This window comes from Gorilla gorilla, chromosome 10, assembly GCF_029281585.2.
Source record: "Gorilla gorilla gorilla isolate KB3781 chromosome 10, NHGRI_mGorGor1-v2.1_pri, whole genome shotgun sequence".
NCBI lineage: Eukaryota > Metazoa > Chordata > Mammalia > Primates > Hominidae > Gorilla > Gorilla gorilla.
Genome location: NC_073234.2, coordinates 24,871,547 through 24,939,714, shown reverse-complemented (window position 1 = coordinate 24,939,714; position 68,168 = coordinate 24,871,547). Strand labels below are relative to the sequence as shown.

General features: G+C 37.6%; 3 protein-coding genes across 3 annotated transcripts; 2 read left to right on the top strand and 1 right to left on the bottom strand.

Moving 5' to 3' along the window:
• Positions 1–14,669: 14,669 nt before the first annotated feature.
• Positions 14,670–16,828, bottom strand: LOC101143909 (small ribosomal subunit protein eS17-like). Its single transcript, XM_055357461.1, has 2 exons — positions 16,669–16,828; positions 14,670–15,088 (listed from the first exon to the last, which is right to left on the bottom strand). Exons 1-2 carry the CDS (start codon positions 16,826–16,828, stop codon positions 14,670–14,672), a joined length of 579 nt encoding a protein of 192 aa, XP_055213436.1.
• Positions 16,829–18,001: 1,173 nt separating this feature from the next.
• Positions 18,002–67,629, top strand: LOC101143538 (pregnancy zone protein-like). Its single transcript, XM_055357460.1, is given in 37 exon segments — positions 18,002–18,130; positions 21,709–21,771; positions 23,160–23,339; positions 24,386–24,539; positions 24,686–24,738; positions 25,279–25,299; positions 25,753–25,921; positions 27,317–27,401; positions 28,487–28,610; positions 30,862–30,923; positions 30,925–30,974; positions 33,225–33,334; positions 35,111–35,269; positions 36,214–36,441; positions 37,675–37,738; positions 42,826–42,968; positions 45,854–46,043; positions 49,193–49,338; positions 51,283–51,370; positions 54,119–54,260; positions 54,932–55,139; positions 55,643–55,769; positions 55,970–56,091; positions 56,307–56,358; positions 59,974–60,057; positions 60,590–60,766; positions 61,057–61,142; positions 61,773–61,931; positions 62,300–62,398; positions 62,687–62,864; positions 63,307–63,530; positions 64,423–64,641; positions 64,818–64,948; positions 65,307–65,397; positions 65,924–65,992; positions 66,650–66,752; positions 67,577–67,629. Coding segments are annotated over 37 exon segments (4,542 nt in total).
• Positions 56,532–57,706, top strand: LOC101142817 (prothymosin alpha-like). The gene has a single exon (XM_004052671.5). The coding sequence runs from the start codon at positions 56,707–56,709 to the stop codon at positions 57,061–57,063; it is 357 nt and encodes a 118-aa protein (XP_004052719.2). The 5' UTR covers positions 56,532–56,706; the 3' UTR covers positions 57,064–57,706.
• Positions 67,630–68,168: the final 539 nt, after the last annotated feature.

Sequence of the window (68,168 nt, the reverse complement as noted above, 5' to 3'; positions counted from 1 at the left end):
GATGGGCACCTTGCTCCAAGTTAAACTACCTCTTATCATGAAGATAAGAGGAGCTTGTTTTTTTATTTAGATAAATCCCATTAACTAACACACATGGTCACTCCCATGACCAAGTGAATCTAGGATGAATTATGTGTGATAAATGGTGCAGTCAAGTCCCCTTACTTGAAGGCTAGTTAGTGCTTAGGAACATGTAGGTAACGGGCTGCATCAGCTCAGCAATACAAAAGGCTGAGGTTCCTTTCTGTGTTTGCGAACTCTTACCAGATTGACTGTGATGCACGTCACATTCTGGCTTAATGATTATTCCATAATAAAAGTGTTTTCCTTCTCCGTTACCTTCATGGAGAGGGCTTCTGGGTTGGGAGATTTTACTTTCATTATATTTCCCCAACAAGGGACACCTGTAGAAATGAAGCTGTCACACTTCACTTTTCAAGGTTACCTTTGGGTGTAAAAGAGAAAAAACTTGGAAAAAATAAGCCAACTAGGGCAAAGTAATTGAACAAATGGAGGAGTTTGCCTCAGACTAAAATAGAAATAAAGCATATATTGGTGCAAAAGACCAAAAATAAAGAGAAGCACATTTCAAACTCCTATTTTTTTAATTGAACATAGATAACAAAATTAAACATAAAATTAAAGAGATACAATTTAAATGAGTAAGAATTCCTGAAACAAAATTCCATTATGCTTTCTTCTTATTCTTGGAAAATTCTTCTTATCTTAATTTCTCTTCCCAATTATATTCTTACTAATAGTTTTAATTTTATCAACATGTTTTGATTCTGAAGATTTAGAAAAGATCTAAACTAGTTTTAAAGGAAAAGCTAAAATTTTTTCAAAAATAAAGACCCATTAAGATTGTGATTGAATAAACTACATATTTTAGTCTCAGTCCAGATCGAATCAAGTAAAAACTTGACCTTCTGGGAGGCAGCTTAGAGCCACAAAGAGGCACACAGAGATACATTTTTAAGCGCTGATCATTTCCAATAAGCAGGGTTACGCTATTTTGCTCAAATCTCATAATAATAATTTTTTTATTTTCCAAAAACATTTCATTGAATTTTCGTTTGAACATGCCCTTCAGGAAGTACATTTCTCATAGAGATATGCTTTTCTCAGCACTGTCCCATTTGCTTTCATGAACATTTACCGTTAACTTTTTCAACATGCTTCTATCCTGTTTAGAAAAAAAATAGGAAATCATTATCTAAAGAAAAAGGAGATAAGGATGAGCTTGTCTCTTTTTTATTTTAAGAGCTTTCTACTTCTATTTCACTCCGAGACCCAAACATTTTGCGCCATTTTCTCTGTCTCTTAGTTTGTATGCGACAATCTCTCCCTCTCTCTCTCAAACTCTCCCCACTAGGTTCTCCATGCCACCCCCTGTGCCATAACTTTAATCCATGAAGCAGGAGTATCACTGCATGTTGAATAAGAGGAATACTTTTTGGTGAAATATGCTTTCCTAAAAAGTTCCAGTTTTCAGCAAATTTTTCTGTATCATCAGGTAAACCTGCCATTTGTGATGAATTTCTCAAGAAGTTTTTACAAAACTATAAAATGGAAGAAGACATGAAAATGCTATCGGAAATGCTGGCAAACAGCGAAAAAGAAATGGGAAGAAAAAACGATATGCCTCAGCCCACTTCACCAGGTTAGTCTTTCTCTAAAAGGGATTTTACAAAACAATTGGGATGGAGAAAAGGGATAGAGATGGGATATGAGTGACAACACATTTTATTCTTGATTTCCTGTACTTGCTATTTTTGGTTCCTAGCCTCTATCAACTGAATTTTTTGTGCATATATCCCCTTTTTTATGTGTATATTCCTATACACACGAGACACTGGGGCCTGTGCTAATCTCAAATATCACTAATACTGAGTCAGGAAAAACAGACACCTGCCATTGTCCCCACCGGGGTTGATTTGTTTGAAGGACCAAATTTAAAGCCAAATAATCAGGAGGTGGAAAAGAATTCCTTGGTTTCTGAGGGCGACCTGGATGGAGTGTGTGAGTTGAGAACAGACAGGATACTAAGGAAAACTTGCCACGGTGCTAGAAAAGACGTAAGGCAACAGCAACTGGTGAGTCAGTCATCTCCCAAAATGGGACCCACCTATACGGCAGCAGAGAGGCCTCCTTGAAATAACTGCGCCCAACTTGGTAACATTAGGAAGTAAAAGCTAGCGGTTCCACATACTTGAAATTTCCCTAAGTTCCAATCTGGAGAGTACACAAACAAGAAAATGTTATTGTAATATAAAATGGACAACGAAGTCATACAATTTTGGAATTTAATTAACATTAAATTAAATTAAATATAATTGAATGATGCATGTTATTTATATTTTAATTAAGGTAATCTTAAAAAGAAGAAAAGATTTCTCAAAATGTTACATGAAGTAATGGAAGACGTGAAGAGTTGTGTGAGTACTATTTTTTCACAATTTGGCTCCATAATCGCGGAATAACTCTCTTTTTCCAATACCTTTATTTATTTCTTTGCAATGCTTGTTTGGCTTAACAAGGAGCTGTGGCCCGCGATTCGGATTGGCAGTGAAACTTGTAAGGCCACAGGCTTCACCCTATCCAGGTTTGTTTCCTTTAAGAAAGTGCATAGGGCCGGGCGCAGTGGCTCACGCTTGTAATCCCAGCGCTTTGGTAGGCGGAGGCAGGCGGATCACGAGGTCAGGAGATCGAGACCATGGTGAAACCCCGTCTCTACTAAATAGAAAATACAAAAAATTAGCCGGGCGTGGTGGCGGGCGCCTGTAGTCCCAGCTACTCGGAGAGGCTGAGGCAGAATGGCGTGAACCCGGGAGGCGGAGCTTGCAGTGAGCCGAGATTGCGCCACTGCACTCCAGCCTGGGGGACAGAGCGAGACTCCGTCTCAAAAAAAAAAACAAAAAACAAAAAGAAAGTGCATAGGGCGAGAACCCTGCTCTGAGGGGTGGGGTCACGGGCTCGCTGGGTCTCTGAGGTCTCATGGGTCCTCTCTGCAGGCCACTGGCTCTCTGAGGAGCCTTTCCTGAGAAGGCAGGCCTGGGTCCACAGCCATGGCACTCCATTGCCTGGGAAGCCGCCGCGCAACTCACATTAGTAAAGATGGCCTCCAGGGGGATCGCCACAAGGTGGAGGCCTGAGGCAGGGTCGCCCCCGTCTCCAGGGGCAGATCATCTGGCTTCCTTCTTCCATTCCTGCGTGCAGAGTTAGTACCCACCCAGGGACCTGCTGTTAGTTACCCCCTCCCTCCCCACTTGAAAAAAAAGAAAAAGGGAAAAGAAGAAAAAGAAAAGAAAACACACCGTTCAGGTAAAAACAGCCTTTTCAGAACAGCCTAGCAAAGGTCTCCCAGGATGACATTCTGATCTCCCCAGGTCAGGCAGCACCTGGGACACGTGGTCAGGATGGATGAGGCTGAGTTGTCTCAGACCTTCTCAGCTCAGGACAGCCCTCAGGTCAGGGCCCCTTAAGGTTTTCTGCTTTGTTAGTCACATTGCCTGCTGACTTTCATCCCAGGCACATGCTGCTAGCCCTCATTCTCCTGTGTCTAAGCCTGATAAACTAAAAATAAAATTCTAAGCCCCCCTTCCTCAACACCACCACCAGCAGCCATCTGCAGGGAGCCCTACTCTCGGCCAAGGGCATTCCAAAGTTAACCTGAAAACTAGTTCAGGCGGTGATGGGAAGGGGGATCAGACATGCCTGATTATTCTCTCCTCCCTTTTGGAATTCAGGCACAGCTGACCAGCATTAACGTTAAAACAGATCGTAAGGCTGACAAAACAGACTCTTTGTAGCAATAAGAAACCAAATTTTAGTATAGCATCAAATGGCAGATAGAAGGCCCTGAAAGAAATTGAAGTAGTTTACCCTAAATTGTGTTTCTTTGCTGTGTCTTGAAATAGTCCTGCAAAGCTGTCTCTTGGAGGAGAAATCTACATTCTGAAGAAAATCCACTTCCTTTCTGGGCCTTTTTCCTGATCCAGGAGAGTGTCGGCTCTGGTAAGAAACATTTACAATCTCTTCTTTCTGAAGCCCGCTACCTGGAGGCTTCCCCTGCATAATGGAAACCGTGGTCTCCATAACACCTTATTTTAAACCCAGACGTTCCTTCTATTAATTCTAGATCTTTAGAAAATGTCTTTCTCAATCAATTGCGAATCAAAAAATCATTGAATCTACCTATGACCTGGAAGCATTCTCTGCAGCCCTCACTTCGAGTTGTCCTGCCTATCCTAACTGAACCAATGTGCATCTCCCTTGTATTGATTTCTGTCTTATGTCTCCCTAAAATGTATAAAACCAAGCAGTAGTCCCGCTACCTTGGGCATATGTTCTCAGGACCTCCTGAGGGCTGTGTTACAGGTGTTTGGTCACTCATGTTTGGCTCAGAATAAATATTTTCAAATATTTTACAGAGTTTGCAGCCTCTGTCTCCCAGGTTCAATCCATTCTCCTGCCTCAGCTTCCCAAACAGCTGAGATTACAGGCACGTGCCACCACAACCAGCTAATTTTTGTATTTTTAGTAGAGACGGGGTTTCGCCATATTGACCAGGGTGGTTTTGAACTCCTGACCTCAAGTGATCTGCCTGCCTCAGCCTTCCAAAGTGCTGGGATTACAGACGTGAGCCACAATGTCTGGCCAGAGTTTGATTCTTTTTGTCAAAAAGTGTGCAAATATCTCTTCAAGACTTTGCTTTCAATTCTTTTGGGTATATGCCCAGAAGTAAAATTGCTGGATCATAGGAAAATTCTATTTTTAAGGGTTTTTTAAAATTATTTTTTGTTTTAGACGGAGTCTCCCTCTGTCTCCCAGGCTGGAGAGCAATGGCGCAATCTTGACTCACTGCAACCTCCGCTTCTCAGGTTCAAGCAATTCTCCTGCCTCAGCCTCCCAAGTAGCTGGGACTACAGGTGCCCACCACCAAACCTGGCTAATTTTTGTATTTTTAGTAGAGATGGGGTTTCACCATATTGGCCAGGCTGGTGGTCTTGAACTCCTGTCCTTGTGATCCACCCACCTCGGCCTCCCAAAGTGCTGGGATTACAGGCGTGAACCACTGCGCCCGGCCTCTATTTTTAAGTTTTTGAGAAGTTGTCGTATTGTTTTCCACCGTGGCTGCACCAACAGTGCATTCTCTCTCACCAGCAGTGCACAAGAGGTCCAACTTCTGCACAGCCTCACCAGCACACTTATTTTGGGAGTTTTTTTTTGTTTGTTTAATAGTAGTCATATTAATGGATGTGAGGTGGTATCTCAGTGTGGTTTTGATTTGCATTTTCCTAATTAGTAATGTTAATTAAGCATCTTTTATGAACCTGTTGGCCACTTGTACGTCATATTTAGAGAAATGTTTATTCAAATTATTTACCCAATTTTTAATCGGGTTGTTCATTTTTGTTGTGGATTTTGCTCTTTGGTTTAATTTGCTTTTGTATTTATTTTAGCTTTCATATCTAATATTTTTAATTCCTTAAAATTAATAAAAAAATAAATTTTATTTTCTGATGAGTAAATTCATGATTACAAATTTTCTTTGGAGTATAGCTTTTTCTCCTCTCTGTAGACTTTGGTATAAAATGTTAGTCATTTTTATTGCATTTTAAATATATTAAAACTCAGTTTTGATAATTGTTCTTCCAATTCTTCCAAGGATTATCTATCAATGTATTTCACAGTTTCTATAGCAAGTCATTGTTTGCTTTCTTGCCTGCTTTTTGTTTGCTTGTTTCTGAATTAGGGAATACAATTCTTTGATCATTTTCTTCTATTATGTTGATTATAAGAAGAGAATGTCGACAGTAAAATCAATACTTTATAAAATGTATTAAAGTTGTATTTGTGGCCATAGACATAATCATTTTTGGTAAATACGGACTTTTTATTCAAGTAATATGAGAGTATGTAAACATCTTTTTTTTTTTTTTTTTTTTTTTTTTTTTGAGACAGAGTCTCGCTCTATCGCCCAGGCTGGAGTGCAGTGGCGCGATCTCGGCTCACTGCAAGCTCCGCCTCCCGGGTTCACGCCATTCTCCTGCCTCAGCCTCCCGAGTAGCTGGGACTACAGGCGCCCGCCACCACGCCCGGCTAATTTTTTGTATTTTTAGTAGAGACAGGGTTTCACCTTGTTAGCCAGGATGGTCTTGATCTCCTGACCTCGTGATCCGCCCACCTCGGCCTCCCAAAGTGCTGGGATTATAGGCATGAGCCACCGCGCCCGGCCTGTAAACATCTTTTAAATCAAGTGTCCTGCTCACATTCTGACTTTTTAAAAGTGCTTTCTCAATGCTATAATTTAACACTCAATATCATCTTGTATGTCATTGATATCATACTTCCTAATTTGTTTGTGTACATTTTCCAGGTCTCTTTTTACCTTTGCTCATTCCTGTATTTTTGACCTTCTTGAATTTATCTGTTTTAAATGTGTTTTTAGCCCAATCTGATTGTCTAGATTTTAATAAGAAAATTCTGTTGTATAATAACTGATATAGTTGATGTTATTCCTGGTTTACTTCATGTAAATTATTTATTTACTTTGCTGTAGAAGCATTACAGTATGGTAGTAAAAGTGCAGATTCTGGAACCATGTAACCTTGGCTGAAATTTCAGTTACTACTTATAAGCTGGGAACGTTTTTTAACATCTTTTGCTTCAGTTTTCTCATCTGTAAAATGTGTAGTACCACCCCTGTGAAGTTTTAGTAAGAATTAAATGAATTAACACAGTAAAATACTGTATACATTTTGGCTACCCTTGTTATTTACTGTGGCTTTCTTTTCTATACTTTGCTAACTTGATCAATAAGTCCTATTTTTTCTTTTTCCAATTAGGAGCCTATAATATTTTGAAATATATATTTGCTCCTCAACCCTGTTTCCAAGCATGCAATTCCTAAAATCCTTAGAATCTACAAAGTGATGTCTTTGTGTGTGCTAGTGAGTTGATTGGTGGCTGGCAGCTCCTAGTTAGCTTCAGGGCTGGTCATCAGAAAGACCAAAGTGAGATTAGAGGCTTGGGACTTTCAGCCCCTCCAAACTGCGGAGGGTTGAAGGTTAGGCTGATCACCAATGGCCAATGATTTAATCAATCATTTCTACATAATGGAGCTTCCATAAAAACCCAACAGAGTGGCACTGGGAGGGCTTCCAGAGAGCTGAACACTGCCTCTCAAGCTGGCTCACCCGGAGAGGGTATGGAAGCTCTGTGCCCCTTCCCCATACCTTGCCCTATGCATCTTTTCATCTGTATCTTTTGTAATATTCTTTAAGGTACCTTTAGTATACCTTGACATGTTTTCCTGAGTTTTATGAGCCACTAGACTTGTTTTCCTGAGTTTTATGAGCCACTCTAGCAAATTAATTGGACCCAAGGAGGGGGTCATGGGAATCCGCAGTATATAGCCAGTAGGTCAGAAGCACAGGCCACCACCTGGGGCTTATGATTGGCATAGAAAGGAGGCAGTCTTATGGGACTGAGCCCTCACCTTGTGGGTCTCACACTTTCTCCAGGTAGACAGTGATGGAATTGAATTGAATTGGAGGACACCTAGCTGGTGTCCACTGCATAATTGATTGCTTGCTTGGTGTATGAGGAATCTCCCCCACTCCCACCCCCTCACACACACATTTGGTCACAGAAGTCTATGTGTTTTGTGGAGTGAGAGCAGAAGAAAAACGGTTGTGTTTCTTCCGCTCAGAAAATCCTACAGTGTTTTGTTTTCTAATAATTGTTATGTTGGTTTTCACAGAGTTCAGAAGAATTTATTTGAAACAAAAACTAAAGTTAACCACATCTCAACATACCATTTCCCATTGCTTTCTACCCCATCTCATCAAATGCACGTTTTAAATATTTTTATTTACTCACTCTGCTCTGCTTCCCAAACATGCACCATGTACTGAGACATAAACTTTGGAATACTTTTTCTACCTCTTTCCATCAACCAATATGTAGATTTTGCTTATGGTTATAAGCCAATATAATAACTTTCCTTACTGTATATTTCTCATATTTTAAGAATTCTTAGTTATAACTTATATTGCACATCAACAAACTTGTTACACTATTTAAATTTAAATATATGTATTTCATATATGCATACATACTTAAAATTTGAAGACATATATGTTCACTACCCATCCTGTTTTACCCTATTTCTTCTATCTAGAGGTTTTTGTTATGGCTTATTTATAATTTGGCTAGAGTCCTTATTTTATTTTATTTTTTTGAGACGGAGTCTTGCTCTGTTGCCCAGACTGGAGTGCAGTGGCGCAATCTCGGCTCACTGCAAGCTCCGCCTCCTGGGTTCATGCCATTCTCCTGCCTCAGCCTCCCGAGTAGCTGGGATTACAGGTGCCCACCACCACGCCCGGCTAATTTTTTGTATTTTTAGTAGAGACGGGGTTTCACCGGGTTAGCCAGGATGGTCGCAATCTCCTGACCTCATGATCCGCCCACGTCGGTCTCCCAAAGTGCTGGGATCATAGGCGCCTGGCTAGAGTCCTTCTAAAGAATTTTTATCAAGTGGTATTAATTCATATGTTCATACAGCAATAATTTCCCAAGTTAAGAAATTTGGAAGGTTCCACCAAAGTCCATGGGACATTCTTACATAAGGTAGTTATTTAATGTCACTATGCACTGTAACAAGTCAAATGAAATGCAGGTAAGCATTGGAATAAGAGAGCACTCCCATGTGGAAGTTTCCCTGGGTCTTTTATTCACCCGTTAACCATTTTCGGTCTCCAGATGGAACCACCAATATCCGTTCAAGGAATCTTAGCTTTATAATATCCCAAAGCATAAATTCCCAGAGATATTTTCATGCTCCTCTGGCCACACAATCAAGCCATAACCAGGACTGAAAGGTGTAGAAAAAGGTCAAGAGATAAATGTTAAAAAAATCTAAAGGCAACAGATGAAGGATAAACAGACACGAAATCTGACAAAAGGGATAATGTACTAGTCCATTCTTGCACTGCTATAAAGAAATACCTGAGACTGGGTAATGTATAAAGAAAAGCGATTTAATTGACCCATCGTTCTGCAGACCGTACAGGAAGCATGGGAGCATCTGCTTCTGGCGAGGGGAGGCCTCAAGGAGCTTTTACTCATGGTGGAAGTCAGAGCAGGATCAGGTGTCTTACATGGCAAGAGTAGGACCAAGAGAGGGAGGAGAAGGTGCTACACAATCTTAAACAACCAGATCTCATGAGAACTCACACACTATACAGTGCCGAGGAGGGGATGGTGCTAAATCATTAATGAGAGCTCTGCCCCCCTGATTCAGTCACCTCCCACCAGGCCCCTTCTCCAACATCAGTGATTACAATTCGACATGAGATTTGGATGGGGACATGGGTCCAAACCATATCAGATAATGCTGTGAAAAGTACACTTCCATGGGAGATATCTCCTGTTTGGAGTATGTTCAAATTAATATCCAATGAATGGTTCTAGAAAACCAAATTCAGATTTTTATTACTGGGCAATTTTTGAACATAAAGAAGCAATTTTCATTTATTGGACATAGTATACGACTAAATCTGGCGTGTGCCTCTTTTCTCTAAACATTGACTCCCAGCCGGGTGTGGTGGCTCACGCCTGTAATCCCAGCACTTTGGGAGGCTGAGGTGGGTGGATCAGGAGGTCAAGAGATCGAGACCATCCTGGCCAACATGGTGAAACCCCATCTCTACTAAATATACAAAAAATTTGCCTAGCATGGTGGCAGGCGCCTGTAGTCCCAGCTACTTGGGAGGCTGAGGCAGGAGAATGGCATGAACCCGGGAGGCAGAGCTTGCAGTGAGCTGAGATTGCGCCACTGCACTCCAGTCTGGGCAACAGAGCAAGACTCCGTATCAAAAAAAAAAAATATATATATATATATATATATGTATATATATATATATAGACTCCCAGAAGAAGTGCAACTAAGGCTTTGATTATCCCTGCAGGCTCAAAGGGTATCCAGTGGACTTCGGTTGAAATGTTCACAGTTAGGTTGTTGAAATCAAGCTAGAGGGAGTTCCGTGGCTTATAGTTTAGCCCCAATGCCACTGTGATTCTACCACAGCAGTAAATCTATATTTTGTCCTTATACTACCATATTCTTCACAAGTACATTTACAAGTATATGTAATTTTCTAGAGCTCACACAGCTATTAAGTAAAAAAGAAGTTCAAGCCACCGACAGTTCCTTTAGTCAACATTTCCTTAGTCTACAGTGAGCCCTGAACATGGAGTCACTAGCATTTTCTTGTGTGCAATGTGAATTTCTCTTTTAGCACCTGAACAATGCTTCTTTGCCTGAAAGAATTACACAACCTTGATCACAGTTTTTCTCTAATTCAATTTATATCTAACTCCTGGGGATAAATGATTACTTGCTTTAGTTGGCAACCACTCCGTTTCTGATATGGTTTGGATCTTTGTCCCCACCACATCTCATGTCAAATTGTAATCCCCAGTGTTGGAGGCAGGGCCTAGTGGGAGATGATTTGATCATGGAGGTGGTTTCTCACGAATGGTTTATCACCATCCCCCTTGGTCCTGCTGGATGCTGATCTTGCGACAGTGAGTTCTTGTGAGAGCTGGTTGTTTAGAAGTGTTTAGCACCTCCCCATTCCATTTCTTGTTCCTACTCCCACCATGTGATAAACCACACTCTCTCTTTGCTTTCTGTCATGATTGAAAGCTTCCTGAGGCCTTTCCAGAAGCTGAAGCCACTATGCTTGCTGTACAGCCTATGGAACCATGAGCTAATTAAACCTCTTTTCTTTATAAATTACTCAGTCTCAGGTATTAGGTTGGTGCAAAAGTAATTGCAGGTAGGCATGGTGGCTCATGCCTATGATTCCAACATTTTGGGAGGCCAAGGCAGGTGGATCACCTGAGGTCAGGAGTTTGAGACCAGCCTGACCAACATGGTGAAACCCCATCTCTACTAAAAATACAAAAAATTAGCCGAATGTGGTGACAGGCACCTGTAATCCCAGTTACTTGGGAGGCTGAGGTAGGAGAATGGTTTGAACCCAGGAGGCGGAGGTTGCAGTGAGCTGAGATCCTGGCACTGCACTCCAGCCTGAGCAACAGAGCAAGACTCCATCTCAAAAAAAAAAAAGAATAGTTTTTGCCATTAAAAGTAATGGCAAAAATCGCGATTACTTTTGCACCAACGTAATATTTCTTTATAGCAATGTGATAACAGACTAATACAATTTCTGAAACCACAGAAAGAACACTTTCACCACAATTTTTAGCTTTCTAAGGGAAAACAAATTAAATCAGTATAAGTTCAATCAATGTGAATCAAGTAATTAGGTCAGGTTTGTTTGGCTCACATACACCCATTCTTTCCACACTATAAAGAAATATCTGAGGCTAGGTAATTATTTTTAAAAAAGCTTTAATTGGCTCATGGTTGTGCAGGCTGTACAAGCATGATGCCCGCATCTTCTCAGCTTCTGGAGGGGCCTCAGGGAGCTTTTACTCATGGTGGAAGGCAAAGTGGGAACAGGCACATCACACAGCCAGCGCAGGAGCAAGAGGTTGCAGGGGAAGGTGCTACACACTTTTGAACAACCAGATCTCCCAAGAACTCAGTATGTCCAGGACAGCACCAAACCACAAGGGATCGCCCCCATGACCCAAACACCTCCCACCAGGCCCCATCTTCAACGCTGAGGATTCCATCTTAACATGAGATTTGGAGGGGACATCCAAGCTATATCACTCCTGAAAATCTGATGAAAGCTTCAGACTCTTTGACCATGAAGATTCACGTTCTCATTTTTATGTGAATGCACAAATCTCTAGGGGTTCTTATAATCCCTGAAGCCCGTTTATGAGACAGTCATGTTTATAGAATCCCAGGATAACTGAATTTTCCCTGAAGACTCTAGTGTCCACGTATGGTCATACTTACCCTGCACCTAAAATTTAGAAAGATTTTTTTGTGTGTGTGGTGCCAAATATTAAGTACAATGATATTGAGAGGATAGCCGAAAAATAACTGCTCTCTTCAAACTATGTGATTTTTTCACCTTAGCCTTTGGATTTGAGGAAGAATATATAAGTTTGGCATTGTAGTGGTGACTACAAAATTTTTGATAAATCCCTATGGATTTGTTTTTACTCTGTCAAGTGACAGTTTGTCTTTCTCAGCAAGGGTTTTTGTGTTTGTTATGTTTTGGAGGAATAAGATTAGCCACAGATCCTACAGAGAAATCAGCTAGAGATGGTGTCTCCCCTGACCCCTGAAAACCCTACATGAAAGGGAAATTTGCTGCATTGTGCCTGAGGGTTGCTGGAACGAAGTTCTCCATTTTTGGACAGAATTGAAAGACATTTCAATCCCAGTGATATTAAATGTTATTTTGGTGATCTGTTCAGAAGGCAAAATAAACATTTGTAAAATCCTTTGGTTTGTGTATCTTGTTGTCTGTAAATTTTTCACCCCACTGGGATGAAAAATATTAAACTTCAGTTTGTTCTGAGAAGGAAGTCACTCCTAATTAGGAAATGATACAAAACTCTTACTAAAACTCTCCTCAATTCTAAATAACTCCAGATCTTTCAGAGACTTGTAATCTTCATTAACTTTCCTAAAGGACAAACACACAGAGAGTAAACTATAATGTAAACAAGTTTCATTAAAAAAACAAAAAACAAAACAAACAAACAAACAGTAACTGCAAACTTGGGAAGTAACCATTCTTTCTTACCAGAACAGGATTTCTTTTAGAAAATAGTATATGAGGCTAGGTGCGATGGCTAATGCCTGTAATCCCAGCACTTTGGGAGGCCGAGGTAGGTGGATCACCTGAGGTCAGGAGTTTGAGACCAGCCTGGCCAACATGGTGAAACTCCATCTTCATTAAAAATACAAAAATTAACCAGGCGTGGTGGTGCACGCCTGTGGTCCCAGCTACTCAGGAGGCTGAGGCAGGAGAATCCTTTGAACCCGGGAGCTGGAAATTGCAGTGAGGTGAGATTGTGCCACTGCACTCCAGCCTGAGACTCTGTCTCAAAAAAAAAAAGTTATTTATTTAATCAAATCATATATGGTTATAGTATTACTGAGAGGTAAAATCATTCTTTGCAAGAATTCCCCCACCATCCTCCCATCACCCCCGCAGTTAATCTTAGAACAGAGGAATTGTAAAGTCTTCCTTACTTTCAGCTCCCAAGCCAAGACCTGAAAAAAGCCTAGAGTAATGTTTGGCAAGGAATAAAGGCTCAACAAAATTGTTTATCAATCTCTTTTTCAATTCTTTTTCTAATATGCATATCCCAGCAGCCACTGACTCTGCTCTTTACTCCTGAAGTAACAGTTAGGTGGTTTGGGAGTGGGAGGGAGGGGCAGGCTGACACAATAAAAGTGATGCTGGCCCTGGGGCCCTGGAAGGAGATCAGAGGGGCTTAGGTTACTTCACCCAACTAAGTCCTCTTGCCTCACCAACCTAAAACATGGAGTTAATTCAATCAGCACAGGCTTAATGGTTCTGCAATTTTGAGAAAATTTTAGTGTTTTCTTTGAAATATTTCATATTTTTCTAACTCTTCAGAATAAAAAAATATATATTGATAAGGTTAAAGTTACTGGTAAGAATGAGAGACCCTGTAAGAAATAGTCTCTAATGCAATTTTGTTTCAAAAAGTCTTACTTAAATTGCATTTACTTGTCTGTCTATAGCAGGCTTTTATTCATGTTCGATCAAAAACAGCAATTTGAAATATGTATTTCTTTATTTTTGGATTTCCACTGCAATATATGATTTATTTCTGTTCTGGCCCATGGCAAATTCCTGCACCTGTTTGAGGGAGACCCACTAATCACTTTTTCCACGTATCTAACTCTTCCCAGGTCTTTTCTCTTCTACACTCAAAAGATGAACTTTCAATTTAAAAGCAAAATGTGACATTTTTATCCCTAAGAATACTTTTACCATTTGGTAGGATGTTTTAACTCATTACCATTCTACATTCAGTCCATATCTATCTATGTCAGTAATTCTATTTTGAGGCAGGTTTATTTTATTTTAAACTAAAGTTTTATTATTTTAATGGTTCTGTTTCTGAATTTTTCACACCCCAAAAAGAAGTGCTTACCGTAATGTACCTTGTCCCATGCTCGGGTCTAGTTGGGAGGGGCACATACAACCATGTCTATTGCTTCTTCTCCCAACACCTATCCTTCCCTTTACCTTGGAGCTCCTATATATCATCTGGGGAACTGAAAGATCCCTTTTAGATTTTCAAAAATGGGCACCGTTCTCTCAAAATAATACCATTATTGTTCCTCTTAGTTGTTCCTTAAAAATGTATGAATTTTCTCTTCTTAGTAAACTGCAGACTAACATCTGTCAAATTCACATTTTTTTCTACAAAAAGGCAGGTTCCAAGGAGTGCTATAGTACTATGAATTATTGCTATTATGTGCTCTCATTTTATTGCAAAATCAATCATGAAAATGTAAACGTGTTTACCACTTTCAATGACGTTTAGTTGGCTTTTGATTCTCTGGTCATTCACTGGCTATGGTAAAAGCTACATGGACTCAACATAGATTTTTATGACCTTACAAAATCTTTATTTTTTGTTGTTGTCCCAGGTTTATTGAAAATATTACAGCATTGCAGAAAGAATCAAACAGCCCCCGGAGGCATTTTGAAATTCATCCCAGCTGTAGGCTGAGTGATCTGCAGGCGGGACAGACTGCCAAAGTCCAAAAGCTTCAGCATTTCCTCAGTGTCAGGATCTACTTCAGTGATCTCCTGATCCAGGGCTGAGACCTTGGGAACATAATTGTCTCTCCTTTCTCTCTTCTTCTCCCGCAACTTAATGGAAATACCTCTCAGTGGGCCCCTCTGCATCCACTTCATCAGGTGCTTGACACAGCCTGCTATGTTATTGCGGAGCTGCTTGCTGGGGATAATGGCCATCTCCTCACACACACACTTATTTGTGTGGAAATTGTTACCCAGGCACATGTAGTACTTTTCTATGATGACCCGGGCCACCTTCTTCACAGTTTTGGTGTGAACGTGCCCGATGTTGGCAGGTCCTTGGTCAAAGAAAAATTCTTACTTTAATACTATCTATGGAGTCCTAACTGAGGAGAAAGGGTCAGGCTGGCAGGAGAACAGGAAAGCAAAGAGAAAAAAGCAGATAGGCTATGTGTCTGCCTTTCTTTTTGGTCCAGGACATGTAACCCTCTTGCTCAACTAACTCACAATCTTTCCGTGCTCAGCTTTCACCACACCCTCAGCTGATAGAAAAATGCAAGTTAGCTCACTGCAGCCTTGGCATCATCAGTACTGAACAAAGCGCTCTTCAGCACACAGCACAGGCACCATTTTATAATTAACCCAGCAATATTTTCTCAGGAAATAATAATAAACTAGAAGAATGTAAATGAGAACCGCATTCTTTCTTACATTAAGTAACATTTTTAATGATTATACAGAATATATGTGTGTGTATGTGTGTGTGTATATATATATATATATATATTAATCTATGTCACTAACAAAAGAGAAAGAAGGCCCTGTGATCTGCTGATAAAACTATATAATTGACTCTGTTATGTGATTGCTTGTAAAAAGACTGACTTCACATCATCTGAAGTTATTCTTAACTCATTCTCCTTGAAATATTATTGCTTCGTTCTATATTAAATATATGCATACAATTCAATTTATCCATTCATCTTTTTATATACTTTTAAGAAAGAAAAAGCAAGTGTTGTTTCACATGGGCACATAATTCTTTTCATTTATTTATTCAACAAATAATTATTGAATGCTTGTTATTAGTGGATATACTTCTGAATAATAAGAAACAGTGAAAAACAAGACATCTCTGCCTTATATTCCAGAGAGGAGAGACAGGCAATAAACAAGAAATATAAGTAAGTTCATTTTATAACATGTCATAAAATGACAAATGTTATTTTTAAAAAGGCACAGCAAGGAAGATCAAGAGTATCGTAAGATTGGGGTTAGACTTTGCAATTTTAAATGCTGTGATCAGGGTAGACCTCATTGAGAAGCTGATAGATGAGCAAAGGTTTAAGGCAGTAAGGAAGTTAGCTATCAGAACATCTGCAGAAGAACAATACAACAGAAGATAATAAAAGGTGTGAAGGCTTCAAGTCAAGTAGAAAGATTCTCAACTGCCAAAGAAAAGCAAGGAGTTTAGTATGGCTGAGGAGGTGAAGGTAGAAGCCCCATCAGGTTGGGGTTGTGGTAACTGGGGATCCCAGTGTTTGCATGTACAAGTATGGGACATTTCATTCTCCTGAGCAAAACTTCCGTTGATGATTCACTAAGAGCAAGAAAGAAGACTAGTCTGGATGACTTAGAATGAACACACCAGTGTTTCTGTAAATAGAATTATATGATTTGTAATGTGTTTGTGTATACGTGTTTGTGTGTGTGTATGTGGAATCTTTTGCTCAGTTCTATATTCATGGGATTCATTGACACTGATGCAGTTAACACTATTCTATTTCATTGAAAAACACTATAAAGTTTTAATTGTATGAATATGCCACAATTTACATATCCTGTTGTGGGACATTTGAGTTGTTTTCAATTTAGAGCTATTACAAATAATGCAACTGCAAATGTTCTTATACGTGACTTTTTGCACATTTGCTGTCACTCTCCTGGGTATTTATGTAGCGGTAAAAATTGCTGGGACAGAGGCCCTGTGGATGGTGAATTCTAGTAGATAATGATGATTCATTTTCACAATTGGATGAGAGATTCGGTTGCTCCACATCCTCACTAAAACCTGGCATTATGAATCTTAACTTTAACCATTTTGGAGGATATGTAGAGATTTCATTGTGGTATTAATTTGCATTTCTCTGGAGACCAAGTACTTTTTCATATATTTATTAGCTATTTGGATGTTTTGTGTAAGGTGCTAGGTCTTTTTCTAATTTATTTCTGGAAGTCTTCAATATATTCTGGGTATAAGCACTTGTCAATTATATATACAGAAAATATCTTTTTCTTCTCTGTCACTTTTCCTTTCACTCTCCTAATAATGTTTTTAATGAATAAAAATTTTAATTCTAATATAAAAAACAAGACTGGGCTGGTAGAAGATTATTTTGCCACTAGGGCAGTTTTTAATAATGTGTATAGAAGGAAGCGCCATTGCAGTATTGACTAAAGTAGGCTGGTGGAATTACAGCTCAGTCGACAAGCCCACTGGCCTGATCTCTGAATATTAATATAGTGTCATATTAAGTGTGAGTCTTTCTAATAAGACAAAAAGCACATTCATCATGTTCTTTTTATTATTTGTTCTGCGTCTCAGTATCCATGCAGGGAAATACTTGAAGGATGGAAACGTAGTCTGTAATCTCCTGATTTTTCCAGCCTGTTCTCTGCCAGCCCAAGTATTCACAAGGATAGAAAACGTACAGGATTATTCAGCATATTAACATGGTAGATAAATTTTACAACCAATAATCCTGCTTTTTTTGTTTATGAAAAGTATTGCTATTCACATCCCTTATGTGCTAATAGATGCATTAATTTCATTCCACATACGCCAATGATTCCAACTCTGCCTCCCCCAGTGTATACTCAAGTGGCAAGGATACTTTCAGTCTCAACTCACTCAAAGTTGCTCAATGCTTCGTAAACACATTTCTCTTTGAAAATAAAGTTGGTTTAGAAATATGTCCAAAGGTAATAATGTCTTTTGTAGAGTTCCTTTGAAAAGTAGCTTTATTTTGGATCATTTGAAAAATCTGTTATACAATTAATGTATCAAAACTATTCTCAATTACAAAGTCAACTTTTTTCACATATCTCTTCTCTTCTAATCCCTATATTTAATGCTACAATTACAGTCATAACTTAACTTTGACTTGTCTTTTTCATGAAAGTTTTTGTTGTTGTGATGACATCTCCAGGTTTATCACTTTTGATAAACACATACTATTTGTTAGGGCGCTATGACATTTATCTTTGACTTTGACATTTGGCTAAAATCTTTTAGTTACAGTCAGCTTTGCCCTCAGTTTATGTCAGTGTCATTTCTGGGATCCTTGAAATTGTGCATGATCAATAATCTTACGATTGTTGTAAGCAATGTTATAAAACCACTGTCATCATGCTGTAATATAATCAAGGCATAACTTATGAGTTGATTTTAATATACATTTTCTCTTTCAGTTATAATATGTATTTTAGATGTATCTTGGAGTGAAAAACGCCTTGCTTGTCTCTTACAAAAAGATAAATCAAAATATTAATATTTGCACAAATTCTCTTTTGCACAAACTCTCTTAATCAAGGCATCATAAGCCCATTGTAGGTATCATATACCCATCTGTCTTAAAACAATTTCTGGTATAAGAAAAACATGATGTTAGAAATTGATTCTTTTGGCCTGTTCTGAAATTTTCTGTACTCATACATATTGTAGAGGTGACAGAAATGATTACAATTCACATTTAAAATTCCCCTCTTCTCTTTTCCAACTCTTGTCAATGTTGTATTCCCCCTGAGAGTTCCATAAGAATAAAGCAGAAAGCATGGAAAGAAATACCAAAGTAGGGTTGTCTTACTTCATCTAGGTAACAAATATTCAGCACAACTCTTCATCTTAGAATTGCAAAGTGGGAGAGTCATCCTGGGAATATATATTAGTGAGTTTATTGAAATTAAAAATAATGCAACATTTTTTCCTGTTAGAAATAAGTCCAGTCTGACTGGTTATTTTGACAATAAGGACTGGCTTTGCAAATCAGGTTACTGGTGGAGACTTTCTTTAAATGAAATGAGCTAAATGTGCAGGTTATGGTTCTGATCAGATAAAAGCCTTTTATGAGGCTTTATATTGACAAAGTATATTAAAATAAATGATATTTCAAAATTTCCAAACTTTCTGAGTATATTTGGTAAAAGTTGTGTTTTTAAGTAAGAAAGTAATGATTGGTGGCCGTTTATAAGTCCTTTTAAGCCTTTATTGAATACTTTCTAGGAACCGAGAATAAGAATGATCGTAATGGCTGATTTCCAAATCCTGTTGCAATTGACCTGGTTTAGCACTTTGCTTTCAATAAAATTACAGAGGATTTATCAGCTGATAGATAATTAAAAGTAATTTTTAATGGTTATAATGTGACCTTTGGCTTCTAACATGGAAGCCTAAATAATTAGATAACATTGTTATAATAGAACGTCCCCTATTGCTATTTCTCTCTTTATGTGAACAGGTTTTCTTAGTGCTTACATCTATACAATAGAAAACAGAATAGCAATATTCTAGAATTGAAATAGAGCAGGGTAGAACAAATAGAGAACAGATGAAACTTGTTTTAATCCAGCAATAAGCAATATTCATCCAAGAATACACAATCTTAGGGAGCCAGCTGGAATACACGATTTATTTCACTAAAAAATTATTTTTGAACAAAAATGTTCTCATTTTTAATATCTATTAAGATTATAGCAGATATATAATTTTATAAATAGTATATTGATAATAATTTTAATGATAATGCAACCTAGAAAACATCTATTACTAATTAGAACTTTACAGGCTCAGGAATATTTTTATAATAATCTTTGATGATCTTTAGTTGCAGAAACATATAATAGGGCGATCAATAAAATATATTGAAGTATGCAACTCCAGGATAAAATTACCTGAGGAAGTAGAATGAAAATATAAGACCAAAAAGAAACAAGAGTGATATAAAATTTCCTGCTGGTGAAAAAAGTGTTCATGTGTGTTTTACAGGAACGGTGGTGGCCAAAAAAATCACTGCAGTGTCTACATTTCATCGGATACATTTAAAAAGTGGTATTACATTTTATTTTTTAAACATCAGTATTATACTACACTTATCATCTTGATAATGGTGAAACATTTTAGATGTCAAGTATATGTAAGATATTACATGTTTAATAAAATTCTTTTAAGGGATACAAGGAAAATGTTTGAAGATCCCAAGAGTATAGAAGCCTTAGCTGACAGTGCTGAGAAAGTATTGTGTTTACCCTATAATGTCAAATATTTCAAATGTATCAACTAAAATTTTTAATTAAAAATTAAAATGATAAAATTCTGATAATTCTTGAGATTTATTCTTCTATTCCAGAAGTTCAAACTGTGATGACAATTTTTGCTTCATACGTACAAAAAAGGATTTTATGTTTAGTCATTCAGCATTTGGTCAAATACAGGTTTGGTACGTATCTAAAAAGTATGATCATGCCTGGAAAAAGTAATATAGAGACCTCTTAAAAGTCATTTACTGCTTATTATAGGTTAATTTATCCCATATTAAACTGATAGAGAATAAGCACGTTTATGGTAATCTAGGGGTGAGGGTGGGATGTGGGAAGAGCTGGGAAGATGAGTGGAAGTAAGAGAGCGTACAAATGGAGCCAAAATAAAGCAGAAGAGTTTTACAATCACCCAAGCAAGCATTTGTCGACTACAAGGGCTAACACAATGTATTACTACAGTTTATTCCATTTGACTTGGCATTTTTTTTAGCCATAGTTTATCATCATTGGAATTTTAATCGCTTACATATCTACAGTTTTGCAGTCCACCAACGGTTGTCACATACATCATCTTTACTTCTCCATCACTCTTTCAGGTCATATAGAAAAGTGTATGTCAAGATCTGCCTAGCCCCAATTTATAAAGGAACACAGTAAAATATTCCCCGTTCTCAGAAGTGCCTATTTCTCTTCACATCTTATTTTATAGTTGAAATCAGTTCTTTATTCAAAATATCCAAACTTCAATTTTATAAGGCCCTAGTTTTATTAATTTAACAATGGGACCTTTCTTATTTTCAGTGTTCCATAAAAATAAATTCTAACATCTGAATCCCCTTTGGAAAGCAAATAGGATGAGGCATCACTGTTGATAAAATATTTTCTATCACTCAGGATAAAATTAAATAAGAATGTTCATCAGAGAGAGATCATTTTCTTAGAGAATAAAATAAATTAATTGAATTTATATTCTAGATGTTGAATGAATTAAGAAACAGTAATTATATATTACATATGTTGTTATACCCAATGAACTGCCCTTTTTAAAATAATAAATATAAGAATACTTATACAAATCAAAAGTGAATCTTTCAAGCAATGGAGAGGTTGCTCCCAAACTTGTCTTATTTAAAATTCTATGACAGATTTCACTTCCTTGTTTCACTGAAGAGCCAGTTAGGATGAATCTTGGGTGAAGAATGTATGTTGTGCTCCCTAGACTACCAAAACATATTTGGGATATGGATTTACACTAATACCTCTTTTTAAAACTGCAAGAATATTGGTTTATTTCATCAAACCATGTAATTTATTTTGTATTTTCATGAAAATAGTTTTAAAACTGATTAATGACCTGAGCTAGTGGTAGCCTCAAACTACTATTTTTCAGGAATTTAGAAAATTTGGGAAAGTGGATAAATTAATACATATGGTCATGAAAATGATCTGGAATTGATTTTTTTATGCTGGAAGTAGTTAATATGTTACAAAAATAAATGGTTGGCAGTTTACTTTCACTGCCCATCAGATGAAATAAAAACCAGTGAGTTGGAGCAAGAACAGGGTTAAAAGAATCGAGGGCTCAGGCTCCCATTCTGCCCTCTTCCTTTCTGCACCGTGATGGGAAATCAACTGGCCTCAGCCAGTCTTGATCCTGCTTTTCCTGCTCCTTCCCAGTGATGCTTCAGCTGCTGCAGAACCATAAGCATTATTTCCAGAAAATTAAATTGTCCTCCTTTTTTCCCGTTCTATTATCTCTTTGATCTGTATTTTCTAATTCCCTACACAATTTTCTGCTGTCAAAAGGGCCAGGAAGTATCAGCAAGTCATTACTACTCATGTGGAAAGAGACATCCTCCAATTTCAGGAAAGTCACAGACATAAGGCAGCAACATCTATGAAACATTTACCAAAAAAGAATATAGAATTCCTACCCAAAAAGGGATACTTTTTTTATTGATTCATAAAATGGATTGCACGTCGTGACAATTGTGAAATGACTCAGTATCTGTGTTTTCCTCAAATAAGGGATTGCCAAGATGAATGTATGCTCTACAGACAAGCCAGGATTTGTGTGTCAGTTCACTCAATCCTTTGGCACACCTTTAGGAGCTGGCATTAGGTCTTGGGAATCTACAGATTAGCAAAATTCAGACGCCACCCTCAACACCTCACAGTATGGAAAAGTAGAGAGATGGTGCACAGAGAATGAACTATAGAAGAAAAACAGAAGCAGGCATTGCAGGATTCTGTCAGAATACTTCCAAAGAATGCCCACTCTTCATGAGGCCTGATGTAAGAGAGAGGGCCTCACCAAATTCTGCACAGAGAAAGTCACTTTTGAGATATGTGTTATGAAGCAAACAGAAGTTTTCTGGGTAGACAGGGACACCCAGGAAGAGAGAGAAGAGTGTGTACACGTACAGCATCCCCAGATGTAGTGTTTCTGGGTGATTGTGAGAGGCAATTGGTGAGAGGAGAGTGGTATTTTCTTCCGGGTGTATATGGCAATATGTCTGGTGATCAGCCTGGCTCAGCTTGCCTCGTCTCCATCACCAAAGAGCTAAAGAAAGAAAAGAAAAGAAAAGAGCTAAAGAAAGAAAAGGCCCTGCTCCCAAGGTCATACTGAAAAGCAATTCAGCTTCTCCCCATGTACTAAATGTTATATTTTTCCTAGTTTCCTGGAACAAAGAGATCTGTAGTATCATCCATGCAAAACCCAAGACCGCATACAGAGAGGTTCTTAATGCTTTCAATGATGATTTGTTGATTGATTTGCATATTGAAATTTTGAAATTTTTATCCAAAATATATAATAACTCATGGATTGCTTACCCATGGCTATTGACAGCTTTGCTAATATTATGTGGGTGAGTACTTCACAACAGAAGAGAAGCATATCTGGGGTTTAATTTCTGGTTTTCTCAGTTCCTCAGATCTTTTGGGTTGGCCTTTGGAGGATACACTCCTGCTAAAATCTGTCTCTGTTCCATGATTGGTGACAAAAGCAAAGATTATTTAGAAAATGGCCATAATAATGATGTCTTTTTGACCCTTCCATAGTTAATCTGGACTTCTCCCCTCCACAGGTAGTACCTAGTGCTGGTCCCATCACACCTCTGCACTGGAGTTCCTGAAAAGACCTGTGTCATCCTTAATCACCTGAATGAGACGGTGGCACTGAAAGTAACTCTGATGTACAAAATGCAGAAGAGGTCCCTCCTCACAGACCTGGTGACGAAGAGGAACTATTTCTACTGCACTTCCTTCATGGTCAGTACTGATCCTTGAAATAAGGGAGCTGGATAGAGAAAGAGCACATTAGCTGATACCTTTGGTTCTAATCCTTTGAAAATAAAAAATGCATAATGAAAGAAAAATGAGAAGTACAGAGTGAATCTCAATTTAGATTTTAAGAATGGAAGTTCTACTGAATATGCTCACAGCTTACATGATATTTACAAACAGAGTGCCATGCATAAAATTTAACAGTAGTTATAGAAAGGATTTAATCTGATCTTAAACTTCTGAGGTAAATAATATTCATACCATTACAGATAGAAACACTGAGATTTATAAAGTCAAATAACTTATCTAAGATCTCACCAATGGTTGATAGTGGATGTATTGTCCTTTTAATCTTTTACTACTTAAGGTATTAATTGTTTAATCATATGTAGTTACCACAAATAATAACATAAAATTTTTTTTGAGACAAGGTCTCTTTCTGGCACCCAGGCTGGAGTGCAGTGGTGCCATCACGGCTCACTGCAGCCTTGACCTCCCAGGCTCAGGTGATCCTCCCAGCTCAGCCTCCTGAGTAGCTGGGACTATAGATAGGCACCACCATGCCTGGATGATTTTTTGATTTTCTGTAGAGGTGGGGGTCTCACTATGGTTCCCAGGCTGGTCTTGAACTCCTGGGCTCAAGCAATCTGCCCACCTTGGCCTCCTGAAGTGCTGGGACTATAGGCATGAGCCACCGTGCCTGGCCAGATAATATATAATGTTGTTGACCTTTGAAAAATAAAATTTAATAATTATTTTAATATCACCATTTTGCTGTGAAAATGCAAGCATCCCATTTCAGTCATAACTGGCTTGAAGAATTAGCTCATTTTATTGCAATATTTTCTCCTTCAATCATGTTACTGCCATGTTACAACATCATAATAATCTACTTTTAAGACAAGGAGCATTATCCTTGACTTTGTCCCTTACTAATTCTCAGGGACTAACCAGGAAGACAGAAACTCCTAATGGCTGAGAAATTCAGAAGTAAGTCTGGGCAGATTCTTCAGCTCATTTCTGTTTTACAGATTCCAGAATTACCATCTTCCTGGGTGGTCATTGCTGTGGAGGTAGAGGGGGCAACTCTGCATTTCACAAAGAGCAAATCAATATATACAACTACGGCAGAGAACCTAGTCTTTGTCCAGACAGACAAACCCATATACAAACCAGGACAAACAGGTATGAGGAATCAAATGAGCAAGGGGAACTTTGGGAGAGGGGAGGAGCTTCTTTATTACTTTATTCTGCAATCCTGGGAATTCAGGCATGCTATTACTACCCCAGGCTCCGCGGGGTGATTTCACAGGAAAATACCTCTGTTTCAGTGAAATTCCGTGTTGTCTCTATGGATGTCAATTTCCACCCTTTGGATGAAATGGTGAGTCTCGTAATGATGGGTGATGGCTGAGGGAAAATGTAAGGCCTATTCTTTTGGGAAACTTGAGACCAGTTAAAGAGGTATTTTAAGCCCACCACATGAAGATCTCATAAGGGTATCTCTGCTAGAAGAATAAGGGATGTCAGAATCAAGGCACTCCATAAACTGCATTCTTAAAATGAATTCAGCATGCAGTTGAAGCTGTCCTCTTAAAGATTCCAGTTACTTTCATTGAATAAATGTGTGAATTTGATTTCCCTCTTAAACAAATATCATCTGTGAAATAATAATAAACTTATTATTCGGACCTTTTTATCTAAATAGGTTTCCTCAATTGTATGTTATTTAACAATAGGAAAGTCATGACTTCGTGAAAGATGTATGTCCCAAACTAATCATACGAAGTGCTGTGAACCAAATGGGGTATTTCCTCATTTGGAATATAACTTTCTCTGGCCCATATACTCTGTCAGTGCTGGTGTCATGGTTTTCTCCTTCTATATTCTACCATGTGCTCATACTATCTTTTTTTCTTTTCAGTTTCCGGTGGTTTATATTGAGGTAAGTGGTATGTTGTACATTACAACTGGAATGAGGACTCTCTACAAGTTACATTAAATTGCCTCTCTCCCTTCCCTCACCATTTCACCAGAGCTAAACAAATACTGTTTTTCTGTCCACCTTAAATTCTAAGTGGATAACATGTAAATGCAGGAACATTTCTTGAGATGATGCAATTTAGTGACTCATCCAATATTTCTGACCAAAATAAATATACATAATACCAAAAAGAGGCATCAGTATGAAATGTTATCTGTAATATCTCATAGCTAGTAAACTTACTGCCCTTATCTCAGGCTGGAATTCCTATAAAACTTTGCTAATACCTTTGGGCCAATTTACCAACCATCTGTGATACAGCTGCCTATGTCGTTCTTACCCACAAAGCTGCCCTTCTACTCAAAGGTATATATTTCAATTGTTTCTATGAACTCATAATATTTTTACCTATAGGACCCCAGGAAGAACCAAATTTTCCAAAGGCAAAGTCTCAAATTGCAAGGGGGACTCAACCAACTCTCTTTCCCGCTATCAGTGGAGCCCATTCTGGGTTCCCACAAGATCATGCTGCAGAGAGAGTCAGGGAAGAAAATACAGCACTCATTTGAGATGAATGAATATGGTAAGAATGCTCTATGTGTAAGCCATTTATAATATCAGAGTATTTAAGATTAGATAATTTTTACATATAGGTAAGAATCAAAGGTCTAGCATACAATAGTTGAAAATTAGCAAGCTTTTAAATTTACCCATATATTTGCTAAGTGCTTTTTATGTACCACCTCATTTAATTCTCACAATGCCCCTCTGGGACAGATACTATTATTATTCTCATTTTGCAAATGAGCATATCAGTACTGGAAAAGTTAGTAACTTAAAAAAATCACAGAGTCATTAAGGGGTAGGAAAGATTTGAATTGATACTCAAACATAAATTGTTAACCAATACATTGTGTCAGCTACATACACTATGTATGTTTTTTATATTTTATAACTGAAAGTATTTCTGGGGATTATTTTATGGTTGTCTATAACCTACACCTTTACTACTCTAATCAACTATGATTCCTAAACCATATAATTTAGTAATCAACTAAACTATAGTTCAACTAAGTATGGTAGTCAACTAAACTTTAACACAATTGATCTAGTTAGTACTCAACCATAGTTGATTACTAAGTCAGACATTGAAGCCATCTTATTAGTTATCAGTTACGTGGATTTTGTAATGTAAATTAAATATTTTATGCCATGGCTGAGAAGTCCTATCACAAAACATGGTTCCCAAAACTCGTCAGAACTGCCATCAAAATCACAGAATAGTATTATATTGTAGGAATAACACCTTACAAAACTGTGAGAGAAGCTAGAAAAGTAAGAGGCCATCAGGAGGAGTTGACAGGTGAGAGAAAATTACTAGCCAGTTCTGAAGCATGATTAGGGATGTATAAATGTGAGCTTGCAAAGGTCTGGGAAGCGAGGGACCCTCAGCTGCCCAAGTGCACCAACCATGCAGAGGAGCTGACAGAAGAATCTATGGAAGATTATTACCTCTGCACTCTGCATAGCTACCACTTTAGTAGGCTTATAGCCAGCTGTCAGATGATGGGCCTCAGACCTCTGTTAGTCAGCAGGGCTGGCATTTGGGAAGAAGAGCTGGGCCTAGGGAGGGAAAGAATAAGAATACATTGAAACCTATTGGTCCCTCTTTACCACATCTAACTGTGGTGATCTTCAGAGACTAATCATGCTGCCTTCCCTCTATCTGGGAAATCTGGCACAAATTCAGAGAAAGAGAGTCTAGGGAATGTATTATCAACTTAACCAAGTGAACATAGTACAAACTGCTCGTGGTAATGAATGGCTTCTCCTTCTCAGGATTGTCCCTGGGCTCCCTGTTGTAGCTGAAGTCATTTCATGTGACCACATGTTAAAGGTTCTGTCATAGCATCTACTGCTAATACTTGTAAGATCTCTGGCCCACTCTCACCTTTTTTTTTCTTTTTTATCAAAACAGTTTTGCCTAAATTTGAGGTCCAAGTAACAATGCCCAAGGTTATTGGTTTTCTAGATGAAGAATTTGTGATAACAACCTGTGCCTTGTGAGTTGCATTTTTTTCGTCTCATTTCTATTTCCTTACTCTATCTGAGGGGAGGTATTGTAAATAACAGTTACTGAAGTTGGAAGTGTTTTAATTAGGAGAGGAATACCTCTCTTTGTAGCTTGCCTAAGCTCACAGTAGGGAGCAGGTACAGTAGCAGATGACACACATCTGCTAATCATAAAATCATTTACTGGACATTTAAAATGGGCCAGACAATGTTCTAATTGGCTTGTGTGTACTAATATTTTTATTCTGTAAGTAATCCTATAAAAAGGAGAAGCTTGGGGAACTGACCCTACACCTTATCTGCCCCATCATTTGGGCTAAAGCAATAGGTTTCAAACATCAGTGTTCAACAGAATCTATGGGGTGGGGAGTGTGCTTACTTCAAATGCAGATTCTCTGGCCCCATGTCCAAAGATTCCAATCACACATCTGAGGAAAGTCTCAGAACTTTCTCAGAACATGCATGTCAACATGTATCCCAGATCGTTTCAATGCTGGTGGTCCACAAAACACGTTTTGAGAGACAACAAATTAGTTATGGCTTTGTGTCATTTCCTTCTATCATATTAGGCAGAATCAAACTGAGTCATGATACAACATTTTTGTTTTATAGCTACTACTTTTCCATCTAACTTCACATTTATTTTCTTAAAGTACCTATAAATCAAGGAGAACTCAGAAATACACTCTCTACATAGTCTTAATATGTTGCCCTAAGACAATGTAGGAGGTGTTGTCAAAGCTGGAATCATGACCTAGATAATCTGACAGCAGAGAAAGAGGGAAATAGGACCATCTTATAGTAAAACCACAACTAAGAGGGAAGAAAGATCTGAGAAAAACTAAATTGGTAATTTTCCATTTGGAGCTGTTTCAGAAAGATTCTTCCAGTACTTTTTCTTAGAGTTATGGACAATTAAGACACGGTCTTTCAGAAGAAGTGTTTATAAAATGGAAATAATATGGAAGGTAATACAACAGCTTAAGGTGGATATATGAAAGGATCAAATCAGTTGAAGAAACATCAGTATTATTTCTATTAAGTAGCTTTTCGCATGGCCACCTTATTGTTATAGGTACAGATATGGAGAGCCTGTCCCTGGTCTGGTGACACTTAGTGTATGCAGAAGATATTCACTATGCCGTTCCGACTGCCACAACACATGTTCACGAAGTATCTGTGAAGAATTCAGTCAACAGGTATGTGGAAACCACTCTCCTCAGGACGCTAATACCAAGGTTTTCTCTTCTCATGGATTACAATAGTGAATACAATACAACAGAGAATAGTGTTTGAAATACCCATCAAGCAAAATGGTGGAGTGGGGGAAAATTGTAAGATGGTCTGGCGGTGTTGGGGGCTCACTTGAGGGTTGGGCTCGTGGGTGTCTAGTGGTATTTATCTGGTTAGTTTGGTAATGTCCTTCCAACGGCAATCCAAATGCCAGATATAAGGGCATAAAAGGATGTGGAAGGATCCAGAGTTGTCTTTTATCAAACAGAAAACAGAAAAATGTGTGTGGCAGGTGTTAAGAATTTGGCTAGTGGGAGAATCAAATGGAATGTCGTGGAAAGTAAACTGCGCTGGAGGAATGTTAAACCAGTATAAGGCTGAAGAAAGGAAGACTTCCAAGGACAATGGATTAGAGGCCCAAAACACGTCAAGGAAGAAGTGGAATAAGAATAATTAAGGGGAACAGCTGAAAGTAGAATGTGATGTATTAAAAAATAAAAGGCAAAAATTACTGATTCCAGAGGCAGAGTATGTAAAAAGTCCAGGGTGTGGCACTATGAGCAGACACTGTAAGGGTGATGCAGGGCAGGTAAGCTCCCAAATGGGTGTTTAGCCCAAGAGGGTTCTTTTCTTCACCCAGGAAAGAATTCAAGGGCAAGCCAGAGGTGTTAGAGACAGCAACGTTTATTGAAGCAGCAGCGTACAGCAGCAGCAGAGGTACTGTTCCTTGCAGAGCAGGGCTACCCCATAAGCAGTGTGCCCACAGTAGCAGCTCAAAGGGAGTACTGCAGTCATATTTACACCCATTTTAGTTACATGGAAATTAAGAGGCAGATTATGCAGAAATTTCCAGGAAAAAGTGGTAACTTCTGGGTTGTCAGGCCATTGCCATGGAAAGAGGCATTAACTTCAGGTGTTGCCACGGCAATGGTAAACTGACATGGCACACTGGTAGGCACGTCTAATGGAAAGCAGCCACCCTGCATCCCTGTTTTAGTGAGTTCTCAATTTGGTCCGGTGTCTGAGACCTGCTTCCAAAGTTGAGTCCCACCTCTTACCTCAAGGGTATGGAAAAGAAAGTTATCAAAGCTGCAGAGAGCAAATGAATGAGAGGCCAGAGTAACGAATATAATAATGAACACCAAGGCAGACACTGACAAGCAAGATACTATAAGAGGAATCTAGCTGCCCAAATCTGTAATGTATCAGGGAGACTAGTATTAACTTCTGTTTTCAAGTGAGTCATGACATACATCTATATAAAAATAAATTAATATGATTAAATTTATTATGCAATAAAGATTTTCATATAAATAAATTTAAAATGAAAACAAATCTTTATTAAAACATGTACCCCAACATTTAGTTTGAAAACTTGGTTATGGTGAGGATTCATCTATTTAATAAATGTATATATTCCTATTAATATCGTAGATATTGAGAATATACAGTTAAGAACATAACAATCCTGGCTGGGTGCAGTGGCTTACACCTGTAATCCCAGCACTTTGAGAGGCTGAGGTGAGAAAATCGCTTGAGCCCAGGAGTTTGAGACCAACCTGTGCAATATAGTGAGACCCCTGCCCCTATAAAAAATAAAATATCAGCCAGGTGTGGTGGCACATACCTGTCGTCCCAACCACTCGGGAGGCTGAGGTAGGAGGATCACTTGAGCCCAGGAGGTTGAGGCTGCAGTGAGCCATGATCATGGCCACTGCACTCTAGCCTGGGTGACAGAGTGAGACTCTGACTCAAAAAAAGAAAAAAAACAAAACATAGCAATCCTTAGTCAATATTTATAGGAATGAAAGCCTTCTCAGAATATGTTATGTGTGAGTTAAGTTTTGAGGAGCCTAACTGTTGGCTAAGGTAAGAATGGGAAAGAGAGAATTACCATTTGAGGAACAACATATGCATAGAGATAGAATTACAAAATACCATGGCATGTTTGGAAACTCTAGAAAGTTGAATATGGCAGAAATGGAATCAGTTTTCAGAAGAGAGGGGAGAAGCCAAAGGTTGATAATGAATAAATCAATGATGAATGAAGAAACTTTATGTCATTCTTGGGCTTGGGAAAAGATAAGCACCAAAAGGATGGTCAGAACATTTGTTAACATTTATTTTTATGGCCAGTAAAAAAATTCTCATAAATTGACAGCTGACTTTTTAAGTAGCAAATTGGAAGACCTGAGAATTCTCTTTCTTTCTCTTCAGGCAGACACTGAAGGATGTTTCACACAACTTGTAAACACTAAAATATTTCAGCTGAGACAAAGAGTATGACATGACGATACATGTCAAAGCGAAGGTCAAAGAGGAGGGAACCGGTTTGTATTATTTTTAAATATTTATTAATGTGATACATATTTATCAAACTTCCATTCCATGTAAAACACTTTATAGTTTCTGGAGATTATGAAAATAACACGGTCCCTGCCCTCAAGGAATTAGGCACCTAAAAATAGAAATTAAGTGTGTGTGTGCACATAGCCATAATAAAATTTCTGCAAGAAATACAAAAAAGGGCCAAGTGAGTATGAAGAGAGGTAATTAATTCTAGTATACCTTCTAGAGCCCAAAGAAAACCTTATTGCTAAAATAGCATTTCAACTGATTTATGTAGGGTAGGTAATACTTTGAAAGATTAATGATGGAAAGGGAAAAGGTGATAAGCATCAAAAACTATGTTTGATCTCAGAAGAATCTGAAAATAGAGGCTGGTGCTAAGGTGTGGAGAAAAGTAAATCATACACTAAAGAGTTTAAATTTATTCTGAAAAGCTTGGATATCTTTCAATATATTTGAGAAGAATCGTCTAAATAAATTGATATTCTTAAAAGGTAAGTCTAGCAGACCTGAAGAGGATAGGCTAGATGAAAAAATGTGCTACCATGTGGTACGTCAGACGATTAGTCAAAGGTGACCCCAAAGATTCCAAATTTGGGGCCTGGGAAATGGAAATACCATTAACCAAGATAATGAGTCAATGAAAAAGAACTGTTATGATGAGATGTGTTAAAAAAAAATTTTTTTTTTGAGATGGAGTTTCGCTCGTTGCCCAGGCTAGAGTGTAATAACTCGATGTCGGCTCACCGCAACCTCCACCTCCCAGGTTCAAGTGATTCTCCTGCCTCAGTCTCCTGAGTAGCTGGGATTACAGGCATGCGCCACCACGCCCGGCTAATTTTGTACTTTTAGTAGAGACAGGGTTTCTCCATGTTGGTCAGGCTGGTCTCAAACTCCCGACCTCAAGTGATCCGCCCGCCTTGGCCTCCCAAAGTGCTGGGATTACAGGTGTGAGCCACCGCGCCAGGCCAATGTTAAAGGTAATTAACTACAGTTTGGAATATCAAAACGGAAGTGGATGTATTTAGCTGATAATTTTAAAACAGAGCCAGAGTTAAATTAGGACCAGAAATGTAAATCTAAATCCATTCTCGTTGTGTCTATGTCCTCTTAAGAGTGAGTGCGGCCGGGCGCGGTGGCTCACGCCTGTAATCCCAGCACTTTGGGAGGCCAAGGCGGACGGATCACGAGGTCAGGAGATCGAGACCATCCTGGCAAAACACGGTGAAACCCCGTCTCTACTAAAAATACAAAAAAATTAGCCGGGCGTGTTGGCGGGCGCTTGTAGTCCCAGCTACTCGGGAGGCTGAGGCAGGAGAATGGCGTGAACCCGGGAGGCGGAGCTTGCAGTGAGCGGAGATCGCGCCATTGCACTCCAGCCTGGGCGACAGAGTGAGACTCCGTCCCCCCCCCCCCAAAAAAAAGAGTGAGTGCAAATGCTCTGAAAGTGAGCTCAATTTAGCACTGCTAAATTTAGGATAGAGACAGGACAAAGAGGCGTCCAAGGACAGAAACAACTGCATTTAGGAGATAGACAGTAACAAATAAATCAGCATAATTAAATAAGAAGTCAGAGAGCTGGGGCAAAAACAACGAGGATAATTTTTTAGAAGCCCCTGGAAGGAAGAGTTTCAGCGGTACTTAGTGTGGAGTACTACCGAGAGTTCATGTACAGTGAAGTCTGAGATGAGAATTCGATATGGAGGGCAAGTAGGGAATCTTTTAAGACTTTGATAGCACTGTGTTTTTGATAAGAACAAGATACAGAGTACACATCATTGAATGGAAAAGCACCAGGTGTTCACTATCCTTTGGATAGCTCACGCAGGGAAACGACAGGTCTTTCTGGAAATAAAGTTTGTATTAGAAATTCAAGCATATTTTGGGCCAGTGTGATTGTGAAGAATCCAACCATGTACAGAAAGTTGTGGAGGGAGAGCAGGGATGTGAGAGGGAAAAACAAAGATGGAGCAAGATCATAGAGGAGATGAGAAAATAAAGAACATAGGTGGAAAACCAGAGGAATGAGGGACGATGGATACCAATAATGTTTCATGTGAAGGTGAAGCTAATGTCAAGTTGCTGGTCAAATAGCTTGTAAATGTGGGAAGCTGGCAAGAATAAAGAAAAGAGAATGTGGATGGTATTTTGTTATGATGAAGTGAGGCTGAGGAGGAAGTAGGAGGTGAGTTTTTAATACATAGAATGGTTCAACTTCATTTATTTTTCAGGATTGGAATTAACTGGTCATGGATCATATGAAATCACAGATACCTTAAGGATACTGAGATTTACTAAAGTAGATTCACATTACAGAAGTGGACTCCCCTGGTATGGACAGGTAAAAAAAAATGTTTTTAACATAATCACAATTTGGGGCATGAGGTTTTTAAGAAAATGAAGTTTTAAATCACAAAATCAAAATTTATTTAAAAAAATAATATTTCAAATAGGAAAAAAGTACAGCAGATTATAATTTAAAAAGCAAATATAATCACAAAATCCAGAAAAACAAAGCATGTTTTATTAACTTCCTAACACACCTCTGTAATACATTTGTGTAGTTCAGCTGCATACTCTTTGATTGTCTCTTTATAAACAATGATTTTGTAACATAATTTTTATAGGAAGAATTCAAACACATTCTTTCATCTAGATGATTGAATTTTTTATTGCTGGTAGTTTTTAAAGTTGTTTTCCATTTCAAAGTTTCATATAGATATCAATATTGATACATTTTAGAGCCAATAATTTAGTAAACTATCCATTTTCTTTCATATAAGAGATGCAAGATTTCTAGGTATTTTAAATTATATTTTGTAGTAAATAATCTTTGAATTAACAGTTCATGAGCAAATGCTTCAAGCTATATTTTGAATTTTATATCTGATATTTTATACTTGAATTTTATATTTTCTTCATTTATCCTAGTATTTCATATTAAATTATCAAGAAATTAATAACTATATAGATATAGTTTCATATGGCCATTTCAGGTAGAGAGAAGATCATGAGAAAAACTGATGACTTGAAAGGTGAGTATGACATGGTCAGAAATGTAAGATAAAAGGGAGAATGTCTAAGGCTCTGGGTATGAAACAGTTTTTCAAGAGCAAAGAACTAAAAAGCAGCCAGTGTGATGACAGCTAAGGTTAAAGACATGACCGAATTGACTGAATAATTGCAGGCAAGCAAGAACAGTTATTAAGGTCTTTTAAGATATGGTAAGAATTTTGGATTGAGAAGTGACTAATGGTTTTAAGAAAGACAGTAACATGATCAGGTTAGCTCAGGCTGTATAGAATGGTTTAGACAAGAATGAAGCAGCAAGGAAATGCAGAAGATTAAATAGCTACTGGAAACCAGATGGGAAAAAATGTGATTTTAACTAGAATGGTAGCAGCAGATTTGGAGAGAAGCAGATAGAATCAATATATATTTGATGGGAGATGGGGAGAGGAGATAGCACTTGACAATGAGTTTGAGATAAGCAGTGAAAGAGAGAAAATAACTCATTTAAAAAAACCCAATTCCTCAGTATTCCTGCATCAGTTATCTGATAGATGGAAGACCCATATACTGAGAGAACAGTGGAGGTGGAGAAAGTTTGGGAAGGTAGTGTGATGATCCCGCTTTTGGATGTTCTCAATTTGAGTCCCCATGAGATATCCAAATAGAACTATTCAAGATTTTGAGATCTATTGCATAACAGGATAATTATAGTCAGTAATAATATATTGTACATTTCAAAATAATAAATTACAAATGTCTCATCTGAAAAAGTCGTAAGTGACGTGATATATATGTTAGTATATTTAATCATTCCACGTTGTATACATATATCAAAACATCACATTGTACCCAGGAAATGTATATAATTATGATTTGTGAATTTAGAATAATAATGGAAAATAAACTGCCATTTAGCTTTCAAAATAATTTTTAAAAAGAAGTATTAAAAAGAAAAATCATAGTTTAGAGCTCAGAAAACAAGTCTCGTTTTCGGATTCTAAGATCTTCAGTAAATGACAGGGAGTGACCTGGCGGTAAATGTGACGGAGTGGAAGATGTTATTGCCCTATGACACTTTAACCAGCTATGACTTTTATATCTCTAGGTTCTTCTAGTCAATGAAAACCATCAGCCAATCACCAACAAAACTGTAGATGTTCATGTGAATACTAGATACTATTTCAGTGCAACTACTGATGAGCATGGTTTGGTGAACACTTCCATGGACACCACCAACTACATATCACCTTTTCTCACAATTTCAGTAAGTGGAAAGGGGCATCTGGGACCAAAAATATAGAAACTACGGTTGGCCAGAGATAATTTAAAGATATTTGAGAGGCATGTGAACTCTAGGAATTAAAAAAAAGTGATAAAGAGTAAAATGTAGGCCGGGCGCGGTGGCTCATGCCTGTAATCCAAGCACTTTGGGAGGCCGAGGCAGGTGGATCATGAGGTCAGGAGATCGAGACCATCCTGGCTAATGCGGTGAAACCCGTCTCTACTAAAAATACAAAAAAATTAGCCGGGCGTGGTGGTGGGCGCCTGTAGTCCCAGCTACTCCAGAGGCTGAGGTAGGAGAATGGTGTGAACCCGGGAGGTGGAGCTTGCAGTGAGCCGAGATCGCGCCACTGCACTCCAGCCTGGGAGACAGAGCAAGACTCCATCTCAAAAAATAAAATAAAATAAAATAAAAGAGTACAATGTAAATTAAGCAATATGGAGACCTAAATTATAAAAAGAGAAAAGTCTGCCAGAAATCTTTTACTTGTAGGTAAACTCTGTTGACAATATGATTTAGGTTCAAGAGACATTGAATAGATCATCTTGATATTCCTTTGAAAAATTGAATATTTTTATGATTCTAATACAAGTAAGATCTTGCTTGGTTTCTTTGGCATACTACTATTTTGTTTTGTGTTGAATATTCAAATGTTCTTATGCAATTTGCAGCCATAGCGTGTTAAGAGAAAGTAATTGACCTTGTTTGTGAATGAATAACACCTACTAAATCAATACAGCATGAGCTTAAATGATCTCGAGGGGAAGCAGTTTACAGATTATGCTATATTTAAGAAAGCAGCCTTCTTATATGGCTTTATTATATTGCTTTATGTATATATATAAACATATATAATATGCATATTTTTATATATTTTTGCAATCATATATATAATATATAAAACAGCTTATTTATTCTTCCATTAGGTCAAATACAAAGAGAGTAACAATTGTTCTGATAACTGGTGGCTTGATGAATTTCATACGCAAACATCTCATACTGCAAAGCATTTTTTTTCCCCAAGCAAGAATTATATTCACCTCAAACCTATTATTGGTACTTTGACCTGTGGACAAACCCAGGAGATTCAAGCACACTACATCCTGAATAAACAGATTCTCAGGGATGAAAAAGAATTAACCTTCTACTATTTGGTAAGAATAAGAGCCACTGTAGCTCTTTCTGATTGTGTAGACTCCAAAATTGCTGGGTTCCTGTCTAAGTAATGCCATTTACAAGATAACAATAATATATTTTTTGTTGTTTTTGTGCTCAAAGAGAAGTTACTTCCTAACAAATATTAATGCTTTAATTTCTCATTTATGCTCTATTCACCACTGAAACTTTTAGAATTTTTCCTTGCAGAGTTCCAATGGCAACTTATTGAGCAGGAGAGGAAAGAGCCTAGGATAAAATGTTTTTAGTCAAAGAGAAAATGTTTTCTTAGAACTCAGTAGATAAATAAGCAAAAGCTAAGAACCATGAACTCATTCAAAAGGAAATAAAACTTATAAACAATCTTCTGGAAAAATATTCAATTCTAATTATTTTATAAAGCTCATGACTGGTGTGATTGCAAGGAAAAGGTATATTAACAGGCAGACTATAAATTGGAGTGATACTTTTGAGGCCAATATTCCCACGAATGCCCCCAAATTGAAAATGTCCAAGGCTCATAGTTACTCAAATAAGTCATTTTAAGAAGAAAAAGTTAAATATAGGGAATTCTGTATAAGAGCATTAACTATAAATAACATTTTCTTAATTCCATAAAAAAATAGAAAAATTAACAATAAATTTGAATTTCCTAGATTTATTGCTTCCTAGATACACGACCTTGGATACCTTACCTAATTTTATCTGGAAAGAGAAATGTCAATCATCTCACTTTAGTCCTGGAGATAATATTAATACCTACTTCATGGAATTATAGTGTAAATTAAACAATTAAATTAACAGTAAATTACTTAGTTCAGTTCCTGGCATATAGAGAATGCTCAATACATTTAGTTTTTTAAAAATAGAGGCAATAATAGAGAATACTTATTTATACTTTATATCTGCCTTCACTATATATTGCTTTGCATAAGGTAGATGTTTGAAATGTTTGTTGAAAAAATACATAAATTCTGTTTACATATTTACATATATTTATTAGAAGTGATAAATATTAAATAAAATAATAAAACATTATACAATTATATATTTTTTATTTAAAGTATGTAAAGACACATATATGAAGATATTGAAAAGGAAGTTTAGTGATCAAAATAACTTCTAGGTTGGGGTAATAAGATTATGGTTCACCCATATATCATGAATGTTTTAAAGTTAGGTTAAAATGTATTCTTTTAAACAATAATGAATATATTTCCTTCTGCCTTCAGATCAAAGCAAGAGGAAAAATCTCCCAATCAGGAATCCACGTGTTATCCATTGAACAAGGAAACAGTAAATGTTTTCAAGATTTCCTTTTTCTTTCCTCTTTCATCTTGTCAAATTCTGAACAATTTAGCAATTTGGAGCTATTCTCACATTAGAAGAAACAGTCACCAACCTCTTCATCCAAAGATGAAGAAGCTGATGTAATAGGATGACATACTGGGTTCGCTTTAGCCCAGTTAAAATTTTTTCTTCTTTTATAGCATTCCTACATTTTAAATTTTATTCCTAAACTAATATATATTCATTTTATGTCTTTAATGTCTTCAAAAGGCAGAAAATAACGGAAAAAATATGGAAAATAACCACAGAAAAATTGTACTTTGTGTGCTTGTGTATGCATTGCCTATTACTACTGTAACAGATTATCACAAATTTATGGGCTTAAAACAACACTTCTAGTTCTTCGTTTTAGTGCCTTAAAACACCACTTGTATCTTCTAGTTCTGGAGGTCAGAAGTCTCACTAGGCTAAACTCAAGGTGTCAGGACTGCATTCCTGCTGGAGCTTGAGGGGAGACTCTTTCCTTGCCTTTTCCAGCTTCTAGAGACCTCTTGCATTCCTTGCTTGTTGTTCCTTTCTCTATCTTCAAATTCAGCCACATACCATCTTCAAATCTCTCTCACCTTCCTGTCTTCCTCCTAGAAAGACCCTTGTGATTACATTAGGCCCACTTGGATAATCCAGAATAAACTTCACACCTCAAGATCCTTAATTTAATCATTTCTGCAAAGGCCCTTTTGCCATATAAAGTAACATATGCAGAAGTTTTGGAAATTGAGTATCTTCAGGGGCCATTATTCTATTTACCACAATCTTCCCATTGGCCCCAGAGATTCACATTCATCCCTCATGCAAAGTGCATTCACTCTATCCATCATAACATTAACATAAGATTAAAAGCTCACAGTCTCATTAGCTCAAAAGTTCCAAATCTCATCATCTCAGTCATCTAAATTAGGTGTTAATGAGGTCCTGGACATAATCCATCCTAGGGCAAAAAGAGTCTTTAGTCCCAAGAAGTGCTGATATCTGGCTAGGAAAACAGCATAGTTTTAACACCTGGGAATAATCCTCTTTAATTCATTTCTCTATTGTCTGGGCTCAAGGATCCACTCATGAAATCATTTTCCCTTTTTCATGAAGGATGTGTTTGCAGCTGAATTGTTTTATCAGATCTCGTTTCCTGCTTGCATGATTTGAGAGGTCTGACATTCTTCTTTTATTCTATACTCTCTCTGTCCCTTTTAGTTGAAGCTGACAATGTTTCTTTTAGTATAAACTTTTCAAGAACCATGTAGGTCTCCTGTGTGTCACAGAGATTCATTCCGTTAAACAAAAAGCCTTTTCATTGACATTTGATGGATAATTCTATCTCCAATTTTGGCTTTTGTTGAGATGGGTAAGGGTATCTAAGAGTCATGCACTTAATCTTTTCGAAGAGCCCTTTTCTGTGGCTGATTTACTCTGACATTTTAATTTTTCTGCAAATCAAGTCTTTAGCAAAAAGTTGTCCAGTCACATCATAGCTTTTTTTCTAGAGCACAATTTCCTGACAGCGAATGTCTTAATTTTACCGATTTTTGCAATTTAGATAAGCTGAGAAATTTCCGAATTATCAAGTCCTAGTTCATTTTTGATGACTAATACCTCATTCAATTTATTTTTCTCCTCTCCAGTTTTGTTATAAGCAGGAAGAAGGAACCACTTTTCTATAAAAGCTTTAACACTTTTCTGTAAAAGCTCCTCCCTAAATATCTGAATTCATTAATATTTGGTATTTCTTTTTCTTAAATATTTTGTTGAATTTACCAGTGATCTGGACATAGAATTTTCTTTGTGAGAAGATTTTAAATACAAATTTACTTTCTTTAATGAAGTGCAATGTAAGTTTGCTACTACTTTAGTTAATTTTTTGGTTGTGTATGTCATTTAAAATCTTGTCTATTTTTATAAACTGTCTAATTTATTGACATAAAATAGTCCATAATATTGTTTTAAAATATCTGTAATTTCTATAGTGATAGAAGCTCTTTCATTCAAGATACTTATAATTTACGTCTTCTTTTGATCAGTTTGGCTAGAAGTTTCTCAATTGTACTGATCATTTCAAACAACTAGCTTTTGGTTTAATTGATTTTTCTCTGTTTTTTTTTTATTTTTATGTCATTGGTATCCACTGATCTTTATCAATTAAAGGTTGATTTTAATTTAGTCTTCTTTTTATACTTTCTTCATGAGGATGTTGGGGTCATTGATTGAGACCTTTCTTCTTTACTAATACAAGTGTTTATTGTTACACATTTTCCTGTTAATAATGCTGTAGTTGCATCGCTTAATATTTACATGTGAAACTTTCATTTTGAATCAGTTCAAAATATTTTCTACTTTCTTTTTTGATTTCTTCTTCGAACCATGAGTTATTCAGAAGTGTGTTATTTAGTTTCTAAATGGGAGATATTTTAGAGATCTTTCTGTTACTGATTTCTAATTTAATGACATTATGATTGTATGACTTTAATTCTTTTAAATTTATGGAGACATTTTATAGCTCAGAAAATATGGTCTATCTTGATAAATGTTAGAATGTGTATTCTGCTGCTTTTAAGTGGAGCGTTCTCTGAACGTCATTGAGGTCAACTGGGTTAATAGAATTTCTCCATCTTAGATCACACTTTTCTTCTTTATTTCTTTGAATCATAAATATCTTTATTTATTTATTTATTTATTTTGAGACGGAGTCTTGCTCTGTCACCCAGGCTGGAGTGCAGTGGCGCGATCTCGGCTCACTGCAAGCTCCGCCTCCCGGGTCCACGCCATTCTCCTCCCTCTGCCTCCCAAGTCCCTGGGACCACAGGCACCTGCCACCACGCCCAGCTAATTTTTTTGTATTGTTAGTAGAGATGGGGTTTCACCGTGTTAGCCAGGATGGTCTCGATCTCCTGACCTCGTGATCTGCCCGCCTCGGCCTCCCGAAGTGCTGGGATTACAGGCATGAGCCACCGTGCCCGGCGCATAAATATCTGTTAATTTCTGTTATCCTAGGAAGAATGTTTAACATTTCATAAAAAGATAAGTAAAAATATATATTTTTTACAAAAGATAAGTACAGCTGGCCTATTTACTTGTTACCTCTTGTCCCCAAGTTGAATCTCATAAGGAAAAAATAGACTTCTTTTTGTTTGTTTGTTTCAAATTTTGAAACAAAATTGAATATTTATGAGCTATCATTGACTGAAGGAACTTTTATTAACAGAGCTCAAATAAATTTTCAAATAAAAATTGATTTTTAATTAGTCATCTAACTCAACTATTTACAACTTTTCCTTTAAATAATCATGTAAAGTTTGATTAAAATACTCTTTTTTTTTTCGAGATGGAGTCTCACTCTGTCACCCAGGCTGGAGTGCAGTGGTGCGATCTCAGCTCACTGCAAGCTCTGCCTCCCGGGTTCATACCATTCTCCTGTCTCAGCCTCCCGAGTAGCTGGGACTACAGGCGCCCGCCAACACGCCGGATTAATTTTTTTGTATTTTTAGTACAGACAGCGTTTCACCGTGTTAGCCAAGATGGTCTCGATCTCCTGACCTCGTGATCCACCCGCCTCGGCCTCCCAAAGTGCTGGGATTACAGGCGTCAGCCACCGTGCCCGGCCTAAGATACCTTTTTAATTAATCACGAATTTAAGTTTGATTTCAAAATATTAATGTTTGTTTGTAATTTTTTGAGTTCCAGATTAGCCTCTTAATAAATTTCCTGTAACTCTACTTCTAGATGAAAACCTTTTTTTCATAGACTTTCTCCCAGTCTTTTTGAGCCAGAAAGAGGCTTCTAAGGTCATGATAAGGATGCAGTATCCACACTATAAAACGCCGCTCACCATAGGTTCTTCTTCGGTCTGTAACATCTCTTAGGTCTATATAATCTCTTACTGATTGTTTTCTTTCTGCTTGAAATAAAGCACAAAATTTGAATACGTTCATTCAAATATGAAACGTTGACTCTAAATTTCCATTTAATCCCTGATTTTATGTTATTGGACATTGTATTGATTTTTTTAGAGCAGGTAAGGTTGTCTCTAATAACATATGAAAAAGTCACTGCCTCACAAAGCAGTATCTTCAAAGTTTGTTTCTGCAGTAGAGTTTAAATCCTGTATGGATTGGGTCCTAAGGTGGTGGGATGGGAAGAAGAAGTGTCTCTCTCTTTAAGAAAAAATATACTTCATTTTATTTAATGACAGCTATGGAAATGATTGTTTTGACTTTGTCTTTGACGTGTCGGAAACTCAGTGAAAAACTGAAGTACTCTAGTGTAATAACCATTTTATTGCAGCTTCCTAATAAAATTAACTCCTATGTTTAACCCTGCTTCAGAATTCCACATTCATTTGGCTTTCATCTTACTGTTTCAAATTATTTTGACTCTGCTGTTTCTCTGTATTTTCATGAAAGCTGCCCTCAAATCTTTTATAGATACAGGAAGGGTACAATTTTTAAAGAATAATTTTATGTTACAAAGATCAAACTTAGAACATTTATGAAAATAATCAGGTGGAATGTTACATAAGCTCTATGTAGTTCACACAGAGGACAACCACTAAGATGAACACACAGAATTCTATTATAAAAATCAAAGGCTCACAAGGCTTTTTATGTGATTTGTATCTGTATCCCTGCTGTATTATAAATGTCCTGAAGGAAAAGACTGTGTTGCATTCTTTATATTGCCCTTACACACACAAGAATTATAACCAAACATGTCTAGAAGTTATCTTTCTTCTCTCTTGACTCCTTTCTCAATAATATTTTTCAATTTAGAAATAGAGACATGCATTAAATGTCTTTTTCCTACTTAAAGAGAGGAAATGAACAATTAAACCTATATCTTTAAGGGAAAATGTCATTAACTCAGCATATATTTATTGAACACTACTACCTACCTGCACAGTGGTATAAATGCAAGTCTTTTCTTACTTCAGTGTGATCCAAATGTAAATAAAGTCTATAGTTGGAAATGCCTTTTTTAAAAATAAAATCGATAATTCTGTTGCTAATGTATTATTCTGAACTTGTTCTTCTTTTTAAATTCTCCAGTGAAAGGGGTGTTTTCCTTCTCCTTTCGAGTGGAATCAGACTCTGCTCCTAGTGCTCATCTGCTTGTTTACACTGTTTTACCTAATGGAGAAATTGTTGCAGACACTGACAAGCTTGAGATTGACAACTGTTTTGCCAACAAGGTGGGTTGTTTTGTTTAAGACTAGTCCTTTTATTCTTCTCCCATTGTGATGTGTGGAAAAGAAGGAAATTAGGAAATTAGGCATACAGTGCTCCTAGAACATTCCTCCCAACTACTTCTAAAGGCAGGGGGTGATGTCATACTGAGAGGTCTAGTGCTGACATCCAAAACAGGCAACCACAAACACAGTTTTTTAAAAGTCTCTTGTTTTGTTATAAAATTCATATGAATTTCAAAATCAAGTCACCTATAAGCCTTTAATAGTTTCAATTTTAAAATGTTTTGTTACTAATATTTTGATTAAAAATGATGCCTCACAAGGCTGTGCCAATTTTACCCCATCATACACTGGCACACTTCCAGGTACCACTACAGACAGCAGGAGGTTGTCATGAGTTTAAACTCAGCTTAATAATACAGAACAGATGAGAAACAGCCTGGACACTTTAAAAATAATGATAGCACAAAAATTTAACATAGGTTCAGATGGCATATTTTTTATTTAAGGAATACAAAGCTGCCATGTGAAGCTCACTGAGATATAAGTATGCTTTATTCCAACAGAACTTGGTGCTGTTTATCTGATTTTCACTACTCTGGCAGCATAATCCTAACACTAGCAATCAGATAAGAGCCGCCTACTTCAGATGCCTGTTTTCAAATACACCTGGAAGGATTATTTTTTTAACATGGGCTTTGTGGAGATTAAAACAAAATGTGTTTATAGCAAGTGAACATTTCTGCCCTGAGATCTATATTTAGGTTGTCTTGTTCTAAATATACAGTGAAATAAGAAAAATACACAGTGTATTCTGATGTAAACCTTTAATTCCACCTTACTAAAGAGTGCTATTAAACCTGGATGGTGTGTCCAAGAAGCACAGTGTCTGTTCTGTTTGGACTTCTGTGTGTTTCATACCCACTGAGAAGAGACTCCTTCATGCTTCAATACCTTTACTGTTAATGATGCGTAGTTAGTTTGTTGTTAAATCTTGGAATGGCCAAGTTATGCTCCGGCTTTCAGCACATCTTATTCGTTCTAGCAGTGGGGTCTCTTTCTGGTGGGTCAGTATCCTCTTCACACCCTAGAAATGAGAGAAGCATTGTAAAACAGAATTGGCAGAAAAGTAATTTTCTCCCTGGAATCCAGTCTGAAAAACAATTCTGATTTTGCAAAACATATGACAGTCCCTGTGCAACAGTATAAAACTTCACCATAGAAGTAAAAGCCCACGGACATTATATTCAATCACTTCACGTTAAATACATTTAAAATCATCATTGATCAGAATTGAAGATCAGCTGTAAAAAATAATATGAACAAAGATTCATAAGAAGATTCAGAAGAAAGTTGACTACCACAAAAATTAGAAAAACAGATCTATTAAAATTACAAATTAAGCACCCTAAAAGTTAGACATCTTGGCGGGATGATGAGCAAATAAATAGTGCACTGAGGATGTGAGGAAAGACCCCAAGTCAGACATGCATCCCTGCAAAACGATACATTTAAATTTTTTTCAATCTTTGCTGAGACAGAGAAAAATAGTTTTCTATTCAAACTTCATATACTTATTTCTTCACTTAAACACAATAGATTTAGCGTACACATTAAAAATTATGTAATAGTTGGAATCGTTTGTTATACTCAACCAGATATAATTATTCATTAAGAATAACATTGGTAGTAATTAATATAATATATGAGGTACAGACTCCTTTGAAATATGCCTTAAAGTTATGTTTTGGTTTTCATATCAGTAAAACATTTTCTATTTTCTAACATGTCCACTTCTTGTTAATAGTGGTTTTAGTTTATTATAATCCCAAATTACCTGTTCTTTTGACATGGACAGTCACTAACATATTTTAATGAACTTAAATTTTCTAAAAATAAAAGCAAATATATTTCAAAGAGATTCTCCATAAGCAATGTTTTCATAGTATATTGAATTAGAAAGATGAATACTATTGCATCTTGAAGATAAATAATTATTGGCTTTTTTCATATATGTCTTATGATAAGTGATTCCAAACTGCTATATTAAATTCAGTAGACCATAAAGCTGGATTGTCATAGTGAAATTTAGCAACCTAAGCCAGATGTTATTTAGCTAAACATACTGATATTTCATTCCAATACAAATCAGTTTTCAGTGCAAGAATCAAGGAAGTTACCTGATGCTACTACTATATAACTCAGATACTACTCAAGAAATGTCGGTATCAACAGAAGGAACTAACAGATTATCTTGCCAATTAATTTTTTTGGCCAAAGTAGAATCAAATCTTTGGGAAGATTCTGCACAATTTCCTGTTGTTCTTTATTCACCATTTTTTAAATTGTCTGAACCAATGAGCTCTTAGGCTGTATATTAGATATTTTTTTTTTAAATGGACCAGTAAATCCCCAATCATGATGAACAGTTCCACACTGCTTTAGAATTTCAGATGACTGAGACTGCCAACTGGAGGAGACTTCTGTTGGCTGGTCTCAGGGGTGGAATGTGATTTTCACATCACCGTGCAAACTGCACACAGTCATCACACAAACACTGCACAGAGATAGGTCAGTGATAGCAAGGTATGCATCTTTCTTGCACGTGTTTTCAATTCTATGCAGCATTTTATTTCTATATGATTAAGTCAATTTATATTTCACCATTTATATAAGGAATGGAAAACCTGAGTTAACTGGAATCAAATTTCCAGGTTGTTCCAGAGACACTGAATTGGTAGTTCCTAGGCTGTTCATCTCTTAATCCTGTTCTAAGATGAATAAAGAGAAAGGAAGTATAGAAAAGCTACTCTTAGCTTGGAGTAGAAGAAGGGCTGGTTACTGTAATAATTATAAAAGTGGCTGCTTTAATCATATCCTCTTTACAGGTAAATTTGAGATTCTCCTCAGCTCAGAGCCTGCCAGCCTCAAACACCCGCCTGAAGGTGACAGCCACCCCCCTCTCCCTTTGTGCCCTCCGTGCTGTAGACCAGAGTGTGCTGCTAATGAAGCCTGAAGCTGAGCTCTCACCTAAATCTGTGAGTCCCGTTCCAACCTTGGAGATCATGAAATGCTCACGTGATAAGATCATTTTTGGAAGTTAAAAGTTCCAAAAATGTTTGCAAAAAACAAGTTCTTCAGAGTAACAGGCATAGTGTAATTCCACAACAAGCAGAAACTGCATAAAGTACTTTACATATTTTATCTCATTGTATTCTCTGTTATATTCTCATTAAGGGAGCAATCTTGCTTACCAAGACAATCTGTGCCATGCCTGGCACAGAATCTTTTTTTTTTTTTAACTTTTATTTTAAGTTCTGGGGTACATGTGCCAGATGTACAGGTTTGTTACATAGGTAAACATTTGCCATGGTGGTTTGCTGCACAGATCAACCCATCACCTAGGTATTAAGCCCAGCATCCTTTAGCTATTCTTCCTGATGCTCTCTCTCCCCCTGCCCCCACCCCAACAGGCCCCAGTATGTGTTGTTCCCCACCATGTGTTCATGTGTTTTCAGCATTCAGCTCCCACTTATAAGTGAGAACATTCAGTGTTTGATTTTCCGTTCCAGCGTTAGTTTGCTGAGGGTAATGGCTGCCAGCTCCATCCATGTCCCTGCAAAGAACACGATCTCATTTTTTATGGCTGCATAGTATTCCATGGTGTATATGTACCTCATTTTCTTTATCCAGTCTATCACTGATGGGCATTTAGGTTGATTCCATGTCCTTGCTATTGTGAATAGTGCTGCAATGAACATTTATAATAGAATGATTTCTATTCCTTTGGGTATATACCCAGTAATGAGATTGCTGGATCAAATGGTATTTCTGCTTCTAGATCTTTGAGGAATCGCCACACTGTCTTCCACAATGGTTGAACTAATTTGCACTCCCACCAACTTTGTAAAAGTGTGCTTTTTCTCCCCAACCTCGCCAGCATCTGTTGTTTCTTGCCTTTTTAATAACCACCATTCTGACTGGTGTGAGATGGTATCTTATTGTGGTTTTGATTTGCATTTCTCTAATGATCAGTAAAATTGAGCTTTTTTTCATCAGTTTGTTGGCTGAATGAATATCTTCTTTTGAGAAGTGTCTGCTCATGTCCTTTGCCTACTTTTTAAGGGGGTTGTTTGTTTTGTTCTTGTAAATTTGTTTCAGTTCCTTGTAGACACTGGATGTTTGATCTTTGTCAAATGAATAGATTGCAAATATTTTCTCTCATTCTGTAGGTTGACTATTCACTCTGATACTAGGATTATGACCTCTGCTTTTTTTTGTTTCCTATTTGCTTGGTAAATTTTCCACCATTCCTTTATTTTTAGCCTATGTGTGTCTTTACACATGAGGTGGGTCTCTTGAAGATAGCATACTGATAGGTCTTGACTCCATCATCTTGCCTAGCACAGAATCTTATGTACAATAGATGATCAACACATTTTTAATGAGTGAGTAAATGAATAATAATTGTTTGAGATGGGTATTATTACTTTAATATTATGAATGAAGAAAACACAACTAGGAGACATTAAAAATAGGGTTAGCCTTTCTACAGGAAAGTGAACAAAATAACAAGCTGGTAGGTTAAATTGTTCCAAGAATAAACATTCCCTGAGCATATAACCTATTCCACTTGAGAAATAAGGCAACTATAAGAAATTGATGATAAAACCAATACATTTTAAAGGAGGAATTCCATTCTCATTTCTTTTCTTTTAAATCCACTTCCTAACCCACCACTAATATAATTTCAAGAAATTATGCAAAAATTTTATGCCTTTCTTAAAATCCAGACACTCACTCACTGGTTTTGAGTGTGGACAAAAGAGAATTTCCATTCAATGTTGTCTTTAAAAATGTCTCTTGCAATGAAGCAATTTCAGAACAGCGCTATATTATATTGGCTTCATGGTTCACTTATTTATTTAAGAAATATTTGTTGCATCTTGACTATAAGATGGACATGGTTTTGAGACCAGGATTATTAATTATGGACAATCCAGATTTGGTCTTTTACTAGTTTTGATTTATAATCTTGTGAGATATAAAAACAAACAAGCAAGCAACAAAAACATATAAACATATAATAATTCCAGATTTTTATAAATACTATGAAAAGAATAAACAGAGTATTGATATCAAGCATAAAGGTGCTGATAAATTTTTGAAATAATTGAGCAATTTTGAAATGTTTACATTGGAGAATAGTGGAGAGGCCACAGCAAGCTTACAAAAAATGGAAGCAGCATGCCAAAGGTTTTGAGTCAGGGTGAATTTGGAGTGTACTGAAAAGGAAAAGGTCATCACCTAATATGTAGCAGTGAGAGGGGAGGATGATAGAGGCTGCAGGTAGGATGGAAAACGGAAGATCATGGCGAGCTCTGTTTACTTGGTGTGGAGTTTGGAGTTGATAGTAAATGCAATGGTAAATCAATGAGGAAATTTACACAGAAGAGTGGACAATTGAGATGAATCTATTAAAAAGATCATATTTGCTGCTAAGAGTATGGGAGCAAGAATGAAAGCACAAGAACACTTACGAAGTTATTACAGTAGCACAGATGACAAGTGACAGAAGCCACATTAGAAGGTCTGCAGGTGTGTTTAATGGCCTGAACACTGTATAGTAAGGCCACCTGAACCCTAAGCGCATGGCCTTAAACTTGGCTCTGGGCAAAACCAAACTGGAATTGAATTATTTCTCAGTTGTCCCTGCACCTAGATTTTTCTTAAGCTAAACTTGGTCCTAATACAGTAGACTAAAAAGAAAACTTGGTACAGCCTTAGTCATATGAAATGGAAAAAGGAAATGAATCAAGTATTTATGGGGATTATTTTAGGTGAGGGGGCTGTGAGAGGCTTTTATTCTTTCATTATATGCCTCTGCTGTCCACATTTCCTACTTTCTTTTAAAAGTAGGCGTTTTTTGTGTGTGGGAAATAGAGACGGTTTTATTTTTACTCAACCAAAATGAATTTTGAGATTTTGATCAATTCATTTCATCTCTCTATATATTACTTTCTTTTGCACAACAAAAGAATTAGGATCCATGACCTTTGATATTACTCCATGATTCTCTGTGTTGCTTTTCATAATGTAAGCATGCACATGTTAAATAAACACCATAATCTTTTAAATTTCCTAAGGGACATTATCACATTTTAAAATTTGTTAGAAAGAGATTTCCTTTGTTCTCTCCATGTTGCAGGTCTATAACTTGCTACCAGTAAAGAGTCCATTTACGTTTAGAGCTGGAGGTCCTGCGGATGAATATGATGAAGAGTGCAACAACGCAAAAGACGCGACTCACAGCGGAATCACTTCCACACCGAAGCAAGTCCCGGAGGGGGATGACATTTACAGTATCTTCACGGTAATCTTTTTTCCCTAAAAACATAACAAAAACTGATTTCTACGTCTTTGTTTAGATGGAGAAACAATGGACTTCTAAGCTCTAGGATCTTTTCTCCCCTCCCTCTAACAAAATGATAACTAACAGAAAAATATTGAAATCTCAGAGACAGATAACTTTGTGGACACACAGATGTTCACACATGAACTTCTCTACCACCTTAAATAGAAAGTGGTTTACTTGTAGGCCGCAAACCTTAACCAAATGGATCCCAAAGCTGCTTACCACCATCGTATTCCCCTCTCAGTGAGTCTTGGGGATTCCAATATGTAAGAAAACCAAAACAAAATATTTTCCATAATGTGTCTGACACTCTTGGAAAGGTGAGCACCTTGTTGGAGGCCATCATCTCAGTCATTTGCACGATAAACACTTGTTGAATGAGGCGGGGCGCGGTGGCTCACGCCTGTAATCCCAGCACTTTGGGAGGCTGAGGTGGGTGGATCACGAGATCAGGAGATCGAGACCATTCTGGCTAACAAGGTGAAACCCCGTCTCTACTAAAAATACAAAAATATTAACCGGGTGTGGTGGCAGGTGCCTGTAGTCCCAGCTACTCGGGAGGCTGAGGCAGGAGAATGGCGTGAACCCCGGAGGCGGAGCTTGCAGTGAGCCAAGATTGCGCCACTGCACTCCAGCCAGGGTGACAGAGAGAGACTCTGTCTCAAAGAAAAACAACAAAACAAAACAAACAAACAAACAAAAAACACTTGTTGAATGAATACAGGATTGAATACATAAAATGCAAAACTTCAGTCCTCACAGGGCAGTAAAATTCCAGGAAAACTTAAAGTTGTCTTTCATTAAGAAAAGATTAACACAACTTGTATTAGAAATGTTAAGATGTCTTAAAGATGTAATTCTTTAGTATTAACCATAACTGAGCAGAATTATCCAGGTCGTGAAATTAAATCTTATCACTATCAAAAAGCACTAAAAACTTTCATCATACCTTCAGGAAAATATGTCGTTCATCTGCTAGAGGTCTACAGCTTAGCTGAAAGCAATTTAAATCTCTCTCTTCTGGACCTTCTGGAATCATAAATCAGATGGTAGAAGGATGAAAAGAACACTTCTTGGTTTATTAACCAGCTGTTTAATCTCTAAATATTTATTTCTGGTTTATTTCTTTCTGTTGCGTACACAACCCTCACTGACAACTGTGTTCAAGAGTCCCACCGTTTCCCAAACACTCTGAGATAAAATAGCAAATAATATTTATCTGTGACTAACATTGAAGAAGCGGGAAGCTGGAAACAGGTGGACTGTAGACAACCGTGGGCATCTGAATGTGGGTTTTAGATGCAAACATTTGAGACGACTAAAAGAAACTGAGAAAAAAGAGGAAAGGACCACAGGAACGAGTTGAGCACAGATATTCAGGAAAAGCCATATCTTCTGGTAAAACATAAACAAAACAGAGTTTACTAAGATTGTAAAGAACAACCTCCGATATGCAAACCTTCCATTTAAAATGACAAGAAACAAGCAAAAAAATGCTCTTTGTAATAATGCCATAAGGAGAGCTGTTTATATGCATACACAGACATAGATATTTGTTTCATGGGGAAAAAGAAGAGAAGAAAACATCTAAGTCTAAAATATTCAGTTTTATGGATGCAAAAAAAAAGTTAAGGAGCATTAGAGTATACCAGACAATATTTAGAAATAAGAATCAGAAACGGGTTTGAATTCCCACTCTTATTCACTCAATAGCTTAATGAACTTGACCTTCTATGACTCTGTTTTCATATTTATAAATAGCTCTCCTCATTTTGTGTGATTTTCATGATGAGCGTATGAACTATATGTAGCATAATAGTGAAAGTACAATACAAATTCAAGAAACTACTTACAGTCTCAAGATTGGATTGCCGCTATGCTTTAACAATTAATTTTTTTCAGTCCATAGGATTAGATATTTTTACCAACTCAAAAATCCATAAGCCAACTTTGTGTCTACCACGAGGATTGCGTATCAGCATAGTAGGAGGTAAAGGTGTGATTTATTTGTCTGACAGAATAGAAGAAAAATGGTGCTTTATTGGGTTGGTTTAAGATGAAAACCTGTTTTTCTAAGTATTGGATCTTGAGACTGCAGCAACTTCTTGGTAAGTTAGCCCCAAATAATATTTTTTCCTCAAATAGAGGATTTTTAAGCAATTATTATTTTCTCTTTGACATCAAAATCAACTACCTTTTTGTTTTTGCTTTTAATAGTCTTGCCATTTTAGATCTTCCTTGTCCATGATGGATTCAATACCTGAATTAGTCAGAATTAGATTCAATGGCAGTAACAAACAAACTCCCACATCTCAGCGGATAAGCACCTAATGGTTTGGTTTTTGCTCACACAAAATCTACTTGTGAGTTCAGACACTCTCCAGAACAGCCCCGTGCCAAACAGTGAGTCAGAGAGAACCAGTCTGCTTTCCTCTGGTGACTCTGCCATCGCCAACGTGGCTTTCAGGGTCATATCCATGGGGCAGGAGGTTGCACTTGACTCTTAAAGCCAGGAGTAGGAATGGTATACATCACTTCCGCCCATGTTCCTGCCCTGAATGCAAAGGAGGCTGAGAAATGGGAAGGCTCATGTGGATATTAACTGTCTCTGTCATATCTTCTTATGGAAAGAGAAGTGATTTATGTAATATTGAGCAAAAGATAGTAATGCAGCTTTTGGCAGATACGCTACCTCTGCATAGTCTCTTTGTGTGTTTCAAGTATACCTGGAAATGAGGAAATGTTGCAAAAGGCCTAACTCAAAATTCTTTTCTACTGCCATCAGGCCTAGAGAAATTTTTCTCTGCATGCTTGAATGTCTACCAAATTTACTTTTTAATAAAAAATGAGGATGGCCGTAAAAAGTGTTAAAAAAAAAAGAATAAACACATTTTAATACAGCAGATTCACTGCCTGGGAAGGCAAGGAGTAATGTTCTAATTGAAAACAAAGGAGTCATTAAGGATATTTCCTCACCAGAAAAAAAAAAAATCCTGTATAGTGAAAAAAGAACACTGTTTTAAGAACAAAGGGACAATTTTTCATCACACTCCTACCTGCTATGACTATGTGACTTTCGAAATTTGCAGACTCACTTAACCTTTTAGAGGCTCAATTTCTTTAAATCTGAAATCAGAATGACAACACCAAACTCATTGAGGTATTGTGACCATAAAATGAAAAAAAAAAAATCATGATTCCTTTAATGGCGTGTTTGTTTAAAAAAAAGAAACTGAAAAGCATGATTAATTGACTTTCATTTCACCAAGTATGTATTTTCTTTCCAACCTAAGAGAAAACAGATCAATGGAAACAAAGGCATGATTCAGAAAACCTGAAAACTCAGAGTACATCGTTACACTTTGACCCCAAATGTTCTGTAATATTCTATGCAAATTTTTCTTTTGGTATTTGTTGCTTATCCTTTTCTTCCTTCTCATTTTCAGTTACAGCACTTTAATCTGTCTGTCATTATTTCATAACTAGATTACTGAAAAACCATTCTAATTTAACTTCCTTGCCTCCAGCTTTTCTTTACCTCTATCTGTCCTGCATACTCTTAAACACTGCTTTTCTCATGTCACTTGTTTCTCAAACATAGTCACTACTTCCAGAATTCATAAGATTATTGCATTTAAGGTTTTGAAAGAGCACATCTAACTCTATTATCTTATATATATATCATATATGTATTTATAATTACACACGTATATAATTATCTTTAAAAAGTGATGCCCCAGAGATCAGAAGATATATTATAGACTAATATTATAATAAAGATATTTAAGATAATATTAACAATATGTAAAGATTATATATATCTTATATATATATATAGCTTCTGATTTCTGGAATATCAATTTCTTTTTTATCAAGCTAACTAACTCCCACTTAACAGACCTTATTTATTTGTCCTAGCCTTCATTATATTTTATTATATATTATACCTTCTGTTTACCTAATTATGGGAAACACACCCTGAAAATAGCCATTCTACTCTAGAGGGTAAATTTTTATTATCCCTGTGAAGCACCCTTCCACCTTTGTATATATACTTGCACAGTCCTTTCCTGGGAATAACTCCCCATTCTCCTCCACCTCCCATCCATGAATGATCATCTTAGGTTCCGCTTTGGTAAAGTCTTTTCCGGCCTAACTAAAGTTGATTGTCTTTTCATTCCTGACTCCCCATTGTCTATACTACATACTTTACTGAATCTTGTTGCTTATTGTTTATGTCTCCATATTAATTCAATGTCGAAACAAACAAACAAACAAAAAATCATTCCCGAAATCATCTTGCTTAGCTAATATCCATTCCTCTTGTTTGATTCTCACTGCAAACAGAAGACATGTGAACACAATTTCAGTGTAAAAGCAATATTTGGTGTATTAAATTACTCTTTATCCTTCCCTTCACTAGTTGAATAATCATCTTAGAGAGAGCTACATTTGTTTTTTTTAATCAACTTTTATTTTAGATTCAGGAGGTACATGTACAGGTCATTTGTTTTTATTTATAAAGAAAAATATATTTAGCTCTAGATTCTATTTGAAGAAAAAATAGGATTAGCCTTTTTATAGGAAAGTGAACAAAATAACAAGCTGGTAGGTTAAATTGTTCCAATAATAAACATTCCCTGAGCATATGACCTTACTCCACTTGAGAAATAAGGCAGCAATAAGAAATTGATGATAAAAATGAGGTTCACACTGAGGCCTGTGTGTTGTCTTCCAGGACCAGGTCTGCGAGGTGTACCCCCAGGAGCCGTAGAAATAATGTACCCAATGATCGAAGAAGAACCTCAGATATTGCAAGTGAAAGAGATAGTCCGGAAGTACTTCCCTGAGACCTGGATCTGGGATTTGGTGGTAGTTGAGTAAGTTGTGTGTTGCCTGGAATTTAGTTTAGGAGAGGGTTTGAATCCTGCTGTATGACTGATGTTATCCTGGATTCCTGATCCTTTTAGTTCTGCTCTGCTCTTTTCTGGTAAATATTTAGGTTTGTAGTTCATTTATCTCATAATTAAACAATGCTAATTTTTTTTCTAATTTAGTCTATTGATAACTAAAATAATAGAAAGTAGGATGCTACCAGCCCTCTTAAATAAAGGAAAGGGAAGGGGAGGGGAGGGAGATTGAAAGAAAGAACAAAAGGAAGGAAAGAATGAAAGAAAAAAGGAAGAAATAAAGGGAGGGAGGGAAGGAGGGAGTAAGGGAGGTAAGGACAAAAAAAACTTTAAGACCTCACCAGGAGCACCAACCCGGGAGGGAGATTGAAAGAAAGAACAAAAGCAAGGAAAGAATGAAAGAAAAAAGGAAGAAATAAAGGGAGGGAGGGAAGGAGGGAGTAAGGGAGGTAGGGACAAAAAAAGCTTTAAGACCTCACCAGGAGCACCAACCCTTAGATCAAGTTTAGCATTTACCACACTAGGTTACTGAGTTATCATGTTCTAGGATCAGCCATGCTTTGTGTTAAAAAAAAAAAAAAAAAGTTTTGCTTATACTCCTCTTCTCTGCTCCTTCACTAGCTCATTAGGTATAAGTGAGCTGGTGACCAGGTCCCTGAAACCATCATAGAGTGGAAGTCCAGAGCATTCTGCTTGTCTGGAACCACAGGGTTTGGCCTCTCTCCTATCGTGTCTCTTCAAGCCTTCCAGCCTTTCTTCCTAGAACTCACCCTTCCTTATTCTGTGGTGCGAGGAGAAGCCTTCACACTCAAAGCCACTGTGTTTAACTACTTGTCCACCTGCATTCGGGTAAGGACACTTCTCTGGAAGTGAATGAGAATAGAAGATAGTCACCATTCATTACCAGGTCTCCTAGGTAACCCAGGAAATCAGAACTGCATATGATATATCCTAATTTTGGAGCAGACCTGGTACTAAGAGAAAAGGTAACTGACAGGCCCAAGGTGGTAAGGTTATATTCATTCAGGCTCCTATATCTGTGTCTTCCTAAATTCAGACATTATGTCCACCTGATTGTTTCATGTTTTTCACTAAACACCTCTTTCTTCTGTTGGCACAAGGCTAAATCCTAAACACTTATCCTAATTCCTGTCAGTTTTTCAATTTTCTTGTTTCAAACACCTAAACTACAAAGTGTCTGATAGAGCTGACCATATTTGCACAGCTTCTCAGTGCCTCTGGACTCATAGACATTGTCCCTCAGTCCATTTACCTGATGCACAGAGCATCTTTTGCAGTATTCATGCTGTTCTGCATCCCTTCATAAACTTGTGGTTGGGTGTGGGGGACAGGTCGTTGTGCAGCTGGAGGTCTCTTCCGCTTTCCTGGCTGTTCCAACAGAGAAGAATGAAGAATCTCACTTTGTCTGTAGAAATGGGCGGAAAACCGTGTCCTGGGTTGTGACTCCGAAGTCACTGGGTGAGTAGTAACGCTATTAGCAAATTCCACTTCCTGTGCTTGGATGATTTGTTTTCTGCACTGACCCCAATACACACTTTTTCTCCTCCTTTAATATTAATCAAGAGGAAGACAACCACTGGATACACTGGGGAAACTGGAAAAGAAGAAACTGTTCAATATAGAATCACCGTTTAACTCTTAAGAACTTTATTCCCCAGGAAAGGTGAATTTCACAGCCACTGCAGAAGCCATGCATTCTCAGGAAGTGTGTGACAATGAGTTGACTGACGTCCCACCACTTGCGCAGAAGGACACTGTGGTCAAGCCCTTACTAGTTGAGGTACGTAAGTCTACTCTCTGTGAGTCTCAGAGCCCTTATTATTTCATACAGTATTATCTAACATGCATCTCACAGTGACATTTAATTCCCAAGAATGTGGATAGATCTACAATCCAATTCTTCACCACCATTTTCTCCTTTGCTTTCAAGTGTTTAATTTTTCTTTTATACATTCAGTATCGCTTTACTTTTTTTTTTTTTTTGTCAATATAAAGCCTGAAGGAATAGCAAAGGAGGAAACTTTCAACACGCTGCTCTGTGCATCAGGTAAGTGTAATATATAGACAAAAATTTCATCTTAAGTGACTTGCCAGAGTATACGGTTGTGGAATGTCTTTTGGGGGCATGTTTTTCTCTGAGAGAGAGAGAGAAAAAAAAAAACAACTCTTACCCTCCTCCAAATCTAAGGACATTTGATGAAAAACATTGTCCTGCCCCACTGGCTGCTCTGAAAAGCCATCTTTGCATTGTTCCTCGTCAGCCTCCTTGCTCGCCGCAGCCGCCTCCGCCGCGCGCCTCCTCCGCCGCCGCGGACTCCGGCAGCTTTATCGCCAGAATCCCTGAACTCTGGCTTTCTTTTTAATCCCCTGCATCGGATCACCGGCGTGCCCCACCATGTCAGACGCAGCCGTAGACACCAGCTCCGAAATCACCACCAAGGACTTAAAGGAGAAGAAGGAAGTTGTGGAAGAGGCGGAAAATGGAAGAGACGCCCCTGCTAACGGGAATGCTAATGAGGAAAATGGGGAGCAGGAGGCTGACAATGAGGTAGATGAAGAAGAGGAAGAAGGTGGGGAGGAAGAGGAGGAGGAAGAAGGTGATGGTGAGGAAGAGGATGGAGATGAAGACGAGGGAGCTGAGTCAGCTACGGGCAAGCGGGCAGCTGAAGATGATGAGGATGGCGATGTCGATACCAAGGAGCAGAAGACCGACGAGGATGACCAGACAGCAAAAAAGGAAACGTTAAACTAAAAAAAAAAGGCCGCCGTGACCTATTCACCCTCCACTTCCCGTCTCAGAATCTAAACGTGGTCACCTTCGAGTAGAGAGGCCCGCCCGCCCACCGCGGGCAGTGCCACCCGCAGATGACACGCGCTCTCCACCACCCAACCCAAACCATGAGAATTTGCAACAGGGGAGGAAAAAAGAACCAAAACTTCCAAGGCCCTGCTTTTTTTCTTAAAAGTACTTTAAAAAGGAAATTTGTTTGTATTTTTTATTTACATTTTATATTTTTGTACATATTGTTAGGGGCAGCCATTTTTAATGATCTCGGATGACCAAACCAGCCTTCGGAGCGTTCTCTGTCCTACTTCTGACTTTACTTGTGGTGTGACCATGTTCATTATAATCTCAAAGGAGAAAAAAACCTTGTAAAAAAAGCAAAAATGACAACAGAAAAACAATCTTATTCCGAGCATTCCAGTAACTTTTTTGTGTATGTACTTAGCTGTACTATAAGTAGTTGGTTTGTATGAGATGGTTAAAAAGGCCAAAGATAAAAGGTTTCTTTTTTTTCCTTTTTTGTCTATGAAGTTGCTGTTTATTTTTTTTTGGCCTGTTTGATGTATGTGTGAAACAATGTTGTCCAACAATAAACAGGAATTTTATTTTGCTGAGTTGTTCTAACAAAAAAAGAAAAAGAAAAAAAGAAAAACATTGTCCTGATGAAAATCACCTGGAATGAGCCTCTTAGGGAAATAAATAGAAAGTACTTTTTAGGATAAATTATTATTATTGTATTTTAAGAATAAAGAAACAAGCATAGAGAAATAAAAGACTTGCTTAAAAGCTTAAAAGCTCTTGCCTAATAATAAGGTCTAAGGCTGTTGACCTCAGGACAGGATTCTTTCTGATACCTCTGTGTTTCTCAAATGTCTTCCTAAATCATGTTCAAAATATTGAAATATCTGTGTGACACTAGTATGATTTACTGTTCAATTGACAGTTTAAATGCACTCATGTTTTTACTTAAACAAGTTATTTTAAGAGGAACTCCAGGTTACTAACTTGTATAGAAAACCAGTATTTTACTAATATCATTAATATAGCAATACAAAAATTACCACTATATTGAAAGAGAAGGGGAAAAGCTAACACTTTTTTAAGTTTATTTAAATTATCATTAAAAATCCAACTCTGTGCCACCTATAATCATCTTGACGATAATGCTCAGTCTCCAGATCTCTCTTCTCTATACGAGGATCCCTTGATAAAAATCATCTAGTCAATGGCTTTAATAACAACTATGTACTTGTGTCCAAAAATGTACAACTTTGATCCACACCTTTTTCCTGAACTCAAACTCATGTATTCAACTGCCCACTCTCCACTTACAGGCTTGTAGGTCTCATAGGCATATCAAAATCAGCAAGTTTGAGTATCTGCTCGTCCTCACAAATCTGCTCCTCCCTCAATTTCCTTCATCTCAGATGATGAAAAATCCATTCTTCTATTTGCTAGGGAGAAACACTTTGGAGTTCTTTACTACATTCTTTCCCTTATCTTCCCTACCCAATCCATGCACAAATCTAGTCGATTCCGCCTTCAAATTGCATCCAGAATCTATCCACTTCTCTCCATCTCTACTATTCTAGTCCTTTCTCTTGCAGGCTCTCAATAGCTTTCTAACTGGTCTCCTGATCATCTCTTCTTGTTCCCCTTCAGCGAGAGGGATCCTTTAAAACATGTGTCAGATCGTGTCCCTCCTCTTCTCTAACCCTTTCAGGAATCTCCCATATCCCCCCAAAGTTAAAGCGTAAGTTTTTAATGCCACTTAGAAATCCTTGCTACCCCGTGACTTCACGTCTTCCTAATCTCTCCTTCGCTTACCCCGTTCCGGCCACACTGACCTCTTTCTTCCTATTGGAATACACCCAGCATGCTTCAGTCTCTGGAGTCCTTTTACTTTTTGTTCCTTTTTCCTGGAAGTATCTTCCCCCAGGTTTGGATAGATCTGGCTCCTTGACTTACTTAAAGTCTCTGCTCACACAGGACTTTTTATCAATGAGCTTTTCCATAGGGAGCCCCCTCCCCATTTCCTGACCTGCCTTGTTTTACTAGCTCACCATAGAAACACTTGCCCTGCTTTAATTTTCTCTATAGCACTTATCAACATCTATTATACTAAATATACTCTTGCTTTTTTATCTTAGTCTTCCCCTAAAAATGAAATCTCCAGGAGGCCAGGAAATTTGTTTTGAAACTTTTGGTATCATTGCACTTAGAACCTGGTACATAGTACACACTGAATACAAATGAATGGAATGAATGTAATTCTTGAAAAGCACTAACAGTAGCAGGAATTAATATAAACCATGAAGAGAAGGAAATAAGCATACCATAAGTGTATGCCTATAGGAAAAGCCATAGAAATTTAGCAGAAATGTATATGATGAATATGAACTTCACTGAGAGATGAATCATGGCTTTAAGGGAAACTTGGATTGTATCAAAGAAATTATATAATAACTGAGCCAGGCATGGTGACTCACACCTGTAATCTCAGCAGTTTGGAAGATGGAGGCAGGCAAATCGCTTGAGATCAGAAGTTCAAGACCAGCCTGGCCAACTCTGTCTCTACAAAAAATACAGAAATTAGCCAGGTGTGGTGGTGCATGCCTGTAATCCCAGATACTTAGGTGGCTGAGGCACAAGAATCATTTGAACCCGGGAAGCAGAGGTTGCAGTGAGATCACGCCACTGTTCTTCAGCCTGGATGACAGAGGGAGACTCTATCACACACACAAAAAAAGTTATATAATGACGAAGGAAAATAAAAGGTTGGATCTAGATGATGTAGAGAAACATGATTCATAACAAAAATAGAACATTTCTCTCACTTTCCCCTCCTTTATATGTGTGTTTTTCTTCTTTCATTAGATACTGGAGTACCTGAAAAGGTGTCACTGAATGTTCCTTCAAATGTGGTTGAAGGATCTCCAAGGGCAACATATTCAGTTTTAGGTGAGTCTTTCAGCCCAAGGGAAGCAGCTGTCTGGCTGTATAATTCTAGTGCATGGGCCTCACCATCCACCATTAATGAAGTTTCTGACAACAGGCAATGGATTGAGAGAAAGCACTAAGGGTTACGCTATGTTACAGTTGGAAAGGGGCTTGAATAGATGTTGTGCTACATATTATGCCTTGATATATTCTAAAAAGAAAGGGTCACCTCTCAGTGCCCTCATCTTCAAGCAGTTTACTAGGTGGTAATGCTTCCTAGTCAGTTTGAAAATGGTTGTGGTTGAGTTTTACCAGACATGTGGCCCATGAGAAAAGATAGATCACCTACCATTCAGTTTCTTCCCCGCTTTCTCCATCCTTAAACCGTCTATTTTCTCACCTTTTGTTTTCCTCCCTATTTCTTGTTTTTTCACCTTTTTTAGTCTTCTTGTCCTTTTCTCTATAGGTCATTTGGCCTCTCAGTTAGCTAATAATCTATTTTCCTAGCCCAATACAAACCATATCTGATTTCTTTACAACTTTTATTCCACAGGTGATATACTAGGCTCTGTAGTGCAAAACCTTCAGAACCTTCTTCAGATGCCCTGTGGTTGTGGAGAGCAGAATATGGTCCTTTTTGTCCCTAACATTTATGTTCTAAACTATCTAAATGAGACACAACAGCTGACAGAGAAGATCAAGGCCAAAGCCACTAGCTACCTCATCAGTGGTGAGAGATTACCTCAAAAAGAAGAGCCATAATCTCTTAAAATTTTTTTGGTGAACTAAAATCAACATCTGTTTCATTAAGATTCGATAGTCATTGTCGTGATTTTCAATAAAATGTCCCAATATACAAGTAGAAAATTCAATAGTATCATCAAGCCTGTGATTGGGGGTTGCGGGAAATTTTAACTAAATATTAGTTACCCTATGATTCCTAATAGCACTGAGAAAAAAGCTCAATAATCCTCCAATGTCTTTGCCATTTCAATAAATCTATGAACACTTCCTCTTCAGGGTACCAAAGGCAATTGAATTATAAGCACAGAGATGGTTCCTACAGCACCTTTGGGGACAATGATGGTAGCAGTCAGGGAAACAAGATTGTTTTTTCCCTATGCTCTCTGTAGATCCATGACATTTCAGGATTCTAGAAACAGCTACTCTCTAATATCTGGAGGTTTTTGTGGAAAATTGTTAGTCTTTAAATAACGCATATGCTGTATGTATCATTCCTGTTGGGTAATCTCACCGTTTCATCTCTGAAAGCTTACCTGCTGTGATAACACAGCTGAAAATGGTGAAATAAGGATCTTCTAAATGGAAATATAAAGCAGAAAATGTCATTCTATAAAATGACAGAGGAAGAAGCTCCCACACTGTGCATTAAAGAAGGAGAGGAGGGCGAGGACAGAAGGAGACCATGATGCAGTAAAGTCAGGACAAGTCATTCTGGAAATGCAGTTTTCATGGTGGGGAGGCTTGGAGGCTCCAACAAATGTTTCACAACAAAAAATTTAAAAAGCATCAACTCAGAGAAACCAATAAAGTTGAGATATAATAAAAGATATTGAGATGTTTGTTGGACTAGAGTATATTCAGCTCTATTTCCCCATCAATACCTCCCAGTAATCTCCTCCACTGAATTGTGAAGAGCAATGTCTGGAGGCAGTGCACAAAGTGAGCTATGAAAGTGAGGTGGTCCTCATGTCTGTGTTTCTGTTTTGCTCGACAGGCTCACTGCATTCGTGCTCAAGTCCTTTGCTCAAGCCCAATCATACGTCTCTGTGGAGAGCTCACACATCAGGGATGCCCTCACCTGGCTTTCACAGGGACAAAAGGCAGATGGTTTTTTCAAAGGCTCTGGATCATTGCTCAACAATGCCATTAAGGTGATGCCTTCTCTATTTTTGTTCTGGTCCCTGAAGATAGTGATATGTGGGAGGAAATGATGTTTGAATTGAGTCCTTCAGTCTTAGCAACATAGATTTCAGGAAGAATGGGGGACTCTAAATCTCCTGAAATCTAGCAACACCTTAGTAGTTTTTTATTGAATGAAAATAGTGTTCAAAAAAACCTCAAAGCCGAACATACTATAAAAAGTGAGGGAAGGTGATCTGGGACAGACTCAAGAATTTTAGGGTAGAGGAGGAAGGGGAGAAAATCAACAATCTAGCACAAGACAAGAAACAATCTAGTGAAGATGTCAAAAGGAAAAGAAGTGTTAGCAGATGCTGTCATGACTATTGAAGTGTTTGAGTCTCTCTGCCTCTGATCCTTACACGGTGGGGTGAACGATGAGGTGACATTCTCTGCCTACATCACCATTGCTTTGCTGGAGATGCCTCTGCCTGCCACTGTATGTTCAAGCACATCCTCTTTACCTCCTTCACACACGTAAAGAATAAAATTATAATATGGTGAATCCCTGAGGGAAATTAATTGTGATTTTTATGGTATTTAATTTTGGTACATTTCACTGGAATGTAAAGGACCAGATCCTTTTGTAAGCAGCAGAGGAAACTCCTCTCTGGTCAGAACTGTGAGGTTATACAGGCACATTAAGGTTTCTAATCTGCAGTTAGCCCGGGAATAGCTCATTTGCCTGGTTCTGCTGTTTTACAATAGCCTTTCGTCTTCTTCATAGCATGCAGTGGTCTGCAGTGCCCTATCCTGCCTTGAAACGGCCTGGAGCTCCACCTCAGAGGACCAAGGAAGTGCTGTCTATACCAAAGCGTTGTTGGCCTATGCCTTTGCCCTAGCAGGAAACAAAGTCAAGCGAAGAGAGTTGCTTGAATCATTAAACAGAGAGGCTGTGAAAGAAGGTAAGAGCTGCTACTGCAAAGTTTACTTCTGACAACCACCAGTGACCAAAAGAAGGGACAATACCTCTACTGAGCTCATGCCTACCATGCTAACTTAATTTAATGACAGAATAATTATCATTGATCTAAGACCCGAATTCTCTGGATAACATGGATCATTTTATTAATCCACACAGTATAGACTCTATACAGTCCCACCTTCTAATATCACACACACACATGTAGTAGACACAAAGGCTCAATGTTATTCCCTGGAACTTTACTTTCTTGATAAAGATTTGTTTGATAGTGACTATTTAATGCTTTCACTTTGTTTAATGCTTTCACTTCATTAAAATGAAATGTCAATTTATTAGGTAAACTGTAATTATAATCATCACTTATGGATTAGATTTTGAAATCATCCTTTAAGCTAAAAATTCTACCCTTTTCTATGTCAAAGAGGATTCGATCCACTGGCAACGTCCTGGGAAACTTCACGAAGCTAAGATCCTCTATTCTCAACCCTGGGCTCCCTCTGCGGAAGTAGAGATGACAACTTATGTGCTCCTTACCTATCTTACTGTCCAGCCTGCCCCATCTTCAGAGGACCTGTCTGTGGCATCACGTATTGTGAAGTGGATTACCAAGCAGCAAAATCCCCAAGGGGGCTTCTCCTCCACTCAGGTCTGTGGGAAGACTCTAGAAGGAAACATAAATATATTCACATATATGAAGACACAACCATCTGGGAGTTGAATAATGGAATGGTTAGTATTTCTAATTCACACTTTCTCCATCCCTCCATCAGCAGACAAGTTCCAGCCTTACTATCTTACGTATGGATTACTGCTCTGTCCTTTTTATACTCTCTCCTCTCTTAACTCCCTAGGGGCCCCCCAACCATGCAGGTAGGTTTGTCTTCACAAAGCAATATTTTCAAGGGATTACTTCCCTTAGAAAATAAATCTTTTTTTCACTCAAAGCCTAAAATTATCTAATATTTTATCAAAAATATTTCCTCTCCCCAGTAAACATGAGTGCACCAATCTGATTAGGCAGATCCCTTTGCTTCTTCTGGAATTAGCTCACCGCAGTTTCCATGACTTCACATAGAGCATTCCCCACCCAGGTCCCCCCCAATGCCTTTCTTCTGTCTACATAAACCCTGCTCATTATTCAGAGTAATCTTATTTCTCAGATAACCTTCTTCAGTCTTCTCTTACTATTCTAACCCATATTTTCTTCTCTCTTCTCTGACCTTTTATAACAAATATTGTTACATAAATTTATAAATTATTGAAATAGCCTGGGCTTGTGTCAAATATCTAAGTCTTATCTCCATATGTATATTTAAACTAGCTGAATGAAGAAACTTTTTAGAAATATACCTTCAAAGTATCTAGAATAGTTTATCATTACTAACCAGATTGAACTGAATTGAAATAGAGTTAGTGGACTGCATTTATAACTAAATAATTCTGAAAAAAGAATAGTGTTGTTATGGTTTACATCCAGTGTGAGTTTGTTACTTTCCTCTTCTGTGATTTCTCTACTCATTTTTTTTTTTTTTTTTCAGGACACAATGGTGGCTCTTCAAGCACTCTCCAAATATGGAACAGCAACTTTCACTAAAAGTGAGAAAGCAGCTTTGGTCACCATCCAGTCTTCAGACACCTTTTCTAAAGACTTCCAAGTAGATGATGGCAACCGCCTAGTGCTGCAGGAGGTCCGGTTGCCAGAGGTTCCAGGGGAGTACAGCACAACCATGTCAGGGTCGGGATGTGTGTACCTACAGGTGAGACTGCTGGGGTTTAGGAGATGCTGCAAATGGGAGAGAAAGTCTCAAGAGTTATATTTGAATTTCAAAATAAGAAAAAGAAGTGTGTGCTAAGGGAAGGTATGAATCATCTGGAACAGATTATGAGACAATTTCAGTGTAAAAATTAAGGATTTTTTTTCCATTTGTTTTAGACATGCCTGAGATATAACATCCTTCCCAAGAAAGAAGGGAAAACACCCTTTGCTCTGCAGGTTAATACTCTCCCCACAAATTGTGATGGAATGGATGCTCACAGAACGTTCCAGATTCACATCAACATTAGGTAAGTCCTAGATCATGACCAGACCTTTTGCACCAACCGAATAGAATATGGAGAAATTGATTTTCTTATGTGGAGAAACTCCACTGTCCAAAGCCACACATAATGAATATGGAATTCTTGCAGTGTTTATTAACAAGAACATTTTCTGAAAAAGGCTTAACATTGATAATATGATATTACAATATCTGAAGAGTGTGAGCTTAAAATGATGGGTTTTCCAAACAACCATAATAACAGAAACAGATACAGTAGACATAGTAACTTAGTGTTAGAAATAGAAGGTAAAGAGAGAGTTTGTCTTGAATGAATTCCAAGAAATTTTGTTTGAATTCCTTATTCTTATGCTTTGATTTTATAGTTATACTGGGGACCGACCCAGTTCCAACATGGTCATTGTTGATGTGAAGATGGTATCAGGCTTCATACTTATGAGAGCATCAGTTAAAAAGGTAATCCCTAGATCCCTTACAAATAGCAAAGTCATGGTAAATGCTGGCATTTATCGTGTCAATTTGACTTTATTGATGCACTTTTCAAGAGGTGTGCTCCCTCAAAATTGCTTCTCTAGAGGGTGTCTCTATCATTTTAATAGTGTGTATCATGGTTATATGGTGTCAAGTATAGGGTATAAGTCAGAAACATGATAAATAATGTTCCAACAGGCCCCAGGACACCTAGTTATGTGGAATGGTATTGAATTATTTTCCAGCTATATATAAAAAGAGAAAAGGATATATGAGTGTGTGCATGCATATATGTATCACATATATGTATCTGCACATACACTTATAGTATATATAGAGAATAAAAGTTCAATAAATACTGCTACTGTTATTTTCATTATTATTCTTGAAGAAATCAAAATTAGTAGTTTGGATGCTCCTGAGAAGCTGTTTATATCATAAATACCTGAAAACTACTGCCAGTATGAAATTTTCTCATTCCATATTTCTGGCTTATCCTCTTGATCAACAGCTCCAGAAACAGCCTCAGATTCAGAGGACTGAAGTGAGCACCAACCATGTCCCAATCTACTTTGAAAAGGTAAGACTTTCTGTGACTCTGCTAGATTTGGAATAACAACTAGAGGTTCTATAAAAAGAAATGAAGCCGGCCGGGCACAGTGGCTCACACCTGTAATCCCAGCACTTTGGGAGGCCAAGGCAGGTGGCTCATGAGGTCAGGAGTTCGAGACCAGCCTGGCCAAGATGGTGGAACCCCATCTTTACTAAAAATACAAAAATTAGCTGGGGGCGGTGGCAGGTGCCTGTAATCCCAGCTACTTGAGAGGCTGAGATGGGAGAATCGCTTGAACCTGGGAGGCAGAGGTTGCAGTGAGCCGAGATCGTGCCACTGCACTCTAGCCTAGGCGACAGAGCGAGACTTGGTCCCCCACACAAAAAAAAAAAAAAAAAAAGAAGAGAGAAGAAAAGGAAAAAAAGAAATGAAGCCTGGACTGTCAACAGGCTTGATTCATTACATTTGGCTGTCTACAAAATTGTCTCTTTTGTCCTTCTTTTATCTGTCATTGAGTATGTTATGCAGGTCACAGAATTCCCCTTTCTTTTCATAGGTTCTGGTACAGATATATAGCATAACTACAGGGTTTGATAGTATCTTATGAAGAGTGGCCAGTAACTAGTAACTAGTTAATCAAAGATTAACTAATCTTTGATTCCAATTGTTTTCCTGTCTCTCCAGCTAACCCATCAAACCCTGCATTTTTCCTTCTTTGTGGAACAAGACATCCAAATAAAGAATTTAAAACCAGCTACAGTAGAAGCCTATGATTATTATGAGACAGGTAAGATTCAGACATGCTGAGCTTTGAAATGAAAAAAAAAAAAAGACTACTAACCTAGTAAAGGATTGCCTTAACTAAAGCAAAACTCCACAATATTTCACTGGGGGAAAAAGTGAGTTTGTGTGCACTGGATAATCATGTTCTTGTATATTAACCTCTCATGTCCCCCCACTAAACAAGTCTTAGAGTCATTCTTATAAATTGACCATAAGGCAATAAGAGGGTCCATTCTATCTAAATTTCCCTATAAAGTTGTTTGTCCTGGGCTGAATTACTCCAAAGAGATAAGAAGAGTACAATAACTGAAAAAACACATCTCAGAGCTGATGTGTGACATGAAAAATTTGATCTGTTTTTGACTTGTGCTTCAGATAGTCTCACACAATTTGGGGAACTTTGTGATAATCAGGAAATACTTTGATTTGCTCATGGCTTTGAGCTAGAAAATTACCACCATTGTAGCATGATGGTAGTGCTAAAACCGTTCTTCTTTGATTAAGGAAAGGTTCAGAGAGCAAGGTGCAATTCCAATGAGAAAAACACAGCTGTGAAAAGGTACTATCTACGGAGTCCTGTAACTACTGTAACTATTCTTAGGCATGCCACCCGTGTACCCGGCCTTTCAATTCTGTTCCCAAGCCAGATTTTCTCTTAGTTTCCTCCCACCAATCCCAAACAGCTTAACAGAGAAGTCATTTTTATTGGTTCTATAGCGATGCTGTCTACTTTCTTTCTTAGCTTACATAGTTTATTTACAATTCACATCTTGGGTGCTTATGCCTGAATGTCTTCACTCTTTCTCTCCAATAATTTCTGTGTTTCAGATGAATTCACCTTTGAAGAATACAATGTCCCTTGCAGTGCTGGTAAAGTATAAATGATTCAATCTAATGCCACTTGAAAGAAAATAAATAAGCATCTCAGTTAAACAGTAAAGTCTAATCCCAACTTTAAAATAAATAAGCATCTCAGTTCTCTGCATAAGGCTGCTTCTTGAGAAGACTGTACCCTTTCCATATCCTAAAAAACCCCTGATGTACCAGGTATAAATTGAACTATATCAAATATATTATAAAATTTCTCAGAAAAAAATGCAAGTTAAATACAATTACTGGTGTCTGGGGTGACTTGTTTGAAGATGAATCCAAGAATTTGCCATATGTAAAAACTAAATTATCTAATATGTAGTTTCCATTCTATACCCAGTGGTGATATATTCATCACCTATAGCCTTTCTAGGATATTTCTAAGTGTATACTAAAGTCAAAAAACTTGTCACTGTAATTATCCATATAGCACAGCATGAAAGCTGTGGTCTATAAGACCTTCCTTTAGGCTGATTGACAGGGTTCATCTTTGACATAGAATTTGCCATGAAACCTTTGCTTCTCCATTTTAAAATCTGAAAACATGGAG

Bases quoted from the DNA above. Each gene is read 5' to 3' on its own strand.
- LOC101143909 (XM_055357461.1), bottom strand. From the start codon at position 16,828: ATGCCAGGTTTTAGTGAGGATGTGGAGCAACCGAATCTCTCATCCAAT. The intron at 15,089-16,668 runs GTCACGTATAAG...TCTTTGACCAAG, and splicing joins TGACAGCAAATGTGCAAAAA to GACCTGCCAACATCGGGCAC.
- LOC101142817 (XM_004052671.5), top strand. From the start codon at position 56,707: ATGTCAGACGCAGCCGTAGACACCAGCTCCGAAATCACCACCAAGGAC.